The sequence below is a fragment of the Loxodonta africana genome, chromosome 20, assembly GCF_030014295.1.
Source record: "Loxodonta africana isolate mLoxAfr1 chromosome 20, mLoxAfr1.hap2, whole genome shotgun sequence".
Classification (NCBI taxonomy): Eukaryota; Metazoa; Chordata; class Mammalia; order Proboscidea; family Elephantidae; genus Loxodonta; species Loxodonta africana.
Window position 1 is genome coordinate 73243900 of NC_087361.1, and position 60598 is coordinate 73304497.

The 60598-nt window shown below is 47.1% G+C and overlaps 2 protein-coding genes across 5 annotated transcripts; both read right to left on the minus strand.

Moving 5' to 3' along the window:
- Positions 1 to 11655: 11655 nt before the first annotated feature.
- Positions 11656 to 25582, minus strand: ELF3 (E74 like ETS transcription factor 3). Of its 3 annotated transcripts, none has more exons than XM_023548260.2 (9): positions 25468 to 25582; positions 18608 to 18778; positions 18058 to 18279; positions 17483 to 17626; positions 17174 to 17281; positions 16919 to 17011; positions 16672 to 16788; positions 15446 to 15641; positions 11656 to 14493 (listed from the first exon to the last, which is right to left on the minus strand). In XM_023548260.2, exons 2-9 carry the CDS (start codon positions 18768 to 18770, stop codon positions 14379 to 14381), a joined length of 1158 nt encoding a protein of 385 aa, XP_023404028.1. In that variant the 5' UTR covers positions 18771 to 18778; positions 25468 to 25582; the 3' UTR covers positions 11656 to 14378. The 3 variants fall into 3 exon arrangements, with proteins under 3 accessions (XP_023404028.1, XP_023404027.1, XP_023404026.1); XM_023548259.2 differs by lacking the exon at positions 25468 to 25582 and adding an exon at positions 19217 to 23424 and having other exon boundaries at positions 11658 to 14493; positions 18013 to 18279; XM_023548258.2 differs by having other exon boundaries at positions 11659 to 14493; positions 18013 to 18279.
- Positions 23556 to 49353, minus strand: RNPEP (arginyl aminopeptidase). Of its 2 annotated transcripts, XM_023548256.2 has the most exons (11): positions 48832 to 49353; positions 44111 to 44251; positions 43630 to 43778; positions 35318 to 35434; positions 34384 to 34619; positions 30679 to 30792; positions 28760 to 28872; positions 28490 to 28598; positions 26791 to 27015; positions 25468 to 25610; positions 23556 to 24121 (listed from the first exon to the last, which is right to left on the minus strand). In XM_023548256.2, exons 1-11 carry the CDS (start codon positions 49336 to 49338, stop codon positions 23963 to 23965), a joined length of 2013 nt encoding a protein of 670 aa, XP_023404024.2. In that variant the 5' UTR covers positions 49339 to 49353; the 3' UTR covers positions 23556 to 23962. The 2 variants fall into 2 exon arrangements, with proteins under 2 accessions (XP_023404024.2, XP_023404025.2); XM_023548257.2 differs by lacking the exon at positions 35318 to 35434.
- Between the last annotated feature and the right edge of the window lie 11245 nt (positions 49354 to 60598).

Consider the following 60598-nt stretch of genomic DNA (forward strand, 5'->3'; position numbering starts at 1 on the left):
CAGAAATCTTTGCGTTATCTGGACTGTGCCCTCTCCTTCGCCGCTCACATCTGCTCATTCACAGAGTCCTGCTCACTAGATCTCCATGACACTCCTGAACCCTTGCCCCGTCTGAGGTCCATCTCTGCTGCCATCACTGTAGCTCAGGACATCATCCCCTCTTTCTGGGGACTGCAGCGGTCTTCTACTGAGCTAGTCTTCTCATCTTCAGTGTTATCGCATCACATCTACCCTCACCCTGCAATTGGTGGGATCTTTCTTAAAAGGAGTTATGACTATGCAACCTCCCTCCAAACACCTTAACCTCTTCAGCGGTGGCTGTCATTACCCTAAAGGCCTAACGAAGCATTTCGTGATCTACAAACCTCTCAGCTTCATTTATTGCCACCATTGCCTGGAAGGCTATGCTCCAATCCTTTCCAATTTCTTATCATTTTCTGTATAAATGGCACCATTTCATGCATGACTTTTGCACATGATGTTCTTTCTGCCTGGATGACCCCCACCTCTGTGCCCTGGTGAGCTCCCACTCATCTTCCCAGACTCCATCTACACCTGGCTCCAGTTTCTGTCCTCTGTTCTATGGTTCCGATATCACATTCTATATACTTCCATCGTAATACTAATTCCAATGTGTGGTAAGCTTCTGCTTACTCATATGACTTCATGAGGGAAGAGTCCTTTTCTTGGCTTCCTTTAAATCATTAATGCCTGGCACATAGCATATCCTTCAATGAATCATCATTTTTAATGGAGGCATGGTATTCCATATTATAAATAGGTGAGTCATATTTTAACTTATACCAAGTATTATTTTAACTTATCCCAAATATTATTTTTTGAAGAACTAACATTTATTTTTCATAATGGAAAAAAACATTGTCTTCTTTTTTATTTTAAGAAATATAGGCTTATTGCAAAAAAAAAAAAAATTCAGGCAATACAGAAATGCATAAACATCAGACATACTCTCACCATCCAAAGATGGCCGTCGCTACGGAGCTGATATATATTCTTTCAGACTGTTTTCTGTGCATGCGTATCATATGTAGATACCTGTAGTTATCTCATTTTAAACCAAAACTGAGACATACTGCAGATGTTGTTTTGCAAACACCCCTCTTCACCTAACAGTATATTATGAACAATATTCCATGTCATTAAATATTAATATCATTTTTAATAATTGCACAGTGTTTCATTGTATAGATTTGACAGTTTATTTAACCAATCCCTTCTCTTTGACCTTTTGGTTTGTTACAAATATTGTTACACAAGATACCATGATTCTCCTTATAGATACATCTTTGCACACTTATCTGATTATTTGCTTAAAATATAGTCCTTGAAGTTGAATTGTTGGGTTGGGGATTTGCACGTTTTTAAAGCTTTGGCCAGTTGTTCTCCAGGAGGAGTATACCAGTGTTATAATTCTACCAGCAATGTAAGACAGTATCAGTCTCCCCGCCCTTACCTAATTTCTTCTTTGTCAACGTGGGTGGGAGGAGGAATGTTTACGTTTCTATTCCCTTTGAGAGAATGCTGAGCACCTTTGGGGCCAGGGTCTTCCCCACAAATAATCACAGAGTTGGCGCTCAGTAAGTATTTTATGAATGAGGAACGGATGAGTGAAGACAAATGTATGGCGATAACGTAGCGTGTGGGATAAGCCCTGGACTTGGGTCAGACACAGGCTCCATCGTCTAATGTTTATAAGATCACAGACGAGTCACCTAACCTTATTCAATTTTGGTTTACTTGGGTATGAATTGGACACCACAATTCATACCTGATATAATTACTTTTACATACCTAGGAGCCTGAGTGGCACAAGCAGTTTACAATCGGCTACCAACCTAAAGGTTTGCAGTTTAAACTCATCCAGGGCCTCTGCAGAAGAAAGGCCTGGCAATCTGCTGTCTTAAAGATAACCAAAAACAAACCCAAGACCCAGGGCCATCGAGTCAATTCCCACTCATAGCAACCCTATAGGACAGAGTAGAAATGCCCCACAGAGTTTCCAAGGAGCGCCTGGTGGATTCAAACTGCCGACCCTTTGGTTGGCAGCTGTTGCACTTAACCATTACGCCACCAGGGTTTCCAATAGTACAGCCCAAAAAACCCCTAGAGAGCACAGCTTTACTCTGTAAAACATGGGATTGCCACGAGTCAGAATAGACTCGAAGGCAGTGGGTATAATTATTATGAGGTTAATGAGATAGTGTGTTTAAACTTTTTTTCTAAAAGCATTTTAAAAGTAATACTTATATATGGTAAAACAGTCAAACGGTGCGATAGGTTATATTATAAAAAAATCTCTTCATCCCATCCTGACTCACATTTCCACTCCAAAGTGACACAGGTTACCAGTTTTTTTGTGTGTGTTCTTCCAGATCTCTCTCTCTCTCACACACACACATGCTAACAAATTATACACATTGCTGTGTGTCTGCTTTTTCCATTTAATCTGCTTTGGAGATTACCAAAAACTAAACCCATTGCCCTCAAGTTGATTCCGACTCATAGCGACGCTATAGGACAGAGTAGAACTGCCCCATAGAGTTTCCAAGGAGTGCCTGGTGGATTTGAACTGCCGACCTTTTGGTTAGCAGCCGTAGCTCTTAACCAGTAAGCCACCAGGGTTTCCGTTTTGGAGATTGGGTCACATAAATTCATACAGAGCCACCTCATCCCTCTTAATGCATTGCGTAACAACAACAGCCTCTTTAACCACTTGTACTTAAAAGCAGAAGCTCAGGAATGAGTTTTAGTACTGCCTCTACGACTTACTAGCTGTGAAGCCTTGAGCAATTGACCTCAGCTCTGTGTACCTTGGTTTTCTCATCAATAAAATGGGGATGATTATAGACCTACCTCAAAAGGTGGTTGTGACAATTCAGTTTGCACATACAAAATGCTAACAGTTTCTGGCACATAATAGCCCCTCAATAAAGTGACTTATTTTTAACTTGTTTCTAGTATTTTGATATTTTCAAGATAAAATGCAGCAATGATTATCCTTATACTCATGTGAAAAGTGTATCTGGAAGATAAATCTTTAGAAATAAAATAGTCGTATCAGAGGAAGCGTGCGTTTTAAATTGTGAAGTCCTCTAAAGAGGCTGTTCCAGTTTACCCACCTAGGGAAAATATGGGAGAGTGCTTATTTTTACCTCCATTCCTAAGCCAACACAACATGTTATCCAACTTTTTTTCCCCCCAATACAATAAGAGAAGAACAGTATCTCAACTTGCTCAGATGTACATTTCTCTAGTTTTTAGTAAATTTAGGGCAGTTAATTTATCTTAAGCACTGAAAAGAGTTTTCTGATCACGTTGGGGAGAATTCCTTGATAGGCAAAATTATGTGCATTTTGGAGTGGGAATGGAAAAATGATTTTATTTTTCTTAGACTCTCAAAGAGATCTGTTGTTGCTCTTGTTGCTAGTTGTTGCCTGGGAGTTGATTCTTACTCACGGTGACCCCATGTGTGCAGAGAACTGCTCCATAGGGTTTTCAAGGCTGTGAGCTCTTGGAAGCGGATCACCAGGCCTGTCTTTCGAGGCGCCTCTGGGTGGGTTCGAATAGCTAACCTGTCAGTTAGTAGTTGAGCACTTAACCGTTTGCATCACTCAGGGACTCCTTCAAAGAGGTCTAAAAAAAAAAAATTTGAGGTCTAGAACCCCATAAAAGAACCAATATACACAGCATGTGATAGATGGTGAACCTCAATACGAATAAAGAATGAATGAAGGTTGCCCTTCTACTCAGAACTGTAGAAAGCTGAAAAGTGCCTTGCTCTTGCCCTGGTAACGTGAAAAAGTCAGATAAACTACATAATTATAACTTCTCTTGAACTCTTGAGAGCTGGGGTCACAGGCAGCCAAGTAGCCCAAACTCCAAGGACAGACAGGCCCCTCCTCAGATACACGAGAAGGGGAACTAGCTCACCTCGGGCAAAGCAAAGGAGAAAGAGACACCGGAGCAATACAAGCCGGTAAGAATTCATCTAATATTTTGTAACAAAATGCTAAAGGCCGCACGTGGGCTAGCATGGCGGTATAGAGTCCTTGGGAGCTGCACACCCAAGGGCTCTTGTCCGCAGACTTCCGCCCGGGGCTCACGGGTAAGGCAGGGTAAAGCAGGAGACCAGAGACAGCCTGAGGATGGGTGGCAGCAGCAAAGGGCCACCACCAGCCCCACCCAGAGGCTTCTTCTCCAGGAAGCAAAAAACTGAAGCTGCTGGAGGACGGGCAGCAAATTCTGTTGCCTCAGGGCTCAGGTAAAGGCCCATTGCAAGAGAGGGTTAAAAAAAAAAAAAAGCCTTTTACCTCTGTGGGAAGGGCAGAATTAGCAGTCCTAGACCCAAGATCCTATTAGACTAGTGGTTCTTCCTGTCGGGAGAGTGATTTTCGGCTGCTAAATGAAAACCCTGGTGGTGCAGTGGTTAAGAGCTCAGGCTGCTAACCAAAAGGTCAGCAGTTCAAATCCACCAGCTACTCCTTGGAAACCCAATGGAGCAGTTCTACTCTGTCCTATAGACTCACTATAAGTTGGAATTGACTCGACGTCAACAGGTAAACTAAAGATTGGTGGTTCCAACCCACTAGCTGCACCGTGGGAGAAAGATGTGGCGTCAGTCAGCTTCTATAAAGATCCAAAAAACTCACTGCCCATTGAGTTGATTCCGACTCATAGCAACCCTATAGGACAGAGCTGAACTGCCCCATAAGGTTTCCAAGGCTTCCATCTCTATGGAAGTAGACTGCCACATCTTTTGCCTGCAGAGCGGCTGATGGGTTTGAACGGCTGATCTTTTGGTTAGAAGCCATGTGCTTAACCACTGTGCCACCAGGGCTCCCTCAGTAAAGATTACAGCTTTGGAAACCCTGTGGAGCAGTTCTACTCTGGCCTGTAGGGTCACTATGAGTCAGAATCAACTCAACGGCAGTGGGTTTAGTTTGTGAGTTTTAAAGACATTTTTGGTTGTCACAACTGTGGAGAGGGAATGTGCTTTGGGCATCTATATGGTAGGTAGAGGCCAGGGATGCTGCTAAACGTCCTACAATGCACAGGGTAGCCCCCACAACAAAGAAATCTTCAGCTCAAAATGTCACTAGTGCCAAGGTGGAGAAAGCTGGGTTATAGGTTTCTGCTGCTGGAATGGGCTCAGGGAACTTCCCCACACAAGATCTGCCATAGGCACAAGGCAGAGTTTGGCTGCCCCAGGAAGAAGGAGCAAGATCATTGAAAAAGCCCCATCTCTGGGGCCTGCCTAAGATGGCGCTTGGCTTGGACCAGGACAAAGGAGCCTTCCTGACCCCACCCCGTCACCCCACCAGGGTAGAAAGCACCAAGTAACAAGGAACAGCAGTTTACCCCGGGGGAGGGGAGAGAGCCTAGAGAAAGCTCTCCTCTGTGGCACAGGTACCTGGGGAAGGCAGAAAGCTGAGGGTGAAGCACAGACATAGAAAATCCTCCGGCACCCATACCGAACACAAGGTAATGCTAAAAAACAAACAAACAAAACAAACCCATTGCCGTTCAGTCGATTCCAACTCATAGCAACCCTATAGGACAGAGTGGAACTGCCCCATAGAGTTTCCAAGCTGTAAAACTTCATGGAAGCTGACTGCCACATCTTTCTCCTGCAGAGCAGCTGGTGGGTTCGAACTGCCGACCTTTTGGTTAGCAGCTGAACACTTAACCACTGCACCACCAGGGCTCTTTAAGGTAATGCTAGAGGTACATGAAGCCAGTGGCACACTGTAGGCAACCATGAAAGAAAAAAAACATAGCAATAGCAAAATTCAAACTCAACTCAGCTCCTGGCTAAATTGACTCAACCCTCACACCAGTGGCCTAACAGAAGAGATGTGCCCTTTCCAGGCATAAATATTACTGATCCCAGTCTTTATCGCTCTACATAAGATGCCCAACATTTAACAAAAAGTTATAAGCCACACAAAAAAAGTAAGGAAACAAAAACCTGCTGTCAAGAAACAAAGAATGTAGTCCCTGGGTGGCACAGAATGGTAACGCACTTGGCTGTTAACCAGAAGATCAAAACGTCGGCGGCTGGAGCCCACCCAGAGCATCTTGGAAGAAAGGCCTTGCAATCTGCTTCCGAAAGACCACAGCCTTGGAAATCCTACGGAGCAGTTCTACTCTGTAACACGTGGGGTCACCGTGAATTGGAGTTGGCTCAACAGCAACTAACAACAATGACAAGTAACCCAAAGGAACGTGCCAGGTTGAGAGGCACAGCTGCTAGCCCATAACAACAAATAACTGATTGCTATTGATTCTGACTCATGATGAGCCTATGTGTATTGGAGTAGAACTGCGCTCCACAGGGCTTGCAATGGTTGATTGGGGGATGTAGATCACTAGGCCTTTCTTCTAAGGCATCTCTGGGTGGACTCAAATTGCCAACGTTTCAGTTAGCAGCTGCGTACATTAGCCATTTGCACCAACCAGAGACTCCTGTTCTTCAGAAAGGGTCTCCCGATTCACACCTCAGCCAATGGTATATGATGAGTTTGAGTTTCTTCCCATCGTCACCAGCCCTGGACTTCAGGGGCGTTCTTTTGATTCCTCGCCAATTTGATATATGAAAAGTGGTATCTCTCTGTGGTCTTAAACTGTTTGTATTTCAAATACTGATATGAAAGAGAATAGATGCTGCTGTCTGTACTCTTGATTGAGATTCTCGCTTTTATTAATCCCAACGTTTGCCCTGCCTGAAGCCTTCTGGCTTAACTAGAAATCAGTCCAGGAGACAAGACTGTGATACAGGGACTCTAAATCCCAGCATGCCTTGCAGACACACAGAGAAGGTGAGGACGAACCAAGGGATACTGGGACTTTCCCCTAGGTGTTTCGGCCTGGGTCACTGAGACTGGCAGGTGTGGAGGTGGGCAGGTGAGACTGAGTCATGCAGGACAGTGGGTGTGGTTTCCTGGATCAGCTCCAGAGTTGACACGCAGGTTCCAGTAACGGGCGGCTGAGCTGGGCTAATTGCTGCAGCTGCTATTGCGGCCCCAGCCCAGCCCTGCACGTAGCAGGAGGAGGAGGAGGGATGGGGGACAGGAACGAGGAGGCAACGCTCTGAGAAATGCCCACCATTTGGGTCTCAGCCACCTGGGCCGGCTAGGACCTGAGAACTCTCCATCCTTCCGACAAGATCAAGGAGTCCCTGAAAAGCAACTCTAATTGAATCCACCCCACCCCAGGCATGTTTGCCTGTAAACGAGGCCCTTCGCAACCGCACAGCGAATGGTGCGATTTCAGGCTGGGTGGCACCAACAGTTAAGCACTGGGATCCTAACCAAAAGGTTGAGAGTTCAAATCCACGCAGAGGTGCCTTGGAAGACAGGTCTGGTGATCTGTCTGACCCTATGGAGCAGTTCTATGGAGCCCTGGTGGCTAAGTGATTAAGAGCTCAGGCTGTTAACCAAAAGGTCAGCAGTTAGAATCCACTAGCTGCTCCTTGGAAACCCTACGGGGCAGTTCTACTCCATAGGGTAGCTATGTATGGGAATCGACTGGAGGGCACACAACAACAACATGCAGAGGTGAAGGAGGCCGGGTGGGGCAGTGGTTAAGTACTCGGCTGCTAACCGAAAGGTCATCTGTGGGAGAAAGATGTGACAGTCTGCTTCCGTGACGATTACAGCCTTGCGAATCCTGTGGGGCAGTTCTACTCTGTCCCACAGGGTTGCTATTAGTCAGAATTGACTTGACTGCGATAGGTTTTTTGGTTTATGCAAAGTTGAGAACCTTGTGTTGCTCAGCACCTCTCAAGTAGTCAGTTGTGAGGTTGAGGGACCAGGGTTCAAATCCTGATTTCCTAAACTTGCTAGCTCTGAAACTTTGGGATGTTGCTCACCTTCTCTGAAGCCTCAGTTCCGTCATCTGTAAAATGAAGAGCTCATCCTCTACCTTGCCAACTCTTTTGGAGGTTGAAACAGTTGCCTTTGGGATTTCTTAGGCTTCAGTCTAGGCCCTCTACTCTCCCTGGGTGACCCCTTTCCTACTGGGTCCCCTACACCCAGCACGGAGCCAAGCACTCAGCAGACCCTCAGCGGGTACTCACTGAGAGAACGAATGAATGATGTATGTACAGCACTAACTTGGCACGTGGTCGGCACCTCCTAGCTGCTCATTAAGGAGTCGGCTGTCAATATTAAGCTCAGGCTTCACAGCAGCATGCTGACTCACTTTCAGCAAACCACCTTCTTTCTCTGAGGCTCAGTTTCCTCATCAATAAGATGGGTGTTGTTCTTCTGGATCTAGCGTTCTGTCTACAAATCATTGTTAAATGGCTATGATGTAGGGACTAATTTAGGGCACTTGTTCTTTCTGAAAAGGGGTGGGTTAGGGGAAGAAACGTGAAGAGACATTGCCTAGATGAATGAGGTTCTGCCAACCTCCTTCTCCCTCAGCAGGGAAGGGGTACATGGATGGGACAAGATGGCTGCACAGTGGCAACCTTTGAGAACTCTGGGTAAATCAGCCATGGCCAGCCCAGCAATGTCACACATGGATATTCCAGTGTGCGTTGAGTGCCTAATATGCCAGGCACTGAATGGACTAAAATGGTCTTGGAGATGAGAAAATTTGATACTTCCTAGCAAGTAGCACAGGGCTCTGGTCCCCAGCCCAGGCCCTGGCGGTAAAGGGGCTGGCTGCATTTCCATACTCATGAACTTGACCCTCTCCTAACCCCCACCAACCATTTACTTATCAATGTCCTCAACAAGCCATCAGCTTGCCACATAGAGAAAAAAAAAAAAAAAAAAACCCATTGCCGTCAAGTTGATTCTGACTCATAACAACACTATAGGACAGAGTAGAACTGCCCCATAGAGTTTCCAAGGAGCAACTGGTGGATTCAAACTGCTGACCTCTTGGTTAGCTGCCATAGCACTTAACCACTTCTCCACTGGGGTTTCCAAATTTAGGGGGTACAAAATGAGCCCCTACTCTGGGAGCAGAGGGTGGGGGCAGGCATAGATTTTTTCCACCAGGGATTAAAAACTCAAACGCCTCTGGGACCACACAGGCACTGCATGGTGGCAGCGGTGATGAACTTAAGACCATGTAGGGGCAGCCATGACTTCACTTCTGCACATTGTGGTCCAGTGGGAAAGCTGGCTGAGCTCTGCCAGAGCGGATTTTTTTTTTTTTTTAAAGAGAAGCCACATATTCAGTTTTCTGTGAAAATTTTTCTGATTTTCAAGTTGGCAACCTGCTCCTTTTTTTTATGATGGCTGCAAACATGATATCTGTAGTAGAAGGGATGGTGGGTAGTTCAGCTGCACTCTAAACAGGCCAGTGGGTCACCAGGGTCAGGGCTGGCTTCGTGGGCACATCGCCTGTGCAGTAGTACAGGGCCCCACGCTGGCTCAGAGGACTGCATGCTCTGAAGGGCCTGTGTTTGGTTTAATGTCCTGCGCTACTGATACTGCCTTAACCTAAATTTTTCTTTTAACAAGGGCCCCACATTTTCATTTTGCGCTGGGCCCTGCAAATTATGTAGCCTGCAAATTATGTAGCCTGTCCTGACTCCAATCAACATTTCCAAGGAATGGCTACCATGAGGGTCTCAGCTACATGAGAAGGGAAGGGCTGAGCCCACCTGGTGGGGGGAAACGGCAAAAGGGAGGTCAGAGGGCAGCTGGATCCTGAAGGAGGAGGTGAGTGATGTAAATAAAGGGTTGAGGCAGAGCTATCCTGGTAAGTTTGGTCCGCAGTAAGGGGTTGGGCTGTATGTGTGTGAGTGGGTGTGGCTATGTGCACTGTGGTGTGAGTGTGCGTGAGGTGATGTGTGACTGTATATGCGAGGGGTATGTTTTTTTGGGTTATGTGTGTGTGAGAGTGTAACTGTGTGTGATATGTGGTATATGTGTGGTATATATCTGAGTGTGTATGGTGTATATGCAAGTGTGGTGCGTGTATGAGTGTGGGCTGTGTGTGTATGTATGGTACATATGCAAGTGTGTGTGGTGTATATGTGTGTGTGTATATATGAGTGTGCGGTACATATGTGAGTGCGTGTGATACATATGTATGTGTGGTGTATATGTGAATGTGTGTGCTATATATGTGAAAGTGTGTGGTGTATACGTGTGTGTGGCGTATATGTCAATGTGTGTATGTGTGTATGAGTGTGGGGTGTATGTGTGTGTGGTGTATATGTGAGTGTGTGTCTATATGTGAGTGTATGTGGTATATATGTGTGTGTGGTGTGTGTATGTGAGTGTATATGAGTTTGGAGTGTGTGTGTATGAGTGTGTGTGTGAGTGTGGGGTGTGTGTGTATATGTGAGGTGAATGTGTGTGAGTGTAAATGTGCGTGGTATATGTTATGTGTGAGTGTGATGTGTGGTATACGTGTGTGTGGTATATGTGTGTCAGTGTGTGTGGTGTATGTGTGAGGTGGTGTGCGTGTGGTATATATGTGAGTGTGTGTGTTGTATGTGTGTGTGAGTGTGTATGAGTGTGGGTGTGTGTATATGTGAGGTGTATGTGTGTGAGTGTGTGACTGGTGTGTGTGTGTGAATGAGTGTGATGTGTGGTATATGTGTGTGTGGTGTATGTGTCAAGTTGTGTGGTGTGTATGTGTGAGGTGGTGTGTGTGTGTGGTATATATGTGGGTGAGTGTGTGTGTGGTGTATGTGTGTGTGGTGTGTGCACGTGAGTGTATGCGTGTGAGGTGTGCAGTATATGTGAGGGCATGGTGTATGTGATTGTGTCTGGTTTGTGAGTGTGGTGTGTATGCACGGTGTGTGTGTGTGTGTGAATGTGTGTGGTGTGAGAGTTGGGGAGGCGGTGGCCAGAGCAGGGAGAGGCAGGGAGAGTCACAGGGCAGCTTAACAAATATTTATCAAGCACCTTCTCTGTGCCAGGCACTGTGGAAGGTGCTGAGATGAGTAAGCCCCAGTCCTTGCCCAGAGGTGCTCACAACCCAGCAGGGGAGAGAGACATGTAAACAGATGACTGGGATGAAAGAACAGATTGAAAGGGCCCCTGAATAAAAACACAACCACTTTACCTACTTCGCTGAGGAGAGCAGGTGAAGCAAGACGTCTCCTGAATTAGGTGGGAGGGGTGGGGCTGCCGGGGAGAATCCAGGGGAGGCAGCAGCAGACAGAAGGCCCAGGCCACCAGCCCAGCCCCCAGCAGGCACACCCAAACATGGGGGGGTAACCTCCCTCTGACCTGCACAACACACCCAGTCCCACAGAAGCAGATAAGAGGTGACCAGCGGCTCAGGGCTGGATCTAACAGCCCAGCCCCGTGCCCTCCCCTGACAGCCCTCAGTCTGAGCCACACCAGAGGGGACCCCTCCTCCCCCACCTTCCATCTGAGTGGGAGTCCATTCAGAGGATCCTGAGCTGGTAAGAGTTGTGGGTAAGGGTGGCTGACACTTGACAGAGAGGGCACCGGGGGATGAGGACGCCCAAACTGTGGGTTCTGGACTTGATGTGGGCTTGTGGCTTGTGCCTGCGGCTCTGCAGGGTCCTGAAGGATGGAGGGCAATGTTGGTATTGAAGTCTTGAGTAAGAAACATGTCCCTCCCTCCCTATCAGACTTCCCTCCCTCCCCCACTGCCAGGCTGCCCTCTGCCAGGCCACCCTCCCAGACTCTCTCACAGAGCAACAGTGGGGTGGGGATGCTGCTGCCTAGTTTCTGGCCTGGAGTCTAGGGTCTGGTCCCCACTCTGGCCAGGCTGTGACCTTGGGCCAGACATTAGCCTCATCAGTGAAATGCGGACACTCAGTCCCCCCCCCGAGAGCTGTAGTGCGAATCAAATGAGATAATGGGATGAGGAAAGCGCCTCATAAACTGAAAACAGCAGGACAAAGGTCAGAGTATATTGCTGTGCCTCACAGCTGCCTCCCCAGCCCTTTGGCAGGGGATTAAGAGGCTGGGCTCCATATTCTCAACCCTCCTCCCCCACATGTACCGTCTGCGTCTCTCACTATCACTCTTGTTTCTTGTTGCATGCTGTGAAGTCGCTTCCGACTCACAGCGACCCATACAGCAGAATGAAACACCGGTCCTCTGCAGAGCCCGTTGTTGCAGCCACTGTGTCAGTTCAGCTCGTTGAGGGTCTTCCTCTTTTTAGCTGATGCTTTACCAAGCACGATGTTAGTATCCCCTTTTTAGAGCTGAAGAAACTGAAGCTCCAGGGAGGTGCTGCCAAGTATGCCCTGGGTCCCAAAGTCTCACCTCCCACATGTGGCTGACTTTAGGGATGCAGGTGACCCTTAATGTGGGAGGACCCCAAGATAATGTATGTAGAGAAATCAGCACAATGCCTAGCATGTATTAATTTTTTAAAGAAATGATGGTTATTATTAGGCTAAGCTTCCCCGGCTATAAGTGGCCTAGCCAGGATGGGACCCAGGTCTTATCTTAGGCTAAAACCTTTGCCCTTACCACCTACCCTCTTGGGCTAACTTGCTCACACTTTAGAAGGGAAATGTAAGGGACACCATCTTCTTCCAAGATGGCTCCAGAAGGTCATAGGTTCTTTCATGACCCCATGTCTGTCTCCAACCAACATTCCCACTCTCCTTCCTTGCTTCTCCAGGGTAAGCCTGTTTCCATACGCAGATATACACAGCCTTCTCAAAATCCCTTCTTTACCCACAACCCTTTAGGGAATGATCTGGTGTTTCCAAACCAACTAAACAGCACTTAAAGCTTGCCAAATGAGTTTTTAATGAACTCTATGGAATTTGAAGGCTCAAACTTAAGAAACATTCCACCTAGAAGGTGTTTTACATAAGGTAGTGTACAGCGCACATCAAGAAAACGTCCTTTCTAAAACCTAAATGCACTGACCACTGGAAACAGGACAGTACAATTCTGGAATCTAATGAGGAGTACATTGGAAAAGCCCTGACCTAGCAGAAGCTCCCAGGGCAAGGCTCCAGGGCAGCACCAAGGTACTGCTTAAGTGACCTTGGCCAAGTCACTGGCCCTATTGAACCTGTTTCTACGTCTGTAAAACAGGAGTAATAAACCTTCTCCCTTCTTGGGGGATTAGTGAATGAGGCTGTAAGTGGCGTCTAGCACTTGGCGTAGAGTAGGCTGCCGACAGATGTCAATTCCTGCTCCACTCCTTCTTCATCTCCATTCTTCTCTCTACACGACCTCAACTCTGATTTCAGGTCAGACAACAGAAGCTAGGATTCGTATTACAGACATGCGGCTCATAGCCGGCTTGGCTGGAACGCGAAAGCATCTATACACAAGGCCAGACATGCAATCTAGACTTCTTAGAGAACACTGGGTCCAGCCCCAGCCTTACAGAGAGGGAGCGGGACCAGAGAGCACCTACTTGGCCAAGGTCACAGATCCAGTGAGGCAGCAGCAGGACCAGGCCCCGGGCCTCAGCTCCTAAGCTCATGTCCTTGCTTGCAATGAGGTCTCGCGAGCTTTCTCACACATGAAGGTTTTCTCCTGTTTCCTCTGCTCTCCTCCCAGCCCCAGCCAGTATGTCTGAGCCCAGCCCTCCTGCTAACGGAGGTCATGCTTAGCCCCTCTTCAAGTCTGTCTCTAAAGGTCCCCTGCCCTGCTTCCCTCCCTGGTCCCATAACCCTATCCAATCCAGAGGCCCAAACTTCAGGACACACATAGCCAAGACGAAGGTTAGAAAAAGCTGAGAAGGCACTTTATTGGAGGTCTCTACCTCCATCCACTGAGAAAGGAGCCAGAAGGCCCGCTCTGAGGGTCCTGGCGTCACCTACCCCTCGCTGGCTGGCCCAGCCAAGGGCCTAGAACAGCCAGTCTGGCCACCAGCACTCATTGAGAGAGGAGCGGGCAGGCGACTGACTTAGAAAAAATAGATCTATGTACATCTGACATATTTATAGCACATAAATTAGGGACCGCTCTGACCCCCGCCCGCGGAGTCTAAGCACTGAGAAGGGAGGTAGGGGCCAGTGCAGGGAAGTCGCTGGAGGTCACTGGAGGGTCTCATCCTGTCCCCTCTCACACACGGTGCTCTCCTAGGGCCTCCCCGGCCTCCTTGGCTTAGTCCAGGCGTCTGCAGGAGGAAGGTGCCATCTGCATCTAGTGTCTGCGACTGGGTTTGAGGAGGCACCAGATAAAAGGAACTACACTTGCAGTTATAGTCAGTAGTTCGAGTCACTTGTAATTCCAAGAGGAGGGCAGACAGGAGAGGCCACAGGCTCCGAATCCCAGGACAGTGGTTGACAATAAACCAACACTTCAGCTTCTGTCCACAGAAGCACACGAGGGAGCGTGCCCAAACAGGGGCAGCCACCATGCTCAGCTGTCCTCCTAAGAGGGCTGCAGGCCTTGAGTCCATGAGTTTGGTCCTGGGTCTAATTCAGACCCTCAGTTCCGACTCCCGGCAACCTCTTCCTCCTTCCAGCCACTGGAGTTTTTGCCAAACTTGTAGACAAGCCGCCGGCCATCCACTCGTTCCAGGATCTCCCGTTTATAGTAGTACCTGGGATGGGTGGTCAGAGGTGTCAGGCAGGAACACGCCCTGGTGTGCTGGCGCCTTCCACCTGTCCCGGTTATCCTCAGGAGGTCCCCACTTGTTTCCAGCTGGACTACCCTGACCCTAACCCACCATGGTTCAGCCTTCCTGAAGCTTCTCTCTCTTTCCCACCTGCAAGGGGAAGCTATCTACGGCCTTTGATTGTGTCCAGGTTACCTGGCTCTGCTTTTGTTTCTTTGTAACTTATGGCTGTGTCCTGGGGCACACCATGACACCACATATTTTGGGGCTGGAAGGGAGCTTAGGGATGAGCCAGTCCACCCTCGTTGTACACAGAAGCAAACTGAGGCCCAGACACAAGCTGCCCTGTGGTGGGAGAGCCAGGACTCGAGCGTGGACCGAGGCTAATGTTCTTTCCACCACTGGCTAAGTGCCTTGGTTAGGACAAGCCTTGCAGACAGGACAAAGAAATCTTCCTGTTAATTAAAGTTTACTGAGGACTTTCTGTGTGTCAGGCTAAGATTTTCTCCGTGTGATCATTTAATCACATGAAGTAGGTACCACCAGCTGCTGTCGAGTCGATTCCAACTCATGAAGGCCCCGTGTGGGTCGGAGTAGAACCACGCTCCACAGGGTTTTTAATGGCTGATTGTTCAGAAGTAGATCGCCAGGCCTTTCTTCCTAGGTGCCTCTGGGTGGACTCAAACCTCCAACTCTTCAGTTAGCAGCCAAGCATGTTAACCATTTGCACCACCCAGGGACTCCATGAAGTAGGCAGGCATTGCTATTATCCAAACTTGTTGGATGAAACAGGGTTGGCAGAAGTTGGTGGTAGTGGTTGGGAGAGGGCAGTGGGCGGGCACACGAATACCATTCTGTTCCTGCTGACCCCGCTCATCTCTGCGCCGGATCCCCCAGGTGTCCAGCCAGGGCACGGGGGTCCCAGCCACCAGCTCACCTCATGGCCCGGCTCAGCTTCTCGTAGGTCATGCTGCTGTTCTTTTTCTTTTGGCCCCACAGCTGGGCCACGGCCTCAGAGCGCAGGAACTTGAAGACACCCTCGTGCCGGTTCTCCCACTTCATGAGGCCCTCATTGAGCTCCGGGTGGATGAGGATGTCCCGGATAAACTCCCACAGGTGGGTGCCTCGAGGGGCTGCAAGGCCAGATGCCCTCAGTGAGTGGGCCAGGTGTGTGGGCTATGCCCCCTTGCACCGCAGGCCAGCTGGCCCTACCCATCCCAGCACGCTGCGTACTAATGGCAGACACATGGAACAGGCCTCACTTGGTGCCACATACTGTAGCGGCTGCTTTCCTCCTTGCCTCCTCACTAGATGGGAGCTCCCTGAGGACTGGCTTGCATCTTAAGCAGCAAGAGACGTTTCACTCACTCAACATCTATCAAATGTCTGGCTGGGATACAGTGGTTGAGACACAGTACTGCCCAGAGGGGCTCCTGGTCCAGTGGTTAAAAAGTAACCATGCCAAATGGTGGCAAGAACAGGGAGCAAAGAACTGGCCCAGCCTGGGGGGCCGTGGGACAGCGTCTCTGCAAAAACACCTCCCCTAGGACAGAGAGAGAAAAGCCAGGCAAAGTGTGCGTGAGGGGCAACTGCGTGAGCAAAAGCAGAGAGGCAAGAGAGACCACGGAGCTTTGTGGCAGCCTCTCGGTGGTTCGCGGAGGCTGGGGGACTCAGGCCCACAGGAACAGGACGGTGTGGTGGCTGGAGGGGTCGCCCCCTTCTCCACCCTCTGGCGGGCTGGGAGTCCAGCAGCCTAGGCACCCCCAGACCATGCTCTTTGCTGGTGGTCTCAGCCCACTGTGGGCTCTTCTGGCCCTCCCTGGCAGACACCAGCCTCCTCCCCCACCAAGGTGTCCCAGTAGGCAGGACAGGGGTCAAGTGCAGAGAGAACTGGAATGGGTTGTGCAGGAAGCTGGGCCCTTCCTTCTGGAGCCTGTTTCCCTCTGCTCCAGGACCACCCAGCCAGGCTGTGCAATGTGGTGGAGGCTGATAGTTACCATGTAGCCCTCCCCGCTGTGCACAGCTGTCACGAGGGTGGGTGGCAGCGTGGAAGGCAGAGAACACAGGAGAAGGGGGAATGCCAGTGATGCCATAATACCCCTCTCCCCCTACTCGCAGGCCCACCCCCTGGCCCTGCACAAAGTGGGAGACCCTGGAGCTCACCATGCTTGCTCTTCTTGCCCTCCAAACACTCCCGGGACTCTTTGCTCTGCTTTCGTGGCCGGCCCCGTTTCCGCTTCCCGTGCTTGGGGTCCCCCTTCTTACAGTCTGGAAAGCCATCTATGGGAAGCGGAGGTGGCCAGTCAGGAGAGGGCAGGATAGGAGTGCTGGGAGAGCAGCCCTCCACAGGAAAACTTGGGTCCTGTCCAGTGGGACACCCTCTTGGGACGCAGAAGCTCCCTGGACTCACCACTAGGGAAAGGCTTGTTGCTGTCTGTGTGATCCAGGTCCACATCGCTTCCACCGGAGTCTGAGGAGTGTGAGCTCTGAGGTGTCCCGGTGCCTGGGGAGGTGGACAGGGTGAGGCCCCATGCTGCCCATGGCCTCTGCTGGGCAGGGCCCCTGAGGCTCCTGGGACACGCTGCCCACCCTACCCCTGCTCCCTCCCAGAGAAGCCCAAGGGGCTCAGAGCACTCGGGGAAGGTGCTCCAGACAGGGCTCTCACCTGCAGTGGAGACATCTGAGCTGCCTGGGGAGGGGGCTCCGGCGCCGTAGCTGCTGGGGTAGTACGGGCAGTCCTCCAGCAGCTCCTGGACGAAGGGGCTTGCCTGGTCTGGGAGGGAGAGGTCAGAGTTCACAGGGACTCAGAGGACCAGGCAGGATGGGGAAGGCTGCCTGGAGTCTGATAAGCTGCCTTTGGGAATTTTTCTAATTAGGGGAGGAAGAAACCTGGGATAGGGGGTCATCTCTAGTGCTCTGGGAGGGGCAGGGATGGGACAGGACAGGCTGGGAGGAGAGTTAAGAGGGTTCTCACCAAAAGGGCCCGTGTCTCCTAGGGTCTCCTGGAAGGCCATGCCGTCCTTCTCCAGGAGTTCAATGATCCAGCTGAGTTCGTCAGACATGCCGTCCTTCTCCAGCGGTTCAATGATCCAGCCAAGTTCGTCAGAAGGGCTGGCAGCTGGCATGGAAGGAGGAAGAGGTCGGCCCAGGCTGTGGCACACTTCTCTCACCCTCAGGGCTCCTCTCTGGCTGTGCCCTCTGGCCAGGGTCTGGGGTCCTTCCCATCGCTGTGCCAAACTCCGCTCAGCCTCTCTGACTAAGAAGGGGGACCAGGAAAGAAGCCAGCCTCCTCCCAACCCCTGAACCCCCTCGGCATCAGAAACAGGGACAGACTACCCAATAAGCAAGGTTCACACAGGCTTACCTCTGCTTCCTTACTAACCTGTAGCGCACAATTTCACCTATTTTTCACACCTTTCACCCATGTGCAATTGTGCACTACAGGTTAGTAAGCAAACACAAGTAACCCTATGCACACCCTGCTTACTGTAAGCCCACGCGTACCTTGCTTACTGGTTAATCCGCCCCTGACCAGGAGCTTGGACTCACTGAGGTCCCGCAGCTGGGCATGGAGCTGGTCCCCCAGAGGTCCAAACACCAGACGCAGCTCCTCAAGGGCACAACTGCAGAGCGTGGCCCCGTCCATGTCACACCGCGAGAAGTCGATGGAGCTGGCGTCGTATTTGTTCTTCTCCACTTGGTAGCTGATCCAGTCCAGAACCTGGGCCTTTGACCAGAACTGGGGCTGCTCCCCTGACCAACTGGCTTTCTCTATAAGGGGCCGGGGTGCAGCAACAGGGTCAGCTCACGTGACCTGGCAGACCCTCCAACCCCTCTTCCTGACGACCGTTTGGAACAGGAGAAAAGACTGGATTCTTTGCCCATTTCCACCTGACCCCTCAGAGAACCCTCCCAGGGTAGGGGCAGGACGTGGCATTCACAGCAGCCACAACTCTCCCAACCCTACACCTCAGGCACTTATATCACCCCAGCCCCTAGCCCTAGAATTGGTTCAGGAAAGCCTCCTCCCTGTCCAAGCCCTGTTTATCAAACAGGCCCTCAGATGGATCTGTCGCTCCCTCACCCTGCCGAGACCCACCTGTGCCCTGCAGAGGCATCTGTGTGTTGCTCAGGGTCAGCACCAGGTCATCAGCCCCAAAGTTGGCCGCAGGGGGAGCAGACACCTGAGTGGGGTCCTCCGAGCTGTACATGGCACTGAAGTAGTTGCTAAAAATGTTGCTAATCTCACAGGTTGCAGCCATGAGGCTACCTGGGGGGCGGGGAGGAGATGAGGTTGGTAAGGGGCCAGGGTCTTTGCCTTACGTGCCACCTATTCTGTTCTGGCCAAGCCTGGGGCAGGAAAAGCCGCTACCTTGGTAACCCCAGAGTAGGAAGGCGAACGTCTCTTGGGGCACCCTTTCTTCAAGAAGGGTTCCAAGGTCTCGGAGGTAAGGGCACAGGACTCCCCCTGCTGGGGGCTCCCTCCTCAGCCCACCTGGGCCCAAGTGGGACCGGCAGTCATGACCACCCTGTCCCTCCCAAAACTGTTGCTCCACTCCCCGACCCGCAGGACGCCCCCACCGCCTGACACTTCTGCTCCGAAATTCTCGATCCGGAGATGCACGGGCAGGTTCAGATCTGCAAATCCACTAGACGCCTCCCCAATTTCCCAAGGCCCAGGCTAGGGCGTATACAGATGGGGTCCTACCAGAGTGGTGTGGGGTATAGGTGCCGCAGGCAGGCAGGCAGGCAAGCAGGCAGGCAGGCAGGCTAAAGGGACAGCAGGCAGGCGAGTGACTCAGGCGGCAAGAGCTCGCCAGGTAGCACCAAGGCAGCTGGCCACGCTCACCCCCACCCGCCTAAATAGAGTGTGAGCTCCTCCCCGCCCCAGGGCCTTTATAGTGTGCTCCCCGGCGGTAACCTGAGCCGCTGGCTCATTGGATGGAGGGGATTTCCTGGCCTTTAGACTGGGCTCTTGGCCCCAGGTGATTTGCATATTATGTGCCACTCGGCCCGGATCCTAGCAGGGGTGCTGGGAAATCAGGCCCGGCTGGTTTAATGATTGTCAGAGTCTGTAATCCCACACCCTGTGGGGTTGGGCACAGGGCACTGGCCTGGGAGGGTGGGTGGGAGTCGCTGAGGTGGGCATCTGTGCTTTCAGCCACCCCCTGCCTCAGGAAACTCCTCCCAGGGGTCAGGCCAGGGGGTAGGGCAGGTGGGGGAATCCAAACCCCTGGCTGAACTGGGTCAAAAGGCTGTTGGTGTTGTCATGGTTGAGTCAATTCCCACTCCTGGCGACTCCACCACATGTGCAGAATAGAACTGCTCTATAGGGTTTTCAAAGCTGTGACCTTTAGAGAGCAGATTGCCAGGCCTGTCTTCCGAGGCACCTCTGGGCACAGGCTGGGAGGCCCTCCAGGCCTAACACCAGGCAATATTTATGGGCTAGTGGGTGGGGAAAGAGCCCTGGTGGTGCAGGGGTAAGCACTCAGCTACGAACCAAAAGGTCGGTAGTTTGAAACCACCATTCATTCTGCACAAGAAAGATGTAGCAATCAGCTTCCGTAGATTACAGTCTTGGAAACCCTATGGGCCAGTTCTACTCTGTCCTACAGGGTTGCTATGAGTTGGAATTCAACTCCACAGCAACAGGTTTTAGTGGGTGGGGGCCAGGCCTGCCAGCCTAGGCCCAGGTCTCCAAGGTCCCCAGCCACAGGAGCCACTCTTAGATTTTGTTGGCAAAGTCTTGGCACACTCTCGCCTACCTGAACCCCATCTATCCAACAAGGCTGCTACAGCCACTTCTGGAGACCTGGCTCTGCTTGAATGCTCTTCCCTCAGGCTCTGATGGAGCCCCCCCTCCTCTGCTGGGGGCTGCCGGAGGTGCTGGGACCCACGAGGATCTCTTTATCCCTGTCCCCCATCGAATCACCTGTTCACTCTGCCCAGTTTACCAGTACCTGTCTACCGCCCTCTAGTGGTCAGAAGCCTGACTACCTGGGTCATGTCATTCAAAGAATAAAAAGGTACACACAGTAATAATTTATTATTTAGCAGGCATTTTTACCGTATTCCCCAACTTAATCCCTACAAAATCCCTGTAAGGAATGCACAACGATCCTCATTTTAAAGGTGAAGAAACTGTAGCTCAGAGGGCTTGAATGATTCTCCCAGGCCACACCGAGCTAGTTATGCGGTATGGCTGAGATTTGAACCCAGGTATGTCAGATGCCCAAACCCCATGCTTTACCCATACGACATGCCTCCTGGCTTCAGAACCCACCCTCAACTCCATTAAAGAGCTCTTGCCTCCCCTAAGAGCAGAGTGAGTCTCCCACGGGTGTGGTCCTCTCTATAGACAAGGTCCTATACGGCCCCCTTGAGACCCTGGAGATAGCGGTAACAGAGTGGTGAGAAGGCAGGTTTGTAGTGTTTCCACGACTATGTAGTCTTGGGCAAGATTCTGCACTTCAGTTTCCCACTAGTCAAGTGAGAAAGTTGTTTGGACTTAATCCCTAAAACCTTCCAGATGGAGTTTTTTATGCATCTACAATGCAAGGTGTTTCTCTCTCTCCTTTCCACTCCTTGATGCCCAAGGCCCTGGGTGACCCAGGGTGCACTCAGCCTTGGTGGGTGGAGGGCTCCTGAAACAACAGGTTACTCCAACCCCAGAGACCCCTTTCTTTTAACTCTACAGACTGAAGGCTAAAAAATCCAACCCAGGGAATCTACTGCTTATCTTGTCTCTCAAACTACGGGGTGCTTAGAAGACAGGGGGGCTAATGTCCAGGGCTGCCTCCACCGGGCCAGGGGTGGCAGGGGAGCCTGGGGCTCTGGCGATAGGATTTTCCCCAGCCCTTCGGGGGACCTCCCCCAGGGAGCCAGAGGCAGGCACACCCTGGGCCCAGTCACTCACTCTGGAATGTGGGTGAACCGGCTTCTAGCCCCAGGACTGCTCACGTGCTCCCTGCCCTGAGGATGGGTGGGGTGAGGAGGATGTATAGAGAGGGGATTAAGATCTGCTCCCTTGCCTTCAGGGGGCTTAAGTGCAGAAATGGAGGTGAGATATGTGAATCCTTATCTCCAAGTAGTAATGCCTTCAACAGCCAAGTGAAGGTTATGGAAAATAAGTGGGAAAGGCTTGGATTTGAGGTCTTACTTGGAGGGATAGGGGTGAGGGGTGGAAAGAAGATTCCATGGTGGTGGTCAGAGCAGCTAGGAAGCAGGAGGCAAGGGGCCTTCCCAATACTCTGCCAATGCCAAGGACAGCCTGTTGACCTTCCCCACAGAGCCGCCCAGACAGTGGCACAGCCCCATCTTGGGGACGGCAGGGAGCACTGCCCCAGCCCTCTAAGATGATAGGAACGTGGGTGGGGTAGGCAACACAACTCAGGACACATGGAGTCAAAGAACTGTTTTCAGGATAAGCTTCCAGCCCTTTTCTTTCAGTGACTCTTCACTATTACTGGGCTCATCGATGCTGTAGGTTTTCATACGCAGCAAGGAATAGCAGCCACCGGTCTCAGGGCTAAGCTAGCTGGAGGCACCCGGATAGCCATTAAATAGCCCTCATTTTTTTTATAGCACACTGCCGGGGACACACAGCCCTGAAAGAGCCATCACATTGCCTGGAGCTAGAGTAGCTCTTACAATCCTGGGCCCCTAAAACCCCCTCTTAAGACCCAAAATACCCTCTCTTCTGATGAAGCTCTGGGTGTGCCATGGGACAGAGGCACTCAGCAGCCAGCCACATGGTCACCACTATTTCCTTGCTTTTGCTGAGGGTGAAAACAAATCTATTTAAGCGGCTGAGCTGTGTTTTCTTTCCTAAACCCCATGCAGGGAAGGGCAGAGGCTAGTATTGATAACCTCAAAGCCAAGGGCAAAGCCACAAATGGAGACTGGTTCAGGGGTGCCCTGGAATTTAATGAAATAAAATAAAAGACAACTTAAATATATTTCAGTATTTCTGCACAACCCTCCCCTCACCACACCACCAAACTCAAGTTTCTAACTGCTTAGATCTCCAGGATGAAGCCAGGAAATCTCAACTTCGTGCCAAATTTTGAATAGACTCTACTTACCATTTTTTTTTTTTTTTTTTACCATACCATCAAAATAGTGATCAGGGAGCAAAGGAGGGGAGGCCCAGTGAAGCCCAGGGATACTGAGATACTGAGAACAACACCAGAACTCTCATTTTTTAGCAATGGAAAAGATGGAGAGGAGGGTACTGCAGATGGAGAATTTAGGGGTTTCACAGAGGACTGGAGTGTACCCATTTATACATCGTTCCACCAATAATCTCCACGCCATACTTCCAGGTGCAGGTGTGGAACCCCCACTTATCTAGCCTGGGAGTCCCCTAAGGGCAGGGACACTGTCATCCTCTGGGTCTCCTCCAGTGACCTTCTTAGAACACCTGTACACAGAGGGGATACCTGGTAGAAGAAACTTTTTTTTTATAATTAAATTTTTGTGTGTTTTATTATTTTCTTATTGTGCTTCAGGTGAAAGTTTACAGAGCAAATTAGTTCCTCATTAAACAACATACAACTTGTTTTGTGACATTGTTGCCACCCTGCCATGTGTCAACGCTCTCCTCTTCCCTGGGTTCCCTGTTTCCATTCATCCAGTTTTCCTGTCCCTTCCTGCCTTCTCGTCTTTGCTTTTGGGCTGGTATGCCCATTAGTCTCGTATACATCATGACTGAACTACAAATGAAGCACGTCCCTCAAGTGTGTTATCGTTTGCCCTATAGGCCTGTCTGATCTTTGGCTGAAGGGCGAAACCTCAGGAGTAACTTCAGTACTGAGTTAAAAGGGTATCCGGGGCCATACTCTTCGGGTTTCTCCAGTCTCTGTCAGACCAACAAGTCTGGTCTTTTTTTTTGTGAGTTTGAATTTTGTTCTACATTTTTCTCCAGCTCTGTTCGGAACCCTCTATTGTGATCCCTGTCAAAGCAGTCAGTGGTGGTAGCCAGGCACCTTCCAGTTGTTCCGAGTGGTAGAAGAAATTTAACACTCCATCTATAACTCCAACTTAAATACTTTCCACTTAAAAACATTTATTAAAATAAAGATCAAACCTAAAAAAAATTACCAGAACGCCAGCCCTTTGCATAGTACCTGAAGAAATGGCAAAAAAAGAAATAGTAAAATCCTTTCTGCAGACCTAAGTGGGGAGGCGGGAGAAGACTGACTGCCCCACCCCGGCCAGCAGCGTGCTGGTATACTGAGGAGAGCTGTGGAAGTTCTCTGGTCTCAGGCCTCAGCGTTCCAGAGGTTCCCACCACAGCAATGGCCTGAGAGTCACATACACCTAAGCCCAGAGAATAGGTTATCCTGAGGGGATAGAAACTGCAGGAAGCTGACTGGAGAATTGGAAGTTGGAAACAAGCGATTATTCTGAAAGCCTGTGAAGGCTGAAGAGGCAGAGGCCACTCGCTGAGCCCCTAATTGCCCTTGGGCTCCAGGATTTGCTGGACGTAGTTGACCACGTTGCTGTGGAGCTGGGAGGCAGTGGAAGCAAAGGTCTCCTTGGCGAGGGCCTGGGCCACCTCGCTGCCACTCACCATCGCGTGGTACAACGGAAGGGTGTACTTCTGCTTCCCCTGCATGAAACACATATACACACGGCCTGAGCGGCCTGTTTGGTGGGTCTGGCCAGCCCTCCTGTCCCCTGGTACCAGTGTAATGGCAGTCATGGTCAAGTGCCAAAAGGGACGTAGGTATCAGTACTGGAATGAGGAGCTTCCCAGAGGTAAGTGCTCTAATTCTGCCATTTTCTTAGAGGCCACAGACCCATGGAGATAGATCCCATTATTCACCCCAATCCATGGTAACACAGGGACTCTACACCCAACAAAACAATGAGGAGTGACATAACAGGGCTGCAAGCTTTTAGAAAGCTATTAGGTGGCTAGAGACAGACAGGCAGATACCAAAGGCTGTACCACCTAAAGGTGAGGGCTACGTAAAGGTCAAGTGTAGCGAAGCAAAAGATCCACAAGTCAAATTCACATAACGTAAGCCAGCGACATCATGGAACCTTGGTGAGGCCTTCAGAGGGCTCCCAATACCTCCAAATAGGTACCCACCTCAAAGGGATGGGGGAGTCAGCATTGCCTTATATCCACAGCCGGTCTTGCTCCCTGCTCTAGAATCTGATAACTTCACCGAAAGAGCCCTAGGCCCTTCCCCAGCAGGGGACTCTGACAAGGTCATCTGCTGTGTGTCTCAATTTTTCCCAAGTCACAGGGCTTATCTGTCACTAATCTTTCTTGTCCTCTGACCCATTACCCCACCCCCATTACTCATGAGGCTTCTCAGTTTGGGGTTAGCTCTGACCAGCTCTGACCATTTCTTCCTCAGGCCTCACCAGCCGATCTGCAAAAAGCTCCCCAACACACAACGGGATACTACTCAGCCATAAAGGGAAATAAAGTCCTGATGCCTGCCACTTCATGGGTGAACCTTGAAAACATCATGCTGAGTGAAAGCAGTCAGTCCCAAAAGGACTAGTATTATATGGTATTTGTATGAAATAAGCAAATATACAGAAACCAAAGGTTAGGGGGCATTGAGTTTATGTTAATGGTGGTGGAATGACTTGGAAAGGATAGTGAGAATGTTTGCACAACATGAACAAGGTTACACTCAATGTCACTGAATTATACATGTAGAAATGGTTGAGATGGCATATTATGTATATTTTCACCACAATAAAAAAAAACTTACAAAAAAAAAAGCTCCCCAAGCCCACAAGCTTCCCTTCCCCCAGGGCAAGTCCTCCACAAGCCCCACTTTTCACATGACTGATGTGCAGGGTCCTCCAGGAGGCCATCTCCCCGTCTCAGCTCCAGAGAAGGTCAGTACACACCTCAGACCCCTGAGGCTCTGATGACACTAGCTGCGGGGCCCACCCTGTGCCTGAGGCATGTAGGTGGGAGTCACCCACCTGGCTCCACAGGAACTCCTTCACTTTCCAGAAATCCTCCTGGTGGTCATTCTTAAGGACAATCTGGCCCCATCGTAGCCTTAGCTCTGCGTTCCGGGCGTTTGAGACATTTGGGTATGTCTCTCCAAGTTTTTTCAAGTTCCCTATAAAAGAGAAAGAAAAGAGTTGTTAACAACTCTGCCAGCAGTCCTGTGTCGGAGGCCTAAATGCCCGGCTCTCAGGGACCCAGAGTGTCTGCCCTCAGGCTCTCTGAAAGCTGGGAACAGACTTCAAGGAGGTTCCCGGCTGCCACCTGACCATTCGTTCTCGTGTTTATCTTCAATCCACCAAATGTTTCCTTAATGTTCCTACAAACCTTCTGCTCTTTTCTTATAATCATCCTATTTTTCCGCCCCAGGTTAAAGCATACGTATCCCCTAAAATACCCTGGCCTACTTTTTGTTTTACCACTAACCTGCTAAAAGTCATCTTGGCTTTAATTTTTTTTTTTTAAATAACACCACTTGGTAACTCTTATTTCTGACTGCGCACCAGCACAGCATTCATGGCGAAGAGCTGAGGCTGAGTAGGTTCAAATCCCAGTCCCACCACTTATGTGGCCTACTTGTGCCTCAGGTTCATGCTGTGTTCCCTGGGGATTGTAATTACAGTATCTACTTTGTCCACCACCTGTTAGTTTGCTGTCCTGTGTGTTGCTGTGATGCTGGAAGCTATGCCACCAGCATTTCAAATACCAGCAGGGTCATCCATGGTGGATGGGTTTTAGCAGAGCTTCCAAACTAAGACAGACTCGGAAGAAAGGCCTGGCAATCTACTTCTGAGAATTAGCCAATGAAAACCTTACAGATCACAACAGAACACTGTTCAGCTCGCTTGCTTTGACACATCATCAGAAGGGATCAATCACTGCAGGAGGCCACCATGTTTGGGGAAGCAGAGGGCCAGCAGGGAGAAAGGAGGCCCTTGGCAAGATGGCAGCTGCATGCCAGTGATTGAAGGTGCCAGAGGACCAGGCTATGTTTTATTCTTTTATACGTAAGGTCACTATGGAGTTATGAGAGTTAGATGACTTAGCAGATGTAAAGAGCTGCCTGAGAGGCCAAGGACCTGACAGCCTGCCTTGGCTTCCCCATGCACTTGTATAACCTGTACCCTTCTCTTGTCGTCACACTCCCAGCAGAAGGGCTGTGTTCACCCGCCAGCCACCCAGGGCAAGCACCACAACTTCTTTTCTGAGTCTCTCTCTGGCCCCTGATATAATTAGCTCTTCCAACAAAAAGACTCTGTTTACCAGGCTGAAAGAAATCACCCCCATTTTCTTACCAGGAGGGAGAGGCGACTTCTGGAGGATCTTATCTAGGAAGTAGACCAGCTGGTAGGTCTTCCAGGAAGAGATGGCCACAGCGTCAATGGCCTTCATGTCCAGTTCCTCAGTTACCCAGAGCTGAGCCAGCTCTTCAGCGGGCTTCATGAGTGCATCCCCAGGGGAGAGGTCAGGGAGGTAGGGGGGCCAGCCAGGAGTATTCAGCCATCGATCAAACTCAAAACCTGTTTAGTAGAAGGAGAAAAAAGATACCGTCAGAATGTCTCTGGCAGGGTCATGGTCAACTTGCCCAAACAACTCCCAGATACCTCGAGCTCCTTTCTGCCTCTCCACCCCCAACTCTGTCTCCAATATTTAATACCACTTTCCCACCACTACTTGTTCCAGCAGGCTCCCAGTTTTAAGACTGGACTGTACCTTTTCCTACAGTTAAGAAAAAAAAAATTTTTTTTTTTTTTCCTGCAAATGAACATTGTGTTGTCAGGGCCAGGTTGATGGATGCTTTCCTAGCTTTATTCAAGTTCATGTTCTCCTCTGGACCACCAGAACAGCCTTGTGCTTTAGCACCTGGGCTCTATCCATGACAAAGTTGCCTGGGTTCCTACCTTAGCTCTGCTATCAACTAGCTGGGAGGCCATGAGTGTGTTGCTTCATCTCTCTGAGCCTCAATTCTGTCTGTAAAATGAGGGTGGCCCCATCTTGCTTAGGTGGCGCAGTGGTTAAAGCGCTTGGCTGCCAACCAAAAGGTCTGTGGCTCGAATCCACCACCCACTCCGCAGGACAAAGATATGGCAGATATAGAATATAGATATAGGGTAGTTCTAGTCTGTCCTATAGGGTCGCTTTGCGTCAGAATCGACTTGACAGCCATGGATTCTATCTTGCTTGGGTGCTGTAAGGATTATACTGCCTCGTGCACAGTATAGCCCATAACCTGCTGCCGCTGAGTTGATTCTAACTCACAGTGACCTTGTAGGAGAGAGTAGAACTGTCCTATAGGATTTCCAAGGGGTGCCTGGTGAATTTGAACTGCTGACCTTTTGGTTAGCAGCTACAGTCCTTAACCACTATGCCACCAGGGCTTCCTTGTGCCTAGTAAGCACTATTATTAACTGTCGTTTGCTATGGAATCTCATAACCTTGAAATGCAGGCCTCTAACCACAGAGTAGATGCTGCTAAGGCCTGATCAGTCCCAGCTGCCGGGGTAAGCTGACTTTTCCAAAGCAATCCCAGAGCAGCTCAGAGTACACGGCACGAAGGGGGGGATGTCTAATGGACTGTCTCATCCGTGGGTTTCCACTCTCTCTCTGGAGATAGTGCCCCCCAAACCTCAACCAGGGCAACCACTGGGGTTTCCCTTCATTCAGAATTTGCTCGTACGAGGCAACTCATGATCCTAAGGCTGGGGCTGCGGCTGCCCTGTGACTTTCGGCCTGGACCTCAGCAGCAGCTCTCTGGGCAGAGTTAAAGAGCTGATTGTGTGTGTCCAGGTGCAAGGAAAACAAAAAAGAGAAGCCATCTTTGTGATCTCAAGCCGAGGACCCTGGGTTTGCTCCCTAAAATGCCACTTTCTAAATGACCTTGATCCGTTATCTTCCTACCCCACCTTGGTTATCTTCCTACCCCACCTTGGTGTTTGCAAATGTAAAGCAGCAATCCTGTGTCCTGGAAGCCTGTGGGCTGGCTCTCCTGCTCACCTGGAATGGAATCCACCTTCTTTTCCTTTAGTTCAGGGAAATAGTCCAGGTAGAATTCCAGAAAGTCGTCGGCTAAGATACTTTGGAATTTAAATTCATCGACATAGGCCTGGGAGAAGGGAGGTGCTTTTCAGATCCTTTCTGGATCCCCTGAGGAGTATTACTCAGGCCTTCCTCCAACCCCCACCTCGTCTGCCCCCTGCCGCTACCCTCCAACCCAGCTGCTTCTCTGCTCCTCTCCCTTCTCCCCTCCTTCAGAGTTGACTATACCTTGAGAAAATTGTCAAACTGATCCTGATCACCCACCAAGTGGGCCAGGTAGGAGACAAAGCAGAAGCCTTTCTCGTAGGGGATTTCGTTGTAGGTGTCGTCTGGGTCAACACCTGGCAGAGGAGAAAATGGACAAGATGTCAGCATTTAACACCTATAATCCTCATTGCCCTTTTCTCGCTCCAGATTCAGACCAACTAAACAACAGATCAGAATTCAGCTTCCCCAGAAACCACAAGGCCAAAAATGTTTCCAGATCCATTCAAAGAAAACCTTAGAGAGTCATTAACTACAAACCCAGTAAGAGCACAAAGAAACCAGCCTTCAGAGGAGCTGGTGAGTTTCTATATTCCTAGGCTATGCTTTGCTCAGGTGGGCTCTGTCAATTCTTAGCCTTCAGCAAAGGGCATAGTTGCTTCTCCAGTCCTGTTAGTTACCACCTACATACCTGACCACCCAAGCCCAGAACAATGTGTTGTTTCTATGGCTGTTCTAGACTAAAATGAACTAATGACCCATCTACAAAAAGTTAGTTTTCACAGTCAAGGGCACTAAGGAACAAGAGCTTTAACTGCACAGAAGGTTTTAGATTAGTCACACATGCAACTGAAAAAAAAAAAAAAACTGTGAGAAAATAAAGAAGCTCTGAACTTGAGACAGAGGACCTGGATCAGAGTTCCGGTTGTGCCCTGATGAGATGCATGACCTTGGACAAGCCATTTAACTTGTCTGGATGGAGCTGCATCCCATCCTCTGTAAAATAAGGCTAACTCTTGCTCTACAAAACTCACAGGTCTGACCTGATGATAAAAAAGGAATGGGGTCTAAAATACTCCACTGGTCTCACTCCGTCTAGAGTAAGGGAGAATGAAGAAAACCAAAGACACAAAGGAAAGATTAGTCCAAATGACTGATGGACCACAAATATTACAGCCCCCATCAGATTGAGGTCTAGCACAATGAGATGGTGGCCAGCTACCACCACCGACTGCTCTGACAGGGATCACAATAGAGGGTCCTGGACAGAGCTGGAGAAAAACGTAGAACAAAATTCTAACTCACAAGAAAATAAAATGACCAGACTTACTGGTCTGACAGAGACTAGAGAAACCTTGAGAACATGGCCCCCGGACACCCTTGTAGTCCAGTAACAAAGACACTCCTAAAGTTCACCCTTCAGCCAAAGATTAGACAGGCCCATAAAACAAAACAAGACTAAAGGTGCACACCAGCCCAGGGACAAGGACTAGAAGGCAGGAGGGAACAGGAAAGCTGCTAACAGGGAACCCAAGGTTGAGAAGGGAGAGTGTTAACATGTCATGGGGTTGGTAACCAATGTCACAAAATAACATGTGCACTGTTTAATGAGAAGCTAGTTTGTTTTATAAACCTTCATCTAAAGCACAAAAACTAAAGAAAAAAAGTAATGGGAAAGAACCCTGTAAACTATACAGACCAGTACAAATGTAGAGCGGCAGCGGGGTGTGGGCAGCTCCTGTCTGGAGGGGAGGGAGATAAGAAGGCAGACAGGGACAGAAGCTGGCTGAATGGACAAGGAATACAGCGGGGAGAGGAGGAGTGTGCTGCCGCATTAGGGGGAGAGCAACTAGGAGTAGATAGCAAGGTGTATATAAATTTTTGAATGAGACACTGACTTATTTGTAAACTTTGACTTAAAGCACAATAAAAAAATAAAGCGGCAGTGAGGTCACTAAGAACTGCAGAGACTTGGACAGAACTCCTGTCTTATTGAAATGGCTGGGCTTCAGTCTGTCCAGAGGCTGGGAAATGGCTAAAAAGGGCTCTGGAGGGCCCCTCACTTCCCAAAGAAGTTATTCTAAGTGTGCACTGATGGACACGAAGCTGAACCAATGTGGGGCTCTGTGCTCCATTTAGGGGTGGGGTGTCAGACAGAGGACCTGGCTCGATCTTCACTCGGAGCTTGTTCAGCGGGTGATCCTCGCCGGTGATGTCTATGTGCTGCTGGAGCAGAGCCCGGCCCGTGGCAGCCTCCAAGCAGGTGTAAGCGGCCCCTGCAGTAAAAAGAAACCGTAAGCCCCAAGAGTTCGCCTGGGACACCCAAGGGCACTTTCCTGGCAGAACAGGCTGTGCTGCCCCCTGATGGTCACAAGGAGAATGATGGCAGGTACCTGAAGTGTGCCCTCCTGGTACACCCTGACTCAGCTCCTATCAACCTGTGGCTATGAAGGACTTGGTAAGCACAGACGGTCAGTGTCTCCCCTAAGTGAGGACTGGGGGAAAGGGAAGACACTCATCTGCAGATACAGGTGGCTATTTCTACATCCATAACTGTAGGTGATGCTTATATATCAGCACAGACAATAGAGTACAAAAGGGCAACGGTCAGGGCAACTTCTTAGACACAACCAACCACCCCGTGGGACGATGTTCCGAGACTCGAGGGACATTTACGTCAAATGGCACAACACAGTACATAAGTTCTGCATCCTACTTTGGTGAGTCGTGTCTGGGGTCTTAAAAGCTTGCTAGCGGTCGTCTAAGACACAACTATTGGTCTCCTCCCATCCGGAGCAAAAGAATTAAGAAAACCAAAGACCCAAAGGAGTAATTAGTCCAAAGGACTAATGGACCACAGGAACCATAGCCTACATGACCCTAAAACCAGAAGAACTAGATGGTGCTCGGCTACCACTACCACCTGCTCTGACTGGGATCACAACAGAGGGTCCCTAACAAAGCAGGAGAAAAATCGTAGAACAAAAATTCAAATTCACAAAAAAGACCAGACTTACTGGTCTGATAGAGACTAGAGGAACCCCGGAGACTATGGCCCTAAGACACCCTTCTGAACTGGAACTGAAGCCGCCATCACCAGAGACTACCTTTCAGCCAAACCACAGACGGGCTCATAAAATAAACAGCAATAACTGACAGGAACATGTGTTCCTTAGAACAGTCTCTATTATATGGGATCAAATGGGCAACATTTGCCCAAAAGCAAAGATGAGAAGACAGAAAGGGGTAGCAATTCAAGATGAAATGGGGAACCTAGAAGGGAAACGGGGGAGGGCAGGCACATTGTGGGGAATGGAACCAGTGTCACGAAGCACTTTGTGTACAAACTATCCAACAGGAAACTAATTTGCTCTGTAAATTTTCACTTGATGCACAATAAGGAATTTACTAAAAAAACAGACTAATGAAGTTAGTTGAAGCTTGAAAACATCATGCTGAGTGAAATAAGCTAGACACAAAAGAACAAATACTGCTTAATTCCAGTTATACAAAATATCTAGAATAGGCAAATACAGATACAGAACACAGATCAGTGGTTAACAGGGGCTGAGGGGAGGAGGGAACGGGGAGCTACTGCTTAATAGGTACTGAGTTTTTTTTTTCAAGGGGGGTGATGAAAAGTCTTGAAAACAAATGGCGGTGAATTATAGTCAAATTATGTAATTAATGCCACTGAATTGTATACCCCAAAATGGTTAAAATGGCCAATTTTACGTTATATATTTCCACCACAATTAAAAAGAAGAAAAAAAAAAAAACAGTGGAGGAGTTGTTTACACCTATTCCTCTAACAATTAGCTTTCCCTGTCAATGTGTTTTTATTTTTCGAGATAGTAGTTTGATCTCCTATGAAAACTTAGAGTATTTTCATCGGACTGTTCCTCTGAGAAATGAGAAACTGACACAATTTTTCTAAGAGTCTCTGAGGATCCTTTAGGCTCCAATACTGCCCGAGGAAATGGAGGAGGGGAAGGGGTTTTTTAACCTGCCAGCTCTACGGCTTACTAGATGTTCTCGCTCTGGGCAACTTACTTAATCCCTCTTAGCTTCAGTTTCTTCATCTGCACAATGGGGTAATAATATTTGTTCTATTGGGTTCTCAGTGCTTAATTACGAGCCTGTTCACAAATAGGCTCCTGCTGTGTATACTTTGGATGAAAATGTAAGTTTGTATGAACTTTCTTGGAGGTGACAGGACAACATACACTAAAAAGCCTTAAAAATCATACTCAGAAATTTTTATCCTTATTGAATTGAAAAAATCTGAGATCTGCATTAAGATTTCTAGGTAATGAAAGATTTCTATGTAAGGATGTTTGTCAAAATCTTTCTACGGAAAATTGGAAACCACCTATCTAACAACTGGAGGTTGAATAAATTATGAAACATCCACACTAACCCAGACCCAGTGCCGTCAACATCCACACTATGCGGTCTTAAAAGAAAATTGAAGGACTTGGGAAAATGTTTAACTTTATTAAGCTAAAAAAAAGCCTGGTTGTAAAATCACGTATGGCCTGATAATTCACACCACACACACACAGAAAAATGTTTGAAAGAATACTGTCTTAGTCATCTAGTGCTGCTATAACAGAAATACCACAAGTTAATGGCTTAAACAAAGAGAAGTTTATCATCGCAGTCTAGGAGGCTAGAAGTCCGAATTTAGGGTGTTAGCTCTTTGTTAGCTCTGGAGGAAGGTCCTTGTTAGGGATCTCTGTGTAGGAGCTTCTCAGCACAGGGACCTGGTCCAGTGGACATGTTCTCCAGGCTCTGATTTCTTGGTGTTATGCAGTCCCCTGTCTCTCTGTTAGCTTCTCTCTTTTATATCTCAAAAGAGACTGATTTAGGACACAACCTTATCTTGTAGATTGAGTCTTGCCTCATTAACACAACTGCGTCTAATCTTGCCTGACATCAGAGAGGTAGGATTTACAACACACAAATCACATCAGCTGACAAAACGGTGGACAATCACACAATACTGAGAATCAGGGCCTGGCCGAGATGACACATTCTGGGGGGACACAATCAACCATGACAGATACATACACTGATTACCTTGGACAGTGAGATTACTGGTACATGTTTTCTTTGTGTGTGTGAGTTTTTCCAGATATGCCAAATACACAGGTCTTGATCAGAGAAAATGATAAAAGGAAGGAATGTCGTATTTGTTAATAGATGGGACAGTATAATGAAAGCGCAGGTGGCGGTGGCGGCTTCCACCTTCCACAATCTCCGGCTAAGTGCTTGGGCACACTTCTTAGCCTCTCGAGTTGTAGTTTTCTCATATACAAAATGGAAATATTGGTTCTGTAGGGCTCCTGTGAAATTGCTGAATAATGTAGTTTTTATATAGTATCTAGCACAAAGCTGGCACATAGGTTTTCAATAGCAGGTAATGATTATAATGATTTTATGATTCATTCTTAAAATTAACCAGCCATCTGGGTGAATAACCCTGGGTAACTCTCCCCCTGGAGGCTGCGTCTGGTTTTAGAAGGAACAGAGCATCAAGTGTGGCTTCAGCTTTGATGGTGGGGATGGGAGACTCTAGAGATAATCTGTTAGTTCACCTATTAGTTCATTTATTCGACGTACACTGTTTGAGATTCTGTCTCCTTCATTACTTCCTACTGATTCTAGGGACATGCAGTGAAGTGGGAATTATTTACTTAAAAACAACAACTTTGGTCTACATTTAGCCCTCCACGGCCTTTCACCTGAGTTTCCTGTACTACTACCCCCTCCCTTCATGCCCATCTCTGTCCCCAACTCTCAAAAGAATCTCATAGGGGCTCCCAGGCTCAGGAATGGGGGGTGGGTACCTGGGAGTGGCTTACCAAAGAGGGTCGTGGAGATCCTCCTCTGGGCATACATGGTGAAGCCTTCGTTCAGCCAGAATTCACCCCAGTTGGCATTGGTGACCAGATTCCCAAACCAACTGTGGGAGATCTCATGGATGATGACATCGGCCAAGGAGCGGTCTCCTGCTAGCAGGCACGGGGTGACAAAGGTCAGACAAGGGTTCTCCATTCCTCCAAATGGAAAGGATGGCGGCATAAAGAGTACGTCATACCTGCCAAGGAAGCCAGAGGTCACAGAGGCCCCAGCTCCCCGGGAGCAGATCTGGCCTAACGTGCCTGAGCAATGACTTCCTCAGTCTACTTTCAGGCTCCAAGAGAGGCGGCCACTAACCAGGCTGTGTACACCAAAGGCCCACTCTTCAAAATGATGCCCAGGCTCCTTGTCCTTCTCACAAGTGGCAACCCCAACAGAATGAGACTTCCTTTTTCCAACTAGTATCTGCTTACTCGGTCCCCCTCCCCTATTCCAAGAGGGGTATGAACATATTACCTGCTCTATCACATTTAGCTCATTGCTGGTTGCTGGCGTCATAACGGTCAAAGTAGACCCTAAGTCTCTAAGGAGGCTAAAGTCTGAAGATGTCAAAGGAAAACACGGAATGTGACGCTAACTTCCAGCACAGGGAAAAACAAGTCAACAGAATTCCCCTGACAAGTGTATCCCAATCCCCAAACTTCGCAACCGTGAAGCACATTTTTATCATCTCAGGGACCCTCCCTCCCAAGGTCCCCTCCTCAGCAACAATGGAGGAGGCCAGTTCATCCCTTCTTCCTTTTCTTCCCTCCTTCACATCTGGGATTTTGGAGACCCTGCTCTAGGAGAAAGATGGAAGAAAAGCAGCACCAGAAAAGAGAGGGGAACCAGAGACTCAGTTTAACAAAAGACACTGGAGTCAATGTGATACCACACCTTCCCCAGACGTAGGGTCCGAAAAGTTTCTCTCCGGTTGCCAAAAATTCTTCTATCACCCCATTGTACTCCTCCTTGGCAGCCTCAATCAGGCAGGGCTCGGCCCACACATGGCTCCTACAGATAAGGGAGTAGAGAGACCAGAATAGTGTTTAAAGACCACCTAGGTGATCTGACTCTGAAAACACAAGAAGAGGCAGAAAATTGGCCTCGGTCTCCTCTTTGAGCCAAATGAAGGTGACAATTTGGTCAGCCGCTGAGACAGGAAAGGCAAGATCAGATCACCTGCACAGAAACAAGAGACTGTTCACCACACCTGAGAAGTAAGAACCCAAGACAGCCTCATGGAGGTGGCCAGAGGGTCCAAACCCATGGTGCTATAAAGCTTACGGCTCCAACACTAAATGAAATCTTGCAAAAGTTGTTAACCTCTCTGAGCCGCAGTTTCCTCACCTAGAAAATGAGTGGTAAAGCACAGAAAAGCCCTTCCTACACTGGCTACACGATAAATGTCCCTGCCCTTGTTCCTGCTTTAGGAGAGGTCCAGAAAGGACTCTCATGATACAATCTTTGGAACTGAAAGGAACCTTAAGGGAGGAACCTATCAATGTTGTAAAGAATTGTTAATTTTCTTCGGTGTGATAATGGTATTGTGGTTATAAGGGAGAAGTCTTTAGTCTTAGACAGGCATGCTGATTTACTTGCTTTTAAATGGTCTAGCAATAACATATAGGGTTGCGATGAGTCAGAATCAACTCAAGGGCAATGGGTTTGGTTTGGTTTTTTTAGCAATACCAAAAACAAATCCACACATAAATAAATAAGGCAAAATGAATGGGTATACATGAGCTCAATATATTATTCTTTCAATTTTCTCTATATTAGGACTTCTCTGGGCCGTGATGGTCTGGGAACTCCTCTCTCACGTGGCATACTGAAGACAGAGCCAGAAGGCAGAGGGGGTGGGCTCGAGACCAGGATAGGGGTGGCTTCCCCTGCCTTTGCAGAACCCAGAAACTACTCTAGCACGAGGAAATGGAACAGGAAAGCCAGTCTCAGCCATCTCTCAAGCCTTGAGTGGGGCTTGAGGCTCTCTGACCTGGGAACAGCAGTTCAGGCTTCCAATTGTAAGCACACTGGCAAGCACCTGGCTGAGGCCAACAACAGCTTCTCTGATAAATGCGACGAGACGCAGGCCTGGGGTGCTGTGGAGTGCAAGGAAGGACACGCAGCGCGGGCTGGGAGCTCATGGATGCCTCTCAGCATTCAGAGGCCATGTGTGCTGAATTCAAAGATTAAATAACACTTAGCTAGGCAAAGACGGCACTGGGTCTGGTTTTTTTGTTTGTTTGTTTTAGGCAAAGGAAGATGATACTCCCTGTATAAAGGGAGCATCCAAAACAAAGGCCTAGCAGAGGAAAGGAGTCCCTGATTGGTACGAATGGTTAAAGCACTCAGTTGTTAACGGAAAGGTTGGCATCTCAGCATAAAGGTCTGACAATCTACTTCCAAAAAATCAGCCACTGAAAACCCTATGGAGCTCAGTTCTACTTTGACACACGTGGGGCTGCAAGCTGGTAGCAGTGGAAAATTGCATCGTGCTTATGAGGAACCACCAAGAGTCTGGGATTACTGAAATGCACAGTATCAAATGGGGGACTAAGTGAGGTGGGCAGGAGAAGCCCTAGAGGGCCAGGTCACAAAGGGCCTTATTTGCTGCATTGCAGAGCTGGACCCTCAGAGCCACAGCAGTGTTTTAAGCAAACGAGTAATACTGTCAGATTGAGTTTGGAGACATCCCTCTGGCTGCAGCACACCTGTTAAACTACAAAAGTGGGTGAGCTGCCCCCAAAAAAGCACGTAGGAGAGAAGACTGGGTCAAGGACAGAAGTCTGGGGAACACTGACACATAGGGGCCGGGCAGAGAAGGGTCCACAAAGGAGACCAGAAAAGAACAGCCAAGAGGTCCTAAAAGCAGGACAGAGTGGTGTCCTGAGAGCCAGAGGAGGGTCAACAGAGGCAGATGAAAAAGGGCAGAAAACTAAGACGAGGACTGAAAAGTATCCAATGTATTGTTCATATTGAGGCCAACGGCCTCTGTGATTCCAGGAGTTTCAACAGCAGGATTGCAGGTGGGTGGCGGGGGGTGGCTGGATTCCAAAGGGTAGAAGCAGTAATAGGGTGGGAGGTCAAGGAGGGAACAGTGCACATACGAGCTACTCTTCTAAGAAACCTGGCTAAGGAGGGAAGGAGAGGGCAGTGTGCTAGGAGGAGATACAGAGTCAAGTTTTTAGTTCATTTCCTGCTTTGCTGTAGAGCTAGGAAAGACTGGGACATGTTTACAGGTAAAAGGAGCCAGTGGAGAGGCGGAGGGGGCAGATGTGAAGAGAGGTGAGTGATGAAATAAAGCCCCAGGGGACCCAGGAAGGGACTGCAGCAAGGGCTCAGATGAAGAGATTTGGTTTTAAACAGAAGGAGGGATACCTCATTTTCAGAGTCCAGATGGAAAAAGGGAAAGATGAAAGCAGATGAAGATGACTTTTTAATGCAGACTGGGAAGTTGATGTAGTCATTCATATCTGACGGATTAACTATTCTCAAATAAAATAGACCAAGGCCATCTGCTTAGAGCATGGGCATGGAGTTTGATGAGGAATATAAGGAAAATCGTAAAGTCATGGAATAGCTGAAGGGGAAATGATATGGAAGAGGATTGTTGAGCAATATTGAAAGCACACCTGTAGCTGAAGATGATACGTTTGTTTTCTTTTTCTTGAAAAACTATGTAAATGTCTGTTCAACTTTCAATTCCAGCTTTTCACTAAGGGACTAGGAATGTGCACAGGTTCATTATTTTTTCCATCTCCCAAACACCCAGGTATAGAAGTGGAGGAAGGCAAACTGTAGGATCACTGGAGCAGCAGGACAGGGAGCAAGATGGCTTAGGTGATCAACCATGCACCTGGACCACAGAGAGAAGCCGGCCAGGAGAGGCACACTGCCCAGAAGAAATGTGTGGCTTGAAGGAAGGGAGGACTCCATGAACTCAAGCAGCAGACACAATGAGATATAGTGTGAGTGAGGCCATCAGGGAGCTCACTTACTGGTGAAGGTGCTGGGAACATTGTTGAAATGACAACAAAGGATTTAGAATATCAAATAAACTTAGCTGACAAAGCAGGGGTAGGGCTTGAAAGGACTGACTCCAATTTTGAAAGAGAAGTTCTACTGTGGGTAAAGTGCTATCAAACAGAATTGCACGCTACAGAGAAATCTTTCTTGAAAGGAAGGGTCAGTGATGTAGCAAATTTCATTTTCTGTCTTATTTGAAGAAATTGCCATAGCCACCCCAACCTTCAGTAACCACCACCCTGATCAGTCAGCAGCCATCGACACTGAGGAAAGACCTTTCACCAGCAAAAAGGTTATGACTTAGCAATAGAGAATGAATGAGACCAAGATGTTTAAAATTTCTGATATGGTTGTTGGAGATAACACCTACGTCTAAAGTCCTACTCTGTAGTATGGCCTTGAGTGTGGAGGCCTGAAAGGAGTGGAGAAGGTTCCTGGAGTAGACGAGGTCAAGAAAGCCAGGGTGTTGGATGGGTCATCCACATGGGACACAAAGTCACCAAAGATGATGTGACAGGGCACAAGGCTGAGAAGAAGACCATGGCACAGGGGTCAAAGTCTTCAAGGAATTTCTGAGTGAACTGCTCTATCACCAGCTCAGATGACATAATTAAAAATCCATCAGCCCACAGTACTTCAACTTGTTACAGCTACCTGAAGGTTTAAGACAAGCTAGACAGGGACCATCCAAGATATTTCCCACCAGTACACACATTTCTGTCAAAAGAAATTAGGATACTCTCAGTCAAGCTGGAGTCTCATCACCAGTAGTACAGTGAAAAGCATACTGGATGTTCCACAGTAATATCTGAATTTGAATTCTAGTTCTGCCCACCATGTGGCCTTGTACAAGCCATTTCACCAGAGCCTCAGTTTACTTCTCTGTAAAATGGAGTTTATGGTAAACACCATCTCCCTCACTGAGCTGATGTGAGGATGAGAAGAGATTACATAGGAAAAGGACTACTGGAATACATCCATCACTCTTCCTCCTGTGGTAACAGGGACTGGGCTTGGTGGCATATTTTGCCAGAAAACTTTCCCATTTAACATATTCCACATAGTACCTAGAAGGCCCTAAGATGTGACTCATGATGGGGGAGGAATAAATTATCATCACCAGTTAAATGGATTCTGCCACCCGGATTGATGTACTGTGTTGTCATTTTATTACAGAAGGTTCAGAAAAATCATTATTATTCAGTATGTTTTCAATGCAGTCATGAGTCGCTTAATGTCCGTGACACATTCTGTGACCTGGATGTTGTGCAAACACGATGTTGGATGCTGCTGCCTATGGGTCGAAGCACACACTGTTACACAGTAATTTCCTAAGTAGGGAAAGTTCACATTAAAATAACGATAGGACGTACAGGCATACCTCATTTTACTGCACTTCACAGATACTGCATTTTTTTTACAAATTGCAGGTTTGCAGCGACCCCTGCATCAAGCAAGTCTATCGGCGCCATTTTTCAACAACATGTGCTCACTTCCTGTCTCTGTCACGTTTTGAAAATTGTCACAATATTTCAAATTTTTTCATTATTACTATATCTATTACAATTATCTGTGATCAGTGATCTCTGATGCTACTATTGGAATTGTTTTTGAGCCCACAAACCACGCCCGTGTAACACAGTGAACTTAACAAATGTTGTGTGTGTTCCAACTGCTCTACCGACTGGCTTCTCCTAGTCTTTCTCCCTCGCCTGGGGCCCCCCTGTTCCCTGAGACACAGAAATATTGAAATGAGGCCAATTAATAATCTCCAAAGGCCCGTAGGTGTTCAAGTGAAAGGAAGAGTCCCATGTCTCTCACTTTAAATCAAAAGCTAGAAATGATTAAGTTTAGTGAGGAAGGCATGTCGAAAGCTGAGACAAACCAAAAGCTAGGCCTCTTGTGCCAAACAGTTAGCCAAGTTGTGAAGGCAAAGGAAAAGTTCTTGTAGGAAATTGGAATTGCTACTCCAGTGAACACACAAATGATAAGAAAGCGAAACAGCCTTATTGCTAACATGGAAAAAGTTTTAGTGGTCTGGATAGAAGATCAAATCTTCCACAACATTCCCTCAAGCCAAAGCCTGACCCAGAACAAGGCCCTAAACTCTCTTCAATTCTAGGGAGGCTGAGAGAGGTAAAGAAGGTGTAGAAGAAAAGTCCGAAGTTAGCAGAGGTTGGTTCATGAGGTTTGCAGGAAGAAGCCATCTCCATAACATGAAAGTGCAAGGTGAAGTAGCAAGTGCTGACGTAGAAACTGCAACAGGTTGTCCAGAAGGTCTAGCTGAGGTAACTGATGAAGGGGGTTGTCCAGAAGGTCTAGCTGAGGTAACTGATGAAGGGGGTTGTCCAGAAGGTCTAGCTGAGGTAACTGATGAAGGGGGTTGTCCAGAAGGTCTAGCTGAGGTAACTGATGAAGGGGGTTGTCCAGAAGGTCTAGCTGAGGTAACTGATGAAGGGGGTTGTCCAGAAGGTCTAGCTGAGGTAACTGATGAAGGGGGTTGTCCAGAAGGTCTAGCTGAGGTAACTGATGAAGGGGGTTGTCCAGAAGGTCTAGCTGAGGTAACTGATGAAGGGGGTTGTCCAGAAGGTCTAGCTGAGGTAACTGATGAAGGGGGTTGTCCAGAAGGTCTAGCTGAGGTAACTGATGAAGGGGGTTGTCCAGAAGGTCTAGCCAAGGTAAATGACGAAGGGGGCTACAGTAAGGACAGGTTTTCAATGCAGACGAAAACGGCCCTATATCGGAAAAAGATGTTACCTAGGACTTCCACAGCTAGAGAGGAGAAGTCAACGCCTGGTTTCAAAGTTTCAAAGGACAGGATGACTTTCTTATTGGGAGCTAATGCAGCTGGTGGCTTTAAGTTGAAGCCAATGTTCACCTACTATTCCAAAAATCCTGCGGCTCTTAAGAAATCTACTCTGCCTGTGCGCTATAAATGGAACAACAAAGCCTGCATGACAGCACATTTGTTTACACAACAGTTTACTGAGTATTTTAAGCCCATTGTTGAGACCTAATACTCAGAAAAAAAGGTTCTTTTCAAGATATTACTGCTCATTGACAATGCACTTGGTTGCCCAAGAGCTCTGATGGAGATGTACAAGGAGATTAATATTATTTTCATGCCTGCTAACACAACATCCATTCTGCAGCCCACAGATCAAGAAGCACTTTCGACTTTCAAGTCTTATTATTTAAGAAATACATTTCGTAAGGCTATAGCTGCCATAGACAGTGATTCCTCTGATGGATGTGGGCAAAGTAAACTGGAAACCTCTGGCAAGAATTCACCATTCTAGATGCCATCAAGAACATTCACGATTCATGGGAGGAGACCAAAATAACAACATTAACAGGAGTCAGGAAGAAGCTGATTCCAACCCTCATGGATGACTTTCAGGAGTTCAAGGTTTCAGTGGAGGAAGTAACTACAGGTGTGGCGGAAACAGCAAGAGAACCAGAATTAGAAGTGGAGCCTGAAGATATGACTGAATTGCTGTAATCTCATGATAAAACTTGAATGGATGAGGAATTGCTTCTTATGGATGAACAAAGAAAGTGGTTTCTTGAGATGGAATCTACTGGTGAAGGTGCTGGGAACACTGTTGAAATGACAACAAAGGATTTGGAATATCAAATAAACTTAGCTGATAAAGCAGGGGTAGGGCTTGAAAGGACTGACTCCAATTTTGAAAGAGAAGTTCTACTGTGGGTAAAATGCTATCAAACAGAATTGCATGCTACAGAGAAATCTTTTGTGAAAGGAAGAGTCAATGATACAGCAAATTTCATTTTCTGTCTTATCTGAAGAAACTGCCATAGCCACCCCAACCTTCAGTAACCACCACCCCGATCGGTCAGCAGCCATCAACACTAACGCAAGACCCTTCACCAGCAAAAAGGTTATGACTTGTTGAAGGCTCAGATGATGGTTAGCATTTTTTGGCAATAAAGTATTTTTTTAATTAAGGTATGTACATTGCTTTTTTAGACATAATGCTACTACACACTTAACAGACATTATTCAGCACATGACTGTTCATTCCAGAGAACCTTGGTTAAGAGTAAATTCTCAAAAATGTCATTTCTTTACTTACCTATTTTCCTGTCTATTGCAAAGATGACATTCCTTTGCTTATCTGTTTCCTGTCTATTAGGAAGACAAGAGAAGAGGGCACACTGCCTTTTAAGACTGGCACTGTTTTGTGTGTGCTGGATGCAGATACCAATGGAATCCTACCTATTCTTCCACCTGGCCGTGCCACTGAGCTCAGTTATGAAGTCTGAGGCTTATAACTAATCCTTTTAAGGACACCACCACCTCCAGAAACCGAGAGCAGGGCCACAGGTAAAGGACTGCAACAGAGCTGGGAGAAGTGTCACTACTCCACTGTCCGACCTTTGATGCTCTCACAGAGGGGTAAGCTATGCTGTTAGGCACCGTCCAGCTGGTTCCGACTCATAGCAACCCCATCTACAACAGAATGAAACACTGCTCGGTCCTGCACCATCCTCACAATTGTAGCTGTTTCTGCCACTGTGTCAACAAGCTATAGTGGCAGGTAATCTGAGAGCCAGGAAAAGCCTGTTTTTGGTCAAATTTCTTTTCTCCAGAAACCTTGAAAAATCCATTTTTTTTTTTTTTTAAATCTCCATTAAATCCATCTAACATCATGGAGGTGACTTGGTCGGCAGAGGTCTGGGTTAACGCACCTGCCACAAACAGAAAGGAGATGCTACTTCCCTCTCGAGAGGGAATTAATGAGAACAAAATGATGTGTTCCCAGGAATTAAGTGCTACAGAAAATGGGCAGATTTGGTGCAAAGATGAAAAACTAAATACAGTTGCTATAAGAGAATTTAGAACTTAAAGGTATTAATAAAGATCGAGCTTCTAAAACTGCTGCCTCAGCTCCCTCTGCAAGCTGGCCCAGGACAGCAGTTACCACTAGCAGGTCTGATGATCTCCTCCCAGACAGTAGGGATAGAACTGGAGGGATGGAGGGAAAAAGCACTTCGCCCAGCTGGGCTCATATCCCGTGCTCCTCTGCTGTAGAAAGGTTCCGGACTCCAGAGAGGATCAAAGATGGCTCCAGGAGCCACCCCAGCAGGTCCACTGATCACAGTCCTCCTTGCCTCTTAGTCAATTCAGTTTAGCTTGTGGGATCTTTGTCTCCTACCTGGGTCCAACTTCGGCCGAAACCAGATCTCCGATGGCCAAAGCTATCAGATAGGAGGGGATGGGCTGACACATCTGGAAGAAGAACTTATTTGGACCTCTCTTCTCCCAGGTGTTGGCACTCATCACAGCTGTGAAGCCATCTGGGACCTGACAACAGAGAAAGCTTAGGAGATTTTACCCAGACGGAGACTCCTTTTGATTAGCTTGACGAATTGCAATGACCAGCAACCTGTGTGTGGATGATAATAATCCAGAGTCCACTGTGGGGAGCACAAAGGTTTCAAGAAACTAAATCTGTGCTAAACCGATGGGATTTGGAGGAAGGCTATACACAATTTCTGTAGGTGGGAGAATCTGGAGTAAGGAATTTTTCACAGGTACCACTGGACCGATGTTATGATTTACCAACTGAAATGTGAGCTGGTAGATATAAAATTATGACTCCCAAGGGCAGGTGCACCTAACCTTAGCCCCCTTACCTCAATAAGGGCTGAATATTTGTATTTCACTGCAGGAGTGTCGAAGCAAGGGAAGAAGGCTCGGTTTAGCACGGCTTGGCCTTGAGTATAGACAAAGGGCTTCTTCTTTCCTGCTGTCTGCTCAGGAGTCAGCCAGCAAACCTAAGAGAACAGAACATTTCAGAACCGACCTCCCCCTCCAGAAGCTCAGCCCAGCCGGAGAAAAGGAGCTGGCCGCATGGGAGAATTTTAGGTAATTCTTAAAATCTTTCCACTAGCCAGTCTGGCTGTGATTAGAATGCTCTCTCCTCCTGTGTATTTAATTCACCCTGGAATCCACGCCAAGTTATTACCTACACTTCACGAGGTAGAGCCACCACAAAGGGCCTGTTCCTTACTGTCTCGCGTGGGTCATCTCAGACCTGGCCTCTGACTCTGTCACTCTGTCCTCCTCTGTGTCCCTCTCACTGCATAGTTTCTCATCAAAACTCAAACACTGAATCACCTGTATTTGGAATTGTGATAAAAGACAGAGAAAAGTAGAGCCTAACTGACTGGGAATCAATGATTAATGTGCTCTCTGTTCCTAAAATCTACGTTTTCGGGAAGGATGCATTTTACATTATAGGCACTGGTTATATGATTCTTAATTTGTTTTCTGTTAGCCCCTAAACCAAAGACAAATCTGAAATGATTATAACCCAGTTTTTGCCCACAACGAAAAGGTGTTCACTTATGACACAGGCTTCACCGGTGCGGAAGAAGGTACATCATTTAGAATTTAAGAGAAAGACTGGATTTTTCCAGGAAGGTTTCGTAGGGGAAGGAAAGCTTTCTGGTCAGGCCTTCAACGACGAGCAGGATTTAGATGTTGGAAAGAAGGGAAGACCTTCTCAGGGAGTGAGCAGCAATCTGAGTAACAGTGTGGATGGAAGCAGGCTCTGGGACCTGGAGGTAGGTTTCGGATACAGAGTGGTGGGAGGATGAACGGGCAGGTATAACAAAGGGCCTTGAATACAGAAGTATTTGAGGCTGATTTTAAGAAGCCTAAGGAAGTCACATTGGCATGTTGGTTTATTCTTTGCTTGAGTTGTGTGTGTGTGTGTGTGTGTGTATGTGTGGGTGTGGGAAAATTTTAATGAGCCTCTTTCCAAAGAATACAGCCAGGATAAGGGAATGAAAGGGTAACTCCACAGGGAGAAACCTGACAAACGCTACTTCAGCTAGGTGATCAAGGTCAACATCAACAGTCCTAAATCATGTTGATAGCACATACCCTCAAAAGATGGGATGAAAATGGCACTTTACCTCTGTCATCTTCTATTCAAAAACCCATAAACCTAGTTTAACCATGAGAAAACCATCAGACCAATTTCAATTGAGAGGCATCCTACAAAATACCTGACCAGCACTTCTCTAAACTGTCATGGTCATCAAATATAAGGGAAGTCTGAAAAACTGTCATAGCCAAAAGGAGTCTAAGGAGACAAGACAGTTAAAAATATAAGGTGGTATTCTGATCAGATCCTGGAATAAAAACAGACATCAAGTAAAAACTAAGGAAATAGGAATAAACTATGGCCTTTAGTTAATAATACTGATATGGGCTCAGTAATTGTAATATACATATCACACTAATGTAAAATACTAATATGTAAAATGTGTGTGTGTGTGAAGGAAGATGTGGAACTCTGCTCAATTTTTCCGTTAATCTAAAGCTGTTTAAAAAAAAAAAAAACCAATAACTAGTTGTTGTCGAGTCGATCCTAACTCATGGTGACCCCACGTGTGTTGAAGGAGAACTGTGCTCCATGGGGTTTTCAGTGGCTGATTTTTCAGAAGTAGATCACCAGGCCTTTCTTCCGAGGTGCCTCTGAGTGGACTTGAACCACCAATCTTTTGGTTAGCAGCCAAGTGCATAACTTGTTTGCACCACTGAGGGATAAAGTCTATTAATTAAAATACATTTTTAACGTGCTGACAATAAGAGCTAACAGTTATAGAATCCTCATTGTGTACCAGGCACCGTGTTAGGCACTTACATAAAGACAGCTTACGTCAAGCACTTAGGCTACTGCCCAGCACATCTTTTTAATAAATATTGGCTATTACCCCCTCTGCCATAATTTCTTACTCATCATTTTTGAGTTTTTAGAAGAATGCTGTAAAGAAAATGAAATGACGGAAGGAGCCTGGCTGCACCTGCACTACTGAGAGTCTGAAGTCAGGAAGAGGCTGCTACAGTGACTAAAGTGAGAACCTTCACTGAGATGGCGGCAATGAGAAGAGGGAAGGGAAGAAATACAAGCGCCATTAATGCAGACCTTCACAGAGCAAAGGACAGTTCTCTGCAAAGGGTAGGCCATTATGTCTCCAAGCTATTTGATTTTGATGTTTCATTTGAGGTGCCACATTCAGCTGGCAAATTCAGCAAGGGCTTAATTTTTCCAGTCCCCCTGTTGAATGTCTAGTTTCTGCCAAAAACCAGGAACCAGAATATAACAGAGCGACCAAACATTTACAGACTTACATTATCCCTACAGGGCACTGGGCTTTTCCTCTGCCTTAGAGTCACCTTGCATCAGGTGCTTTGGACTTTCTTTCCTTTTTTTAAATTTTAAACATTTTTTTTCATTAAAAAAAAAGAACACTGCACGGATTGCAACCAACGTTACGAAACAATTTGTGCATAAATTTTTGAATGAGAAACTAACTTGCACTATAAACTTCCACCTAAAGCACAATAAAACTAAACAAAGGAGATTCTTTGCCATGAGACCAGAAGAACTAGATGGTGCTCACCTACTATTACTGAATGTTTTGAGCAAAGATTTCATAGAAGAATCCTGATCAGAACTGGGAAAACGCAGAGCAGAATTTCAAATTCTTATGAACTCCAGACTTCCTGGAGCCATGAAGGTTAGATAAACCCCTGAAACTACTGCCCTGAGATAATCTTTAAACCTTAAACCAAAAATATCCCCTCAAGTCTTCTTAAAACCAAACAACAGCTTAGCTTCACTAGTAAAAAATGTCTGCCTTGAGCATTGTGCTCTTTTAAGAACTATTCTATACTCCCAGAGTTGTCAAACTGACAACGGCAACTCAAAAAATTAGATAGGAACCTTAGAGGGCAGTGAATTTATGTTAATGGGGAAAGAACAACTCAATAAAAGAGGGTCAGAGTGGTTACACAACTTGAAGACTATGACCAATGTCACTGAAGGGTAAATGTAGAAACTGTGGAGTCTGTGCACGTTTTGCTGTGTATATTCTCAGCAACAACAAAATAAACAAAATTCGAAAAAGAAAAGAAGAAAAAGAATGAATCCCAAGGTTCACTTACTCCCCCATGGCGAAAGAAACAGAAACGCCCTTTGAGCCAGCTCTAAGCTCAAAGGGGAACTGCTAACCAGATAAGCAAATTTCAAGCGCAAGCAAGTAGTGCATTGTGCAATCTGTAACCCGCCCTATCTGAGAAATGGCCAGCAAGCACTGCCTAAGGTCTCTCCAGGAGCGATTTTCTGACTGACTCTTACAGATGCGGGCCACATAACCTTCCAACCTCTTATCTCCAATATTTGCCCCCCCGCCCCATTTAAAATTTGAGAGTCAGCCGACAGTGAGAAGGCTAAGTAATTATAAAGCCTAAAAAAACGAAAAACCAAACTGGTTGCGTCCAGTTGATTCTGACTCACAGTGACCCCACAGGATAGAACAGAACTGCCCTAGAGGACTTCCAAGGCTGTAATCTTTAGGGATCTTTCTCTGCAAATCTCTGTATCTTTCTCCCTGGAGGGAGCAGCTGGTAGGTTCCAGCTTAACCACCGAACCACCAGGACTCCTTCTTACACAGCCTAAACAGAAAAAAACCAAACCCATTACCATTGATTCCTACTCATAATGACCCCAAAAGACAGGGCAGAACTGCCCCACAGGGTTTCCAAGGCTGTAAATCTTTCCTAAGCAACCTGCCACATCTTTCTCCTACAGAGCAGCTGGTGGGTTCCAACCACCAACTTTATGTTAGCAGCCAAGCGCTTTAACCACTGTGCCACCAAGGCTCCTTTGCAGGGCTCTGGTACACCCCAAATCCCGTTCTCACTTGTACTCTTAAGTCTCTTAGCTCATTAAATCTGGGACTTCGCAGAAGGAAACAAAATTATCTGGGTTTCAGAATTGTTTTAGCCTGTGGAGCTAGAAGGGCACACAGAACAAAGGCCTGAGTCAGCGTCTGGCTAACTAACCCACACCGTCCAGGGCCACCATAAAGCAGAAATTAAGGGGTTTATGGATTCAGCGGCGACCTTGGCCCAAAAAGCCGCGTGAAAGCATTAGTTCAATTTGCGAATTGCTGGTTATCCAGAAGGGGTAAGGTTCTCTGCTCCTGCAGAAATGCAAACTACAAAGAGAGGTACGTGAAGAAGGAGAATGTAGGACGATCTGCACAAGCCACGACAACTGCCAGGGAGGACAGGCAAGAGACACGGAAAGGACAAACGGTCTAGCACGAGGAAGAGCCTGAAGAGGGGAAGGCAGGGAGGCCGTGAGGAAGAGGGGAGCAGAGCGCGGGCGGCCGAGCGGCGCGCACGGGGAGGCCGGGAACCCCCGCCCAGCGGGGCTGCACGATCTCTTCCTTCCCTTCTCCCCGAGGGGGTGGGGTAGGCGCCGGTCGGGACACCGGAAAGGCGGGGAGGACGCGGCGGGGAGGCCTGCGGGGACTGGGCACCGGGACTACTCACCCCAGGTCCCTCCCCGACGCGGTAGGTGAGCAGCACCTGGAAGCGCTCGCCAGCGCGGCAGGGCTGCGGGAAGGCCACGCACAGGACCTGGCCGTAGTGCGAGAAGGGCCGCGTGCGGAAGGCCAGGGGCTCCTCGAAGGGCCCCTCGGAGCCGGGCCCCTCGGAGCCGGGCCCCTCGGAGCCGGGCCCCTCGGAGCCGGGCCCCTCGGAGCCGGGCCCCTCCCGCCGCAGCACCGCCGCCGTCACCTCGAGGCACGGGTGCGAGTCGAGCAGCAGCTCGCTGGCGCCATCGGGCACCAGGCAGCGCAGCTCCAGGGTCGCCGAGCCGCTAAGCTCCCGGCTGCCTGGGCCCGGCCCCGGCGGCCCGAACTGCACCCGCAGGTCCAAATGCAAGTGGAGCATCTCGAAGGCCCGGTAACTGGAGGCCGAGGCCACGTCGACGGCTTGCGCCGAGTGCAACGGCCGCCGGGCCATGCCACCGCCGGTCGAGGGTCCGCCGCTCGCCATGGTCCAGCGTCGCTGCGCACCCGCCGGGTGAAGCCGGCCGGTTCCTCAAAGACCACGCCCCCCGAGCGCGTCACCGCCGCAGACTACGCCCCACAGGCCACGCCCCGCGGGACCCTCGCTGCGCGCGGGACTCCGTGCCGGACCCTCGCTGCGCGCGGGGCCCAGTCTCTCTCTCAAACTTTCTGTAGCCCAACTCTTCTAGCTGTATAGGAGCACCTTTGTCCAAGACTTCAGACGGAAGAGGATGGTGGGAAAGCTTGGTCTACAGACATTTCCTCAAACTTATCCACTGTCCCAGCGGGACAGCCTTCGGTGCTGATGTTTCCTGTTTCTTAATCTTCCAGGCAGTCAAGCAGCAGCAGTCAAGAAATCAAAAGATGCATTGCATTGGGCAAATCTGCTGCAAAAAAAAGCTGCAAAAGACCTCTTTAAAGCGTTGAAAAGCAAAGATGTCACTTTGAAGGCTAAGGTGCACCTGACCCACACCACAGTGTTTCCAGTCGCCTCATATGCATGTGAAAGCTGGACAATGAGTGAGGAAGACCAAAGAAGAATTGACGCCTTTGAAGTGTGGTGTTGGAGAAGAACATTGAATATACCGTGAACTGCCAAAAGAACAAATAAATCTGGCTTGGAAGAAGTACAACCAGAATGCTCCTTGGAAGCAAGGATGGTGAGACTGTGTCTCGCATAATTTGGACATGTTATCAGGAGGGATCAGTCCCTGGAGAAGGACATCATGCTTCGTAAAATAGGGTCAGTGAAAAAGAGGAAGACCCTCAGGAGATGGACTGACACAATGGCTGCAACAATGGGCTGAAGCCTAACAATGTACGTGAGGGTGGTGCAGGACTGGGCAGTGTCCCCTTCTGTTGTGCATAGGGTCTCTGTGAGTCAGAACTGACTCCATGGCACCTAACGACAACGATTTTCCAGGCAGGCCGAGGGACGTGGTGGATTGAGCATGGGTTTGGGAAGACTGGGGTTCCAGATCTCCTGGTGCTCCGCCACTTATTAGGGCTGTGTGTCACCTTGGGTTAGTCGCTGAATTTTTCTGAGCCTCTCTCTGCACCTGTAAAGTACAACAAACAAATAAACAACAACTCATTGCCCTCGAGTGGATTCTGACTCCTAGTGACCCTGTGGGACAGAGTAGAACTACCCCACAGGGTTTCTAAGGCTGTAACCATTACAGGAGCAGACTGTCACCTCCTTCTCCAGAGTAGCTGGTGGGTTCCAACCTTTTAGTTAGCACAGCAGCTGAGTGCTTAACCACTGTGCCACCAGGGCTCCTCACCTGTAAAACAGGGATAATAAAATCTATTTCACAAAGCAATTGTGAGAATTCAGTCAGGTAATGAATGTGTCTGAACACACATGGAATTTCACACCAGATCAAGGGCTGTGCCCCAGCGGCTTTAGGCACATCTACCCTTCCATTCTTCCTCAAAGGCACAGCGACTGGAATCAGCATCCCACTATATAACACTTGATTGTCCATTGTGTGTCACTTATATCTCCCTACTGTGTCGTACACTTTATTGAACTGGGGATATCCGTCCAATATACTTTCCCTTCGGTGCCAATCAGTGGGTTGCAAAAGTAGTCAATGATGATGCTTTTACTGATCCTCAGGAAAATGAGGTAAATAAGAACAATGTAGGGAGTTTTGGCTGCGAGAGATCTCTGTAGAGTGTTAAAAAGCAAAGATGTTACTTTGAAGACTAAGGTGCACCTGACCCAAGCCATGGTGTTTTCAGTCATATCATATGCATGTGAAAACTGCACAATGAACATGGAAGACCAAAGAAGAACTGATGCCTTTGAATTGTGGTGGTGGCGAAAAATATTGAATATACCATGGAGGCCAAAAGAACAAATGAATCTGTCTTGGAAGAAGTGCAACCAGAATGCTCCTTGGAAACAAGGATGGTGAGACTGCGTCTCACATACTTTGAACGTGTTGTCAGGAGGGATCAGTCCCTAGAGAAGGACATCATGCTTGGCAAAGTAGAGGGTCAGCGGAAAAGAGGAAGACCCTTAATGAGATGGATTGACACAGTGGCTGCAACAATGGGCTCAAGTATAAGGACTGTGAGGATGGTACAGGACCGGGCAGTGCTCATTCTGCTTTACACAGGGATGCTATGAGTCAGAACCAACTGGACGGCACCTAGCAACAACAAGAAGGAGTTTTTAATAAAAGAAAATATCCCATTATGTGCTTCCTAGTTTTATGTTGTTGAAATATATTTTAGTTCATGAAATTATGCTTATGGTAGATGATTTTTTAAATTCTACATAACCTCAATGTCAGTTTTACTTTTTTTAACTTACTGGTTAAAAAAATTCAAAAATCTTGGAAAATCACTTTTCTATTTGAGTGTAGTATTTGGTGCCTGTCATGACATTCCACCCTTTGGTCCCCCAAAATTCATGTCCTTGCCACATGTAAAATACATTCATCCCCATCACATCATAGCAAAGGTCTTAATTCAACTCCAAGTCCAAAATCCAAAAATTCCTCTTCATCTGTGAAATCTAGAATACAAGTTATCTGCTTCCAAAGCACAATGGTGGAACAGGCGAGCTAGACATTTCCATTACAAATGGGAGAAATTGCAGGGAAAGAAGGGATAACAGGCACGAAGCAAGTCACCAGAACACGTACATCAGCCCTCAAGGTCTGAAAATAATCATCTGTTCTCTGAGACCATTTACACAATGGTCCTGCCCTCCAGACTCTAGGTATTGGCCACACTCTCCAGATTCCATCTGAAGGCTCCTCAGCCCTGGGCTTCAGCTCTGCCTTTCAGGTCCACTAGAATGGCAACTCTGCTCCCTCAAATTTGGGTGGCCCCATTTCCCTAGTCCATCTGAGTGGCGGCTCCACCCTTTGAGATCCCATAGATTGTATCCCTACCTTTGAGACTGAGGCAGCTCGGTCTCCTGTGTTCCTTGTGTCCTCAGCTTCTGTTTCCTGGTTCCTTGGCCTCTCAGGCCCTCAGGCCTCACCGCCCGCATCTGCCCTGTGGGGGCAAGTGTTCCAAAGCTCTGTGGCTTCACGTATTATAGCCGGAAGGCAGTCAGCTCTCTTGCTCCGTGAGTCAGCAAGCCCAGCTCCACTGATAAGTGCCTGGAGGTACCCCACTCTACCAGAAAGCCTCCTGCACTAAGGCACTCAACTTTCTTGCTCCGTGAGTCAGCTCCAGTGCTGTGACACACTGGTCTCCTGGTTCTTCTGTTGCCATTTCTCTGCTGCTGCTTCTCACCATCTGCGCTGTCACCAGTGTAACAGTTCTCTTCATTTCCTTCTGAGTCCTCACCGGAATTGTCTCAGATGTTCATAATTCCACCAATAGTCTCTTCAAGGCAACCTAGGCCTTTACTATTAGGCGCTTTAAAACTCTTCCAGCCTCTGAGTGGCATCTGGGGTCTTAAAAGCTTGCCGGCAGCCATCTGAGATAGATACATCAATTGGTCCCAACGCACTTGAAGCTTTTAAAAGAGAATGAAAACATGAAAGATACAAGAAAAATATGAGCCCAAGAGACAAAAGGTCCACGTAAACCACAGACTCCATCAGCCTGAGACCAGAAGAACTAGATGGTGCCTGGCTACCGTCAATGACTGCCCTGACAGGGAACACAACAGAGAGTCCCAGACTGAGTGGGAGAAAAGTGTGGAGCAGAACTCAAATTCATGTAAAAAGACCAGGCTTAATGGTCTGACTGAGACTGGAGGAACTCCTGAAGCCATGGCCCCCAGACACTCTGTTAACCCAGAACTAAAACCACTCCTGAAGCCCACTTATCAGACAAAGATTAGACTGAACTATAAAACATAAAATAATAGTTGTGAAGAGTGTGCTTCTTAGTTCAGTCAGATACATGAGATCAAATAGGTGACTCCTGTCTGAAGGCAGGATGAGAAGGCAGAAAGGGACAGGGATTGGTTAAATGGGCATAAGAAACCCAGGGTGGAAAGGGGGAGTGTGCTATCACATTATAGGGATTGCAACTAATGTCATATAACAATATATGTATAAATTTTTGTATAAGAAATTAACTTGAGCTGTAAACTTTCACCTAAAGCACAATTTAAAAACAAAAACAAAAAAAATTCTTCCAGCCTCTATCCATTCAGAGTTTCAAAACCACTGCCACATTTTAGGTATTTGTTAGAGCAGCACCCCACCTCTTGTACCAAATTCTGTCTTAGTTTATCTAGTGCTGCTCTAACAGCAGCTGCTGTAACATCTAACAGCTGCTCTAACATCTAACAAGTGGATGGCTTTAACAAAGAGAAATTTATTCTCTCACAGTCTTGGAGGCTAGAAGTTTGAATTTAGGGTGCCAGCTCCAGAGGAAGGCTTTCTCTTTCTGTTGGCTCTGGGTGAAGGCCCTTGGCATCAATCTTTCCCTGGACTAGTAGCTTCTCTGCACAGGAACCCTGGGTCCAAAGGATGCGCTCTGCTCCTGGTGCTGCTTTCTTGGTGGATGAGGTCCCCATGTCTCTCTGCTAGCTTCTCTCTTTTATATCTCAAAAGAGATTGGCTTAAGACACAATCTAATCTTGTTGATTGAGGCTTGCCTCATTAACATAACTGCCACTAATCCCATCTCATTAACATCACAGAGATAGGATTTACAACGCATAGGAAAATTACATCAAATGACAAAATGGTGGTCAACCACACAATACTGGGAATCGTGGCCTAGCCAAATTGATATATATTTTTTGGGGGGGACACAGTTCAATCCACAACAGTATCTATTTGACATTGAATACATCTATCTTGAAATCAAAGACTACAGGTCTTCAGTATGGATTAAACCTCAACACAAAGAAAACAAAAATTCTCACAACTGGACCAATAAGCAACATTGTGATAAACAGAGAAAAGATTGAAGTTGTCCAAGATTTCATTTTACTTGGATCCACAATCAACATCCATGGAAGCAGCAGTCAAGAAATCAAACAAAGCACTGCAACGGGCAAATTTGCTTCAAAAGACCTTTTTAAAGTGTTAAAAAGCAAAGATGTCACCCTGAAGACTAAGGTGCGCCTGACCCAAGCCATGGTATTTTCAATCTCCTCATATCCATGCAAAAGCTGGACAATGAATAAAGAAGATAGAAGAAGAATTGACACCTTTGAATTATGGTGCTGGAGAAGAATATTAAATATACCATGAACTGGCAAAAGAATGAACAGATCTATCTTACAAGAAGTACAGCCAGAATGCTCCTTAGAAGCAAGGATGGCAAGACTACATCTCACATACTTTGGATATATTATCGGAAGGTATCATCATGCTTGGTAAAGTACAGGGTCAGTGAAAAAGAGGAAGACCCTCAACAAGATGGATTGACACAGTGGCTGCAACATTGGGCTTAGGCATAACAACGACTGTGAGGATGGCATAGGACCAGGCAGTGTCTCATTCTGTGGTACATAGGTCGCTATGAGTTGGAACCAACTTGACTGTTCCTAACAACAACAATCTTGAAATTATTTATTCACGGATGCAATACCTTTTTCCTGAACATGTAGTACACACCAGCCATTAGGCTTGGGTGCTAAGGATACAATTTTGAATAAATCTGGCACAGTTCCAGTCCTTACGGTGCTCACAGTCTAGCTCACATTTTAGCAAAGAGATAAGAAAAGGTCATGACGATTGCACGTCCTGTGGTATGATCTGGGAAGAACAGGGCGTTATGCGTGCACAAGCGACAGACACCCAGCCTGATCTTTCCAGCTAAATCTCTCCAGAGGAATGTAATCTATTATCCTTGGATCTATGGTAAAACATTTTTGTAGTTATGTCTCTTTTTAGTGTTAATTTCTTCCTGGGGACATGAGGAGTCTCATTCCCATCATTCCTGCTTCTGCTTCTTGGCGTGGCTCCCACAGTATCTGGTTTGCCTCAGGAGAGGCCTGCACAGCAGAGATTCAGGAATGCTCCAGTTGACCTTCCCTCCTCTGCTTCCTGTTCCTGTGTAGAAAGAAGACAATGTAGATGCAACCTAACTTTCCCCCAAATCTCTCATTATTTATTTATTTGCTGTTGAATGCTTAGAATACAATGTATGTTGAACATCTCAAAATAATGGCTGAAAACTTCCAGAATTGACAAAGAGTAGGGCTCTGTAGAGTTAAAAGTCATAATGATGCCACGCAAAAGGAAAAAAAAAAAGTCAGTCTACATATATACATGTTGTAGTTAAATTGAGGAAGACCAAGACATGATTTTAAGAGCAGCCAAACAGAAAAGACAAAGTACCAACAACAGAATAATAATTGGAAATTGGACCAAGAGCAGCTCTCTTATTAGCAACAATAAAGCCAGAAAGCATTATCTTCAAAATACTGAGGAAAAAAACAACTATCAACTTAGAATTGTATACCCAACACTTATTTAAGGATGAGGACAAAACAGATTTTTAGATAAAACTGAGAGTATTTACCATCAACAGACTCCCACAAAAGGAATTATGTCAAGAAGGAAAATTATTACAGAATGAAGGAATGACATGCAAAAAGGAATAGTAAGCTAAAAAAAAAAAAAAAAGGCGGGTACATCTAAATTAACATTGTCTGTATAAAACAATAATAATATATAACTAATGTTTACATGAGGTGCAGTGCAATGAGTTTCTCCTTACATACAGCCTCTCTGGCCTCAGGTTTATAATTCTGCCAAAAATAACTGGTTGGGCTGCAGCCTGCCCTGTGATAGGTCTATTTTATACACCTTGCGGGGATTAGTCAGTTTACTATGCAAATAGGGTGTGTAAAATCATCTAATAAGGATTAAGTGACCTTGTGGGGATCGGTCAGTTTGTTGCCTAGCTGGGAGAGCTATACCTTGAAATTGAATATAAGGGCCAATTCCACAGAGGTTGAGGGGTACCTCAGGACCATCAAGAAGAGTCTGGAGTGGAGCATGTGCTTCGGACCCAGGGTCCCTTCACTGAGAACCTTCCAGGCCCAGAAGAGGGAGAGCTGTGACACCGAAGGCAGCTCAGGATGGGGAGAAAGGGGGCAAGCACAGCAGAGCCCAGTGGCAGATAAACAGCAGCAGCAGAATGAGAGGCAGGAACCAGGAGACTAATGAGAGACGTCACAGTGGACTTGTCAGCCTAAAGAGAGAGAGAGAGAGCTGAGCACCTTGACAGGAGGCTTGCTGATGGAGCTAAAGAGCTATAACACTTGCCTGAGGTGGGTAGAGGCCAAGTGGAAGGCCTCCCTGCCAGCATGGCTGAGAAGCTGAGAGCAGCCTTGGTTGGCAGCTGACCTGACTGACGAAGTTGATCCTGTCTTCTGAATTGTATCCTGTTACTTCCAAGTTGATCCTGATCCTGTGTTGTATGTAGCCTGCTACTTCCCTAATAAACCAACAGCTGTGGGTATGGTCTGTGAGTTCTGTGTGGCCACTGTAATGAATTTATCAAACCTAGCAGAGTAGAGAGTGCCGTGGAGGGAACAGTTGGTGTTAGAAATGGTGAAAAAGTTGGAGGGAGAGTGGAGGTATGTATGACTTCCATCTAACAGGAACCAGCTTTGTGGTGGTCCTGATTCTCATTCCCCCTGGGGAATTTAGACCAGTTCAGACACCACCAGATCACATGAGGGTATCAGGATAAAACTAAAACACTAGACTAAAAATACATGAGACGTGATTAAAATTAAAGAATTCTAGGTTCCTTGTATTATTAGGGGTAAGTGTGAGATTTTCTTATGTATATTAACATTTTAAAGGAAACTGCTTAAAGAATAAAAACTGAATATATAGCTCACAAACCAATAAATGGGGAAAATATGGAGTGAAAAAAACTCAAGAAAAAGAGCAGTTACCTCAGGTTGGGGGAAGCAGGGAGCTGGGATAGAAGAGGAGCTTACAAATACCTAGATGTAAATTACTTTGTGTTCTAGCTCTCACGTTAGGAGATGTGCCCAATAATACAGACTCAAAATATATGAAACAAAAATTAACAGAATTACAAAGGAAAATGGACGAACCCATCAACATAATGGGTAATGAACAACTCTCTCAGTAACGAACCAATCAAGCAGACAAAAAGTTATTACAGATACAGGAGATCTGTACAAAAAAGTAACAAGCATGACCTAATTGACACATACCAAACTCTGTACCTAAAAGTTAGAGAAAACACTGTTTTCAAGAGCACATAAGACAACTACAATAACGCCAGACAGGCCATGAAGCAAATCTTAACAAACCAAAAAATCAAGAGCATACAGACCATTCTTCCAATTGCAGTAAGGTTAAGTTAGACATCAATATTGGGAGACAATTCTCCATGGATCACCTGGGAGTTACTCCTGAAGTGGTATTGAGTTTCTGTTTTGGGTGATGTAACCCTTTTAGAAATGGGTAACGGCGATGGTAGCACAACATGGTCACAGCACTTAATATCACTGAATTGTACACTTATAAATGGTTAAAACGGCAAGCTTTTTGTTGTATATATTTTTACCACATAAAATTAAAATAAAAACAATGTAAGTAAGCTTTAAAAATATATACAGTATCAACGAATTCCCAGTGGGTCTGTCAGTTTGTCGTACTGTGGGGGCTTGCATGTTACTGTGATGCTGGAAGCTATGCCACTGGTATTCAGATACCAGCAGGGTCACTTAGGGCAGACAGGTTTCAGCTGAGATGCCAGACAAGACAGGCGAGGAAGAAGGACCTGGCAGTCTACTTCTGAAAAGTATTAGCCAGTGAAAACCTTATGAATAGCAGTGGAACATTGTCTGATACGGTGTTGGAAGATAAGCCCCGCAGATGGGAAGGCACTCAAAAGACGACTGGAGCAGAGCTGCCTCCTCAAAATAGAGTCAACCTTGATAACATGGATGGACTCAAGCTTTTAGGACCTTCATTTGCTGATGCGGCACGACTCAAAATGAGAAGAAACAGCAGCAAACATCCATTAATAATTGGAAGCTGGAATGTACGAAGCATGAATCTAGAAAAATTGGAAATCGTCAAAAATGAAATGGAACGCATAAACATTGATATTCCAGGCATTAGTTAGCTGCAATGGACTGGTATTGGCCATTTCGAATTGGATAATCATATGGTCCACTACTCTGGGAATGACAACTTGAAGAGGAATGGCCTTGCATTCATTGTCAAAAAGAACATTTGAAGATCTATTTGGAAGTACAACATGGTCAGTGATAGTATAATATCCGTATGCCTACAAGGAAGACCAGTTAATGAAACTATTATTGAAATTTACACACCAACCACTAAGGACAAAGATGAAGAAACTGAAGATTTCTACCAGCTTCTGCAGTCTGAAATTGATTGAACATGCAATCAGGATGCATTGATAATTAATGGTGATTAGAATGCGAAAGTTGGAAACAAAGAAGAAGGATCGTAGTTGGAAAATATGGCCTTCATGATAGAAACAATGACGGAGATTGCAAGACCAACGACTTCTTCGTTGCAAATACCTTTTTTCACCAACATAAATGGCAACTATATACATGGACCTCACCAGATGGAACACACAGGAATCAAATCGACTACATCTGTGGAAAGAGACGATGGAAAAGCTCAATATTAACAGTGAGAACAAGGCCAGGGGCTCGCTGTGGATCAGACCATCAATTACTTACCTGCACGTTCAAATTGAAACTGAAGAAAATTAGAACAAGTCCACAAGAGCCAAAGTACAACCTTGAATTTAGAGAGCATCTCAAGGATAGATCTGACACCTTGAACACTAATGATCGAAGACCAGACAAGTTGTGGAATGACATCAAGGAAATCACATGTGAAGAAATCAAGAGTCATTAGAAACACAGGAAAGAAAGAAAAGACCTAAATGGATGTCAGAAGAGACTCTGAAACTTGCTCTCGAATGTCAAGCAGCTAAAGCAAAAGGAAGAAATGATGAAGTAAAAGAACTGCCCAGAAGATTTCAAAGGGCGTCTCGAAAAGACAAAGTATTATGACATGTGCAAAGAGCTAGAGAGAGAAAACCAAAAGGGAAGAACACACTCAGCATTTCTCAAGCTGAAAGAACTGAAGAAAAAATTCAAGCCTTGAGTTGCAATAGTGAAGCATTCTATGGGGAAAATATTAAACGACACAGGAAGCACCAAAAGAAGATGGAAGGGATACACAAAGTCATTATACCAAAAAGAACTGGTCAACGTCCAATCATTTAAAGAGATAGCATATGATTAGGAACCAATGGTACTGAAGGAAGAAGTCCAAGTTGCACCGAAGGCACTGGCAAAAAACAAGGCTCCAGGAATTGATGGAATATCAATTGAGGTGTTTCAACAAACGGATGCAGCGTCGAAGTGCTCACTCATCTATGCCAAGAAATTTGTAAGACAGCTGCCTGGCCAGCTGACTGGAAGAGATCCACATTTATGCCTATTCCCAAGAAAGGCGATCCAACTGAATGCGGAGATTACTGAACAATATCATTAATATCACATGCAGGCAAAAATTTGCTGAAGATCATTCAAAAGTGGCTGCAGCAGTGTATTGACAGGGAACCGCCAGGAATTCAGGATGGATTTAGAAGAGGATGTGGAACCAGGGATATCATTGCTGATGTCAAATGGATTTTGGCTGAAAGCAGAGAATACCAGAAGGATGTTTACCTGTGTTTTATTGACTATGCAAAGGCATTTGACTGTGTGGATCATAACAAATTATGGATAACGTTGTAAAGAATGGGAATTCCAGAAAACTTAATTGTGCTCATGCGGAACCTGTACATACATCAGTTGTTTGGGGAGAACGAAGGGATACTGCATGGTTTAAAGTCAGGAAGGGTGTGCATCTGGGTTGTATCCTTTCAACATACCTATTTAATCTGCATGCTGAGCAAATAATCCGAGAAACTGGACTATATGAAGAAGAACTCGGCATCAGAACTGAAGGAAGACTCATTAACAACCTGCGTTATGCAGATGACACAACCTTGCTTGCTGAAAGTGAAGAGGAAGAGGATTTGAAGCACTTACTGATGAAGATCAAAGACCACAGCCTGTAGTATGAATTACATCTCAACAGAAAAAAAAAAATCCTCACAACTGGACCAATAAGCCACAACATGATAAACGGAGAAAAAACTGAAGTTGTCAAGGATTTCATTTTACTTGGATCCACAATCAACAGCCATGGAAGCAGCAGTCAAGAAATCAACAGACACATTGCATTGGGCAAATCTGCTGCAAAAGGCCTCTTTAAAGT

What these genes read in the sequence shown, in the direction of transcription:
- ELF3 (XM_023548259.2), bottom strand. Translation starts at nt 18,770, where the DNA reads ATGGCTGCAACCTGTGAGATTAGCAACATTTTTAGCAACTACTTCAGT. An exon ending in CAACAAGCCTTTCCCTAGTG is followed by an intron (nt 16,789 to 16,918) that starts GTGAGTCCAGGG and finishes CGCTTCCCATAG; the next exon opens with ATGGCTTTCCAGACTGTAAG. An exon ending in GGGCAAGAAGAGCAAGCATG is followed by an intron (nt 15,642 to 16,671) that starts GTGAGCTCCAGG and finishes CTGGCCTTGCAG; the next exon opens with CCCCTCGAGGCACCCACCTG.
- RNPEP (XM_023548256.2), bottom strand. Translation starts at nt 49,338, where the DNA reads ATGGCGAGCGGCGGACCCTCGACCGGCGGTGGCATGGCCCGGCGGCCG. An exon ending in GCGTCGGGGAGGGACCTGGG is followed by an intron (nt 44,252 to 48,831) that starts GTGAGTAGTCCC and finishes CTGTTCTCTTAG; the next exon opens with GTTTGCTGGCTGACTCCTGA. An exon ending in GAAGGTGGATTCCATTCCAG is followed by an intron (nt 27,016 to 28,489) that starts GTGAGCAGGAGA and finishes TCTACTAAACAG; the next exon opens with GTTTTGAGTTTGATCGATGG.